General features: G+C 32.4%; 5 protein-coding genes, 2 long non-coding RNA genes and 1 pseudogene across 17 annotated transcripts; 5 read left to right on the forward strand and 3 right to left on the reverse strand.

The window, feature by feature from the left end:
* Nucleotides 1-2,549: 2,549 nt before the first annotated feature.
* Nucleotides 2,550-3,427, reverse strand: LOC121174032 (uncharacterized). Its single transcript, XR_005889719.1, has 2 exons — nucleotides 2,814-3,427; nucleotides 2,550-2,706 (listed from the first exon to the last, which is right to left on the reverse strand). It is a non-coding gene; the product is annotated as an uncharacterized lncRNA (long non-coding RNA).
* Nucleotides 3,428-6,331: 2,904 nt separating this feature from the next.
* On the reverse strand, nucleotides 6,332-8,175 carry LOC102663349 (uncharacterized). Its single transcript, XM_041011751.1, has 4 exons — nucleotides 8,132-8,175; nucleotides 7,427-7,593; nucleotides 7,268-7,299; nucleotides 6,332-6,501 (listed from the first exon to the last, which is right to left on the reverse strand). The coding sequence occupies exons 1-4, from the start codon at nucleotides 8,173-8,175 to the stop codon at nucleotides 6,349-6,351; spliced, it is 396 nt and encodes a 131-aa protein (XP_040867685.1). The 3' UTR covers nucleotides 6,332-6,348.
* Nucleotides 8,176-9,109: 934 nt separating this feature from the next.
* LOC100778280 (uncharacterized) lies at nucleotides 9,110-14,659 on the reverse strand. Of its 2 annotated transcripts, none has more exons than XM_006602088.4 (8): nucleotides 14,448-14,659; nucleotides 14,269-14,327; nucleotides 12,260-12,550; nucleotides 10,534-10,847; nucleotides 10,335-10,461; nucleotides 9,973-10,248; nucleotides 9,761-9,862; nucleotides 9,110-9,675 (listed from the first exon to the last, which is right to left on the reverse strand). In XM_006602088.4, exons 2-8 carry the CDS (start codon nucleotides 14,290-14,292, stop codon nucleotides 9,316-9,318), a joined length of 1,494 nt encoding a protein of 497 aa, XP_006602151.1. In that variant the 5' UTR covers nucleotides 14,293-14,327; nucleotides 14,448-14,659; the 3' UTR covers nucleotides 9,110-9,315. The 2 variants fall into 2 exon arrangements, with proteins under 2 accessions (XP_006602151.1, XP_006602152.1); XM_006602089.4 differs by having other exon boundaries at nucleotides 10,534-10,841; nucleotides 14,448-14,649.
* A 6,261-nt stretch (nucleotides 14,660-20,920) lies between these two features.
* LOC100778822 (uncharacterized) lies at nucleotides 20,921-24,689 on the forward strand. 9 transcript variants are annotated; one of them, XM_014771116.3, is made up of 8 exons: nucleotides 20,973-21,200; nucleotides 21,313-21,409; nucleotides 22,208-22,310; nucleotides 22,987-23,291; nucleotides 23,364-23,490; nucleotides 23,578-23,853; nucleotides 23,964-24,065; nucleotides 24,175-24,689. In XM_014771116.3, exons 4-8 carry the CDS (start codon nucleotides 22,987-22,989, stop codon nucleotides 24,517-24,519), a joined length of 1,155 nt encoding a protein of 384 aa, XP_014626602.1. In that variant the 5' UTR covers nucleotides 20,973-21,200; nucleotides 21,313-21,409; nucleotides 22,208-22,310; the 3' UTR covers nucleotides 24,520-24,689. The 9 variants fall into 9 exon arrangements, with proteins under 9 accessions (XP_014626601.1, XP_006602153.1, XP_040868042.1 ...); XM_006602091.4 differs by having other exon boundaries at nucleotides 21,333-21,409; XM_014771115.3 differs by lacking the exon at nucleotides 22,208-22,310 and having other exon boundaries at nucleotides 20,921-21,200; nucleotides 22,984-23,291.
* Nucleotides 24,690-24,906: 217 nt separating this feature from the next.
* Nucleotides 24,907-25,619, forward strand: LOC121174033 (uncharacterized). Its single transcript, XR_005889720.1, has 2 exons — nucleotides 24,907-25,409; nucleotides 25,488-25,619. It is a non-coding gene; the product is annotated as an uncharacterized lncRNA (long non-coding RNA).
* An 8,426-nt stretch (nucleotides 25,620-34,045) lies between these two features.
* LOC100779348 (ABC transporter C family member 3-like) lies at nucleotides 34,046-40,435 on the forward strand (annotated as a pseudogene). Its single transcript, XR_001386197.3, has 9 exons — nucleotides 34,046-36,597; nucleotides 36,969-37,055; nucleotides 37,151-37,801; nucleotides 37,955-38,119; nucleotides 38,339-38,951; nucleotides 39,076-39,381; nucleotides 39,466-39,529; nucleotides 39,630-39,869; nucleotides 40,108-40,435. The product of XR_001386197.3 is annotated as an ABC transporter C family member 3-like (transcript).
* Nucleotides 40,436-44,509: 4,074 nt separating this feature from the next.
* Nucleotides 44,510-46,165, forward strand: LOC106796853 (uncharacterized). Its single transcript, XM_014770485.1, has 2 exons — nucleotides 44,510-45,551; nucleotides 45,894-46,165. The coding sequence occupies exons 1-2, from the start codon at nucleotides 44,510-44,512 to the stop codon at nucleotides 46,163-46,165; spliced, it is 1,314 nt and encodes a 437-aa protein (XP_014625971.1).
* Nucleotides 46,166-48,412: 2,247 nt separating this feature from the next.
* LOC102663616 (uncharacterized) lies at nucleotides 48,413-48,916 on the forward strand. Its single transcript, XM_006603089.1, has one exon. It carries the CDS (start codon nucleotides 48,413-48,415, stop codon nucleotides 48,914-48,916), a length of 504 nt encoding a protein of 167 aa, XP_006603152.1.
* The last annotated feature ends 7,666 nt before the right edge of the window (nucleotides 48,917-56,582 follow it).

Raw genomic sequence — 56,582 nt, forward strand, 5'->3', positions numbered from 1 at the left:
TATTTTATTAGAGACTCAATAAAAAAAATTATTTAAAAATAAACATAAAATTTGTTTATTTATCATAGAACTAACACATATTTTATCCTTTTTTATTTAGTGAAGAATGAAAAGAAGACAAAATTACAAAAACAGAATCACACATGAAATTATCAAAAAATGCTGCATATTATGATTCAAACACCATTGAGCTATTATTGCAAAAGTTTGAGATCTGTATAAAAGGACTCTGTCATACATTTGTTGTGGCTTGTATTGGTGTTTTTTCTTCGTGCATGAAAGATGTTATTTTACAAGGGATTGTGTATGTTAGTTAAAGAAATAAACAAGGGAGGTTAATATTGTTCGATCACTTAAAAATTAGAGGGGATATGTGTCATTTTATAGAGATATAAGAGGAAGTGATTATAATTTTCTCAAAAGAAATTGACCTCAAATTACTTTTAATAATAGTATTTAAGAGTACATATGTAAGATCTATCACATATTATAGATTTTACTTAATGCTCCCTCATTTCCTGCACAGGGATTAGTTAATTTATAATTTTTTTATGAGAAAAAGAGTTATATAATAGTATAAAATATTTTACACAGTTTATATATATATAATAATTAAGATATTAATATACAATAAAATATTAAATGTTATAAAAATGATACTAAAATTTTATATGATGTATACTATATTTTGGTATAGATGCATCAAGTTTGTGTTTCCTTAAAATTTCATACTTCATAAAAAATGTATCCCATGAATATTATTTCCTATTTAATATTTTATATATATTGTTAATTGAAGAAATTTGAGCATTAATCAAATAAATTAATTTGAAATATAAAAATCTTCTTTAATTGAATAAATAAGGGAAAAAATGATTTGAACTAAAAACTTATTTCAAATGGGAGAATGTTATTATTGAAACTTAAAATGTTCTTTAACATTTGAACATGTTTTTATCAATAATGTGATTCAGGGATTTAATATTTCATTTTTAAATTTTAAATTACATGAATCAAAACATGATCAGTTTATGGTTGCTCTGCAAAACTGATATAACTTAATACATTTTTCCTAAAAATGATATATTGTTAACTAAAAAAATACTAAAAAGGAATAAAATAAACTAATTGATAATTTTTCGTAGTTACATTAATGATCAATATTAGAATTTTTATTAAAAAATATTAAAAAATGAATGAAATAATTGATTGAGAATAAAAATTCTAAAAATGGAATTGTTTGTGTTTAATAAAATAATAATTGAATATAATTTTAATAGAATAAATAATAAAATAGAATCTATTTACATAATATAATAATATTGATTTGAATTGAATAATATCATTTAATATTTTTTTATGGAATGAATATGAGATTGTCATCTAATATCATCACATCTAATATCATCACATAGAATCAAAATCTTCTTTTATATATATATGGATGACCATTGAACACGCTATTCATTCATCCAAGCCTTTGATAAGTTTTGTAATTGGTAAGGTCTACCATCATAGTCCTAGGTAAGGAGTCGTGATCTTATATACTAAAGTTATAAATGAAAATAACACTTGTTACAATGTTATTCGAAGCTAAAGATCCAAATGATCCACTCCAAAAATGTGTAAAACCAGACAAACACAACCCACTTGTGGTTGGTAATAAAGATGTAGACTGCACTGCATTTCGTGATCCCACAATAGTTTGGTGGGGCAAGGATGGTCATTGGAGGATGCTGGTGGGAAGTGTAAGGAAGCAAGAGGAATAACTTATCTATCCATTCCAAGGGTGGTAGGGGTACGTGGGAGTGACCTAACTTTTACCTAGTTTCTGTTAGAGGAAATATGAGGAAATGTAGTGGAGAATCATGTGAAGCATGTTTTGAAGAATAGCCATGATGAGACTAGGTTCAATTACTACATTGTGGGAACCTATTTGGAGAATAAGTAAAGTATGTCTCTGACAACACTTAGGATGGTTGGGGTGGATTTAGGAATGATTATTGTAATTTTTATGCTTCAGAGTTGTTTTTTTAACCCCAGCAAGTACTAGAGGATCTTGTGGGGTTGGACAAAAGAGTCTAATTTCTGGAAAGAATAGATGTTTGCAGGGGATGGACAAGAATTCGTGTACTAAATTTATATATGTTCCTTGAACATAAGTTAAATTGAGTCTATAAATTTTTGTTTTAATTCATATTATATTTAAAAATAATATTGAACCTAATTTGCAGAAATTGGATTATTTTAATTATACCAAATTTGTTTCCATTACTTATTCCTAAAGATTTCTTCCCATTTTGATCTATCATGCCTTAAAAAATGAATGGCACACATGCACACACAAATGCACATGCATGCACACACTTACACTTACAATCAGAGGTGGAACTACATAATGTGAAATAGGGGTAGTTGCACCCCAATCTATAATATGTCATAAACATATGCAATGATATTAATTTCTCTCCTTTGAAATAAGACTTAAATATGTTTTTGATATCTGATATATATCTGATTTTTGCATTTGATCCCTAATAAAATTTTCCTTTGAATATGTTCCTTGATATTTGAAAAAAATTATTTTAGATGCCAGAATCAATTAAAGTAAAAATAAATAAATAAACTTCTCTTAATCATTTCATCAAAAACCTTATGTGCCTCCCCCACAATCCCCTTCTATTGAAACCACCATCTTTGTGCACCCTTTTGCCAAGTTCATGCAACAGAAAGACAAAAATTATGCAACATTATATAGTAAAGAAAAAAGAAAACCTAATCACGTATAGAAGAAATTGAAATCAATAGCATACCAGTAATGAACCATTTTGCACCTTGGGCAGTCTATGGTGGTGGGAGATTAACACACGGCGCATACTTTGTTCCTCGGTGGTTCCGCCAAAACAACGTCGTATTGGTGGTAATACAAAGCCTCTGACTCTGTCTCTGCCCTATCAGACTCCTCCTCGGCAAGAACGAGGAGCCTTCTGATCTCCTCCACCCTGGTTGCCGCATGCTGCCACCGGTGACAGAGAATACACAGAGTGAGAGAGGAGGCATATATAGCTCGAAGACGTAGAGTGACAGAGGTTAGTGACATGTCACGCATGAAAAAAAACAATGTTTTTGGAGAGGGTGGGGGAGCAGGAGGGTGAGGACGAGGTGGAGGCTGTCAGAGTCCTCGACTTTGTTGCCATGGGAGTCAATGACAAAGAACGGTGGAGGCATGGATGACGAAGGCGGTGGAGTTGGCGCCATTAGAGTTGTCGGTGGTGATAGTGGAGGTGGAGGTGGATTTGCTGGTGGAAGCTCACAGCAGAATGTTCTGGCGAGATGACGAAATAAGGGATGGAGAGCAAGGAGAAATGTGTGAGAGAAGGGAATGAAACTAGAGATTGATTCGCAAATGGAGTGAGGAGAAGGTTAGTGTTCGTGGAATTGAGGGTGTATGGAGGGATAATTGAGTTGAAACAAATACGGATAATTTTTAATAAATACTGACGGTTTTTTAGTTGTTACAAATCTTACTATCAAATATTTAACGGACACGTCATCACTTAACGACAGGGATTTAAAACAAAACTTTTCCAATACCAGGGAGCCGATTCGAAGGAAAGATTTATCAGGATCAAATGCAAAAATCTAGTATATATCATGAATCAAAAACATAACTAAACCTTGAAATAAATATATTTCTCCCCCTTTATGCCCTTCCCCTTATTGCACCATTTTACACTTTAAGAGTTTTACACTTTTATGTTCAAAAAAAATTGTCACTAGTATATCTGTATTGGAAATGTAAAATAAAATTAAATATTTGAATTATAACACCATGCAAATAATAAAATGGAGTATTTCATAGATTACTAATGAGTTGTTTTAACTTAAGAAACAATGAATGGCATCAAATAATACTTTTTTTTTTTAATTTTTGGGTCACATGTAATCTGTTGTGCTCATATGCAAGTAGGCAATATCCTAGATGATGATGACATATGTACCACTCTCCAGCCACATCTTGAATACTTTGAGACACCTCCTTTACTAAATATTCTTCTACAATTATATACGCAATTGTTTTTAATATATGCAAAACATACTAAATGGGAAATATCAATTTTGTTAGTTGTATAGTCAAGGATTGAAATTTATCTTATGAATAATATTAATATTTTTGAATGATTTTAATGAGTTTAGTAACTCATTAAAGACATTTGTTTCAGGCTTTCACTTGAAAAACATTAGTACTGTGAAATAAAGAGAGTATGACAAATTGTGAAATGAAAGAAGTATGTCACATAAGCAAAATAAAATTAACATGAAAGAATCTATGATTTCTAAAATTTATGGGTGGCAACATCACCTTTTGTGACTCAACTTTTATATATTATTATTATTATTATTATTATTATAAATTATAAATAGATATGTACACATACATGGACTCAACCTATACCGCTATAAGAAAAAAATTCATTGAAAACCAATTTTTTAATAGATAAAATAAACAAATTAGTGACAAATTATAATAAGTTGCTAAGTCGTTGGTTGCAAATATTTAACAACCAATATTTAGAGACTAATTTTAAAGTCTAATTTAAAGATTGATATAAAAATTGATCTCTTCACCAATTTTAGTGACTACTTCAACAATGTATTTTATTGAATGTTTAAAAGAATTGGTCACTAAATTGGTCATTATTTTGTATTATAAAACAAATTAAAATATATCCTATTTTTATTTTTCCAAACTTGATAGACATGTATATGAAATAGCCTTTCCAAATTCCAAATACATATATATATATATATATATATATGAACCTGCTAGACAACTAAATACACAAACACACCAAATTAAAAAATGAGGTCAATATATGAATACATTAATATACAAAGTACAAAACATTTGCTGTGAGACAGAATCACATTAAAGGTAAATCAATATCAATGAGTCACTATGGTTCACTTAGTTACTCCCATCCTCATCTTGAATTTCGTCTATTGTAGATGATTTGTTCATACTTTCCATCAATTCTTGAATCAATGCATTGTTATGCTCGGCAAGCCTCTCCATATTTGCAACTTTACTTTGAAGCTTATCTCTTTCATTTCTAATTTCATTCATTTTTTTTCTTCATTCATTAAAATATTGTTTTTTTGCCCACTCCATTGATGAAGATGAGCCATGATAGCCTATGAAGCACGGACACGCCGCTGAAGTGCCGCGTCCCGCATCAGAGGCGCACCGGACACGCAAACGGGTACGACTACAGTGCGACGCAGTGTTCGCTGCATCCGCCGTCACCGGACACGGTTGGACGCAGGAAGCGCACGATTGGACGCGGCCCACCAAGTGGACATGCGCAGGTTAATAATCGTGCGTGCTCCTCCTCCGATAAGGACTCACCGGACTGCGAATATCAAAAGAAGAGAAGGTAGAAAAGAAAAACGACAGAAGAATCGGTTGATGTTTGAGGAATCGCATTAGAGCGAGATTCGAATGAAGGAGCTGCGGCGGCAGAGAGATACGCCGAGCACGGCGGCGGCGGCGGCGGCGGGTTGTAACTTCCGATTTAGAGAGTAAAACGACAAAGCAATTTGGATTAAACGACAATGATGTTCAGATGAAAAGGGGGAAAGAGTTTTTGTTTGCCCTTTTTATTTTCCTCTAGAGAGAGACACACAGAGAAAATGATATATTAATAAGGTGAGGAAAAAAAGTTTTTTTCCATTTGAGAAACGTTTTTGTTTACACTCTTTTTTTAATTTTTTTTAATTTCCACTTCCTCATGAGTCATGGTGGCATTGGCTCTTGAGTGTAACCAACTATACGAGTCCATGTGGCGATGATGTTGCGTGGTCCTTCAACTGAATGGTTAAGGTAAATCTGTATTTATTTCTCAATAATTCTACATTTTCTTATAACTATTTATTATTAATTTACTAAATTTTTATAGTAAATATTAATTGTATTTAATATTTACAAGAGATTAAATATAATTTTATTTTTTATTTAACATTTTCTTTATAAAATATTAATGTTTAAATTTTAATTAGCAACCTATCCCATTTGTGACTCATTATCATAGGAAAAGTTCTTTTTAGATGAAGATGAATATATAAATCTTGATTTTCAATTTAGATCTTTTATGCATATAGCTCATCTTTAATTTTATGTAATTTTATTTTATTTAATATTATATATATATATATATATATATATATATATATATATATATATATATATATATATATATATATATATATAGCCGTGTCCGTGTCCTACATTTTGGACATTACAGGTGTCTACATGTCGTGTCCAGTATTTGTGTCGGTGTCGATGCTTCATAGATGATAGCAAGACATTCCTGTCATTCCAAGCCCATACATTTTGCCTTTCTTCTTCCTAACTACATGCCACACATCTGACTCGTTTGGTGGAGGATTTCCTTGTGCAAAGGCACTTTTGGCCCATTGTTCCAATGTTCTTGCAAATTCCTCCCGTCATCACCAATATAAGCCTAATAAGTGTTTCATACCAAACCAAAATAGAGTAAAACAACACTATAAACAATTACATCATTATAAAGGTGATAATAATTCATTATATTTAAATGTTACAATCCCATATCCATCTATAGGTGAGTATATGGGTTAGTCCAATCCATTTTGATCTTCATTTAAATGGAGTATATCAAGCTGATCCGCATATTAAATGGACCACATTTTTACCTAGACCGCATCCAGCCCACTTATCTTACACGCTAATGAACTGATTTGCTAGCCCAATAATCAAAGTATGAAAATTGTAAAATAAAATTAAAAACTGCTTTTGAAAAATTATATAAAAAATGATAAAAAAAAATTGAAGGAAAAAGAAGAAAAAAAACACCATAAGCTTGACAAAAAATATAAGAAAATGTGCATTCATTAATGAAATAGTAAAATCTTAAAAACAAAAACAACAAAAAAACAAACAATCTATGTCACTCAAACATCAACAAAAGCATAAAAAATTCTATCTCTAACTTTTTACATCAAGAAAATATAAGTATTGAAATACTAAGAAAGGAGTCTTCATCTACAAAAAATACAAGAGATTATGCATTCATTAATGAAATAATAAAATCTAAAAGAATGCATCATCGACATCACTCAAACATCAAATAAAAGCATAAAAAACCTAATATCTCTAACTTTTTACATCAAGAAACTATAAATATTGAAATACTAAGATTGAAGTCAACATATACTAATCAAATACCAAGCAGTAATTATTCAAACACACTAATAAAACTATATAATAATAAATATTATTCAAAAAAGTAATTGATTAGCACGATAGCCCATTAACCCGTAGAATTAATCTGTTTAACAGATTAAATGGATCATGCAAAATAAGCTCAAGTTTAAATGGACAAACATTTTTTGTGTTCCAGACCCGTTTGGTCTTGTGGGTTAAACAAACCATCCATGGGCCTACACCCATATATACCCACCTGTATATCCACCCATGTGTTGTTGTCCTTACGTTGATGCTTGAGACGAAACAAGTCCAATGGAGTGTGGGAAGGGTTCCATTCTCTTACTCTAAAATAGAACAAAGAATAAAAGTTAAGAACTTGAAGGTTTTAAAGTAAAAGATCATTTACACTAAATCATACAAGGTAAACAATACAATAAATTGTATTAAATGACAACTTAACCATATTAGCTTGGGTGCTCTTCTTTTTTAATTCTTCAGATTTTCAATGCTCACATAATCTCTCCCAAACATCGTCTTTGACTCAATTTGGTTTATTCGTTGTGACTTGAGCCTCATTTAGAATATCTTTTATTATTTCTATATCTTGTATTTCAAAATTCTTTTTTGTCCGTGTTAATTTTAATTGTCTAATATTTTTAATCTTGATATGATGATTGTTATTAATAATTGTTTTCATATAAAGAAAGTGTTCTCACAAAAGTTATATTATATTATATTATAATATATATATATATATATATATAAACACTTGTATTATTATGTTAATTGATTAATTGTATGTCATTTGAATGGTGTCATTAGGCTACTTCTCCACATTACTTGAATAATAATGTTATTCTAAAATGATGTCATTTAGATCACCTGATTTGAATGGCACTATGCTTTTTATTTGCTATTTGAATCATGAATGGCTTAATACTTAAATATTATAGTGTTATCTATTATTTGTATTTGGATCATTTGAATTGTTAAATGTCTTGAAGGAAAAATGTGACTTAAAAAAATAATGAGAAAAATAATATTGATGTTTTCATTTTTTGATTCTTTTTAAGAATTTAGTTAGCCAACCCACCAAGATGTTGTGAGTCGGGTTGAAATTTTCATGACTCACCAAAAGGTGAGTTGAATTGGCTTGATCCGTTTAAAGTTCAACTAGTGGTGAACCAACTAAAATGAGTTGGGTTGACCTGCTTTAACACCTCTAAGCATTCATTGAGGTTGGCTTGATTGACTAGATAATTCAAAGTTGCTCACCAATTCCACCTATATCACTATAAAAAAAATTGTCCTTAGAGATCATTTTTATTTATCATTAAAGTAAATCAATGACTACACAATTTTATTTTTGGTGAATCCGAGTATCCTTCATTCAGACTTAGGATCGAAACCCTAATTACATGTTTAAGATACAAGATTATTCACTAAGGATTAGACAAATTAAAGATAAATAAGGACTAGACAAATTAAAGATAAATAATAATCAATTGCTAAACCATTGGTCACTAGCAAATATGTAGCAACAAAATTTTAGAGACCAGTTTCAAAGAAATTTCAAAAATTGATTTGAAGACTTATTTCTTGCTGATTTTGCAAGCAACGTTAAAATTTATTGATTGATTGATCTCTTGATTAATTTAATAACCGAATTTAATTATTGATTTAGCCACCGATTATATTGGTTATTTAAAAGAATATGCCACTAAATCGATCATTATTTTGTAATCTAGGAGAAAAATAATTAATTTAAAATATATCTAATTTCTACTTTTTGAATCTAATAGGTATATACATATGAAATAAAATTTCAAAATAAGCTAAAGTATATGAACCTAATAGACATACATAACAATATATATATAAACACATTAAGTAAAACATTAATAACCAAAGTACAAAACATTTGCCATACAGACACTATTATATTAAAAGTAGGCCAGTATCAATGAGTCGCTATGGTTCACTTAGTGACTCCTCGTCATCTTCATATTCACTGTCATCTTCACCTTCATCTTGACTGTCATCTTCACCTTCTTCTTGATTGTCATTTATATTATACATGGCATGTTCATGCTTTCAATCAATTCTCGTATCAATGCATTGTTATGCTCTAGAAGCCTCTCAGTGTTTGCAACTCTGGCTTGAAGCTTATCTCTTTCATTTTTAACTTCTTCCATCTCTTTGGTCAATTCATCAAACTCTTGTTTTTTTACCCACTCCCTTGATGAAGAAGATGAACAATTGTAGCAAGGACTTGTTGCCATAACTGTAGATTTCATTCCAAGTCCATATACTTTTCCTTTCTTTGATCTAGCTACATCGCACCACACATCTAATTCACTTGGTGAAGGTTTTCCTTCTGCCAATGCTCTTTTGGTCATATGTTTCAATGTGCGTGCAAATGCCTCCTAACATCACCAATATAAGCCTAATAAGTAAGAATAAAACAATGCCATAAACAAATACAAGATTATAAAGGTGAGAGTTCATTACATTTACATGTTGTGATCTCCTATCCACCCATGTGTTGTCCTTACGTTGGTGTGTGCGACGAAACAACTCCAATGGAGTAGGAGCAGTTCCAGTCTCTTTCATCTAACATACAACAAATAATACAAGAACTTGTTAGATTTTAAGTTAGAGATTATTAAACTAAATCACACGAGATAAACAGTGCAATGAATTAAATTCATTGACAACTTAACCATATTAGCTCTATGCTGTGAAGCGCTAATAGAGCCACCAGTGTGAGATGCTCCATAATTAGATGCCCGATTTGTTTTTGCTTGGGTACTCTTCTTTTTGAATCCTTCAGATGTCCAATGCTCGCACAATCTCTCCCAGACAACATCTTTAATCCAATGTGGTTTATCCATTGTGGTTCGAGCCTTGTTTAGATAATTTTTCATCAATACTGAACCTCGCATTTCAAAATTCTTTTTAGCCCAATTGTAATCCGGTGGAGAAACAGAGAAGTTTTCCTATATATACAGGCAACAAGTTAGCTAAAAGTAGACTAAATATACATATCCAAATCAAATGTAATAATTAATATAAGAAACTTAACCAAAAACTCTTCAAACCAAGAGTTTCTTGTGCTAATTGGTATCTTTTTCCATGATGGCCAGGGATCAGTAAAATTCCTCTTGAGGATATCCCCAATCCCATTAGCAGCAGAGCGAGAAGGTAAGAATCTGCAAATATTACATGCAAATCACAAGTTTAAAAAGTCATAGTCAAATAAGTAACAAAATAGAACAGCATACCCTTGCTCATCAAGATATAAAATTGGCTTGGCATCATTTCTTTGTGTCTCTAATGCAGCAAAAGATCTATCAGTACGTCCTGCATCTGAATTCATTGGTTGTGATGTACATGGTGAGTGTACCCCTTCCACTGAAGGTGGAAGTGATACATCAGATATCCTAGCAGGTAGGTGTGCCCCTTCCATTGAATTAGTTGGTCGTGATGCACATGGTGGATTTTGAGAAGTCATCTGTGATAGATATGCAGTACGGTGTTTCGTTGGATGACTCTTGGAAGCTTTTCCTTTATTCGGATCTTTCTCTGCCACCTGCAACTAACAATGCAGAGTATGAGAACATGATTAAAAAAGGTGAGAGTTCATTATAAATTGCTTAACAATAACATTCGGCGGTGGGGAGGGGGGGGAAGGGGCAAATAAAGTAAATGACTTATTGATGATTAGAACAAACTGCATCTATTCGACTTATTAAACCATGAAAAATTTACCCAATGGCCTTAAAACTTGGCTGCTAACAAGAATTTATCATAGCAGTAGCAGATACATGCCAATAAGGGGAGAAAATATCCAAAACTAATCAAAACAAAGAAACAATGGAGCTTATATAGGATCACAGGTTTGAGTTGTAAATGAGTGCAGCCCGATATCTAGAATCAAAATATGTATTAAATCCAACACTTTTAATGCATACACTACAATCAGAAAATGAAATCGAAGGAATAAGTCATAAAGAACAGCTATAATAACAAACGAAGAAAATCCAATAGAAATTATGCAGAGATACATGCAATCCATCAACTTCGTAACGGAGCTTGTTCCTTGCATTTTGCACGCATGGTAAAAAACAAAAGTATTCATAGGTTTGAGTTGTAAATGAGTGCAGCCCGATATCTAGAATCAAAATATGTATTAAATCCAACACTTTTAATGCATACACTACAATCAGAAAATGAAATCGCAGGTATAAGTCATAAAGAACAGCTATAATAACAAACTAAGAAAATCCAATAGAAATCATGCAGAGATAATGCAATCCATCAACTTCGTAACGGAGCTTGTTCCTTGCATTTTGCATGCACGGTAAAATCAATGAACAAAAGTATTCACAGCCCAACTATATAATCCTCAAAAGTTAAATCATAAGCATTACATGGTCTGAATAATACAACTATGTAGGAAACATCAAAACACTGTTTTTAAGTGACGGACTCCCAAAAGGCATCATGTAAAAACTGTGAAGACCATAGAATCAATGAGCAACTCAAATGAATAAAAAAATCACTATAATCATGCATAATTACACACAGAAGTTAATAAAATTTAGTCCATACAACGAGATAAAGAAGCAAAATTCCCTTTGAAGTTTGCCATAAACCAAGTCTTTCAAACCAATTCATATTGCCTTACATCCTGAGTTTCAAGCTAGTAATCCAGACACCATTTTATGTAATTCAACTTAAGCTATCTCCAAATGAAAACTGAGGGGGTTTGCAAATTACAAGTTCATGGGGCTTCCAAATCCACCATTCATGTAGCATACAGAATAGTATAGAAACCATTCAAGCCATTACTCAAAACTGAGATTCCAACTTGTCATTAAAAAAATAACAAGAGGAATAACACTAATGATGGTGATTGAAGCATATACAAATTTAAGTTCGTCACAGCTGTGGAGGAGGAAACCCCAAATCAATGAGATTCACTGAATGAAGAATAAAAGGCATTACCTGCTGCCTAACAAACTTTTTGCGAACAGAAGTTGTCTTCTCTGAGGCCATGTCAAGGCTACATTCTGCATCTGGATTTGTTGGTTGTGAAGTACATGGAGAGTGTACCCCTAGTATTGAAGGTGGAGGTATCACATCAGATGTCCTAGCAGGAGGATCAGTAGGATGAGATATTGCATGTGATGAAACACATGGAGGAATTTGAGAAGTTATCTCTGCTAGATGCCTAGCAAGTTGAATTGTTGGATGACTCTTAAAAGCTTTTCCTTTATTCTGATCTTTGACTGCCATCTGCAATTACACAAAATTAACCAAGCAGACTATGTTGAGAACATGATTATAAAGGTGAGAATTTTCATTATAAATTGTCTGTTTGCCATTTGAATAACAATAAACAATCAGGGGGGGAAATCAAAAGAAAGGGACAAATAAAGAAAATGAGTTATTGATGTTTAGAACAAAATGCACTTATTGTGCATACAAGACAGGTGCTGTAAGAAATAGGATCTTACAACAATCTCACAGTAGAATATGGGACTGCATCTATTGGACTTAAACCATGAAAAATTTATCCAATGTACCATTATGTTTCAACTTCCTAATGGGACAGATCTTGCATCAAATGGATAAGTATAAGCCAACTTGTGCTTGAATGAATGAGTGCTACCAGAACTTCAAATGTGCATAATTTACATTGACTTTGGGCAAGTTAAGGAGATAAAATCTGAAATTTTGTGGGTTAAAAGATATATGTCTCTGGGTTATAACAAAAAAAAACAACACTCAAATCTAATGTGTCTGGCTCAAGTTTTGACTAAATGAGTAAGGACTGCTCAAACTTTGACAGCATGCAAAAATGAGTTAAAAAATGCTACTTGATGCATATGACCAATTCAAATGACTAAAACCAGTTTATAATCATTGAAGAAAAAATAGCCCATGCGTCATGAACGATTAATCACTCAAAGAAGGAGCACATAACACACAGAAAATGAGCCATATACCTTTTAACAACCAAATTTATGCCAAGTTACTATCTTGTGTAATCTTCAAAAACTATCATTACCAGGCCATCTAGTTTCATTGATATATGTCTTGCTAGATGTAATAGAAACCTTTTTAATAGCCTTCTAAAAATCCAAGATTGTGAATCAAATCATAAACTGGGTTTCATTCAATAGTTCTCGATAAATAGTTGTAACAGCTACAGCAGCATAAAACTTCAATTTTCAAACATTGTTTTATATAATATGCAGAACCTCAATGAGGTTTAATCTATTCTTACAGTAAGAAAGAATTATAAAGAAACCACTTTTATATTCTGGCAGAAAACCACAATCATGATTCCTCTAAACCCAACCTTTCAAACCAGTTTATATCCTATTTAACTCAATCTTTTAAACATATTTCTTTGTTACCCATTTTATTAAGTAATAGCAACCTTTAAAATATTATAGCACCAGGCAAAGACAAATCATCCCCTACAAGTCTCATTTTCATAGCATGAGTTGGAAAATGAAAATCATGACAGCACCCATATATAAACTATTAGTATGTAAAGCACCTTTAATTTCCACTCAGTCTAACCAAGTCTGTCATAAAATCCCCTTTGAAGTCTCTCACAAATCCAAGTCTTTCAAACCAATTCATATTGCCTTAAATCCTAAGTTTCAAACTATTAATTAACCCATCCAAGACTTATATTCATTTTATTTTTTAAAAAAAAAAAATCAACTTGAGCTATCTATCTCCAAACGAAAACTGAGGGAGTTTGCTAAGAGTTGACGGGGCTTTCAATCCCCCCATTCTTATAGCATGCAAAAAATAACAGAGACACAAGCAAGGCATTACACAAAACTGATATTAAAAATAGTCACTAAAACAATAAAAAAAGAGGAACGACAGTAATGACAGTGATTAAAAAAATATACAAAATTAACGTCATCATAACTGTGAAGGGAGAATCCCTAATGAATGAGATGCATTGGATGAAAAACAAAAGGCATTACCTGGCGCTTCCTCTTTGGAGCCATATCAAGTAGCAACTACTACTTCTTCTTCCTTCTTTCTGCAACCCCAAATTAAAAATGAAAAAAAAAGAAGAAGAAGAAGCATAAACACAAGCACGTCATGGGCAAAAATGAAAGAAAAACAAAACAATCCATTAGAATAAAGCAGCGATTTTTACACGTTGGAGAGGTCGACTGGAGCACGGCGACACAAGACAACGACAATGGGACTGAGGGACTCTACAAATTGATTAGGGTAAAGAAAGAGAAACAAAGTGATTGAGTCAGTTCCTTCTTTATATGATTTGGGAATTACTCGGCGACCGAAAGCAGCAGTCGCTACACTTGACACCAAACCAGCGGTCACTACAAACAAGCGGTGTTTTTTTAACTGTAATTGTTTTTTTTTTTTTAATGAACCCAAATTTTTTCTATTCATTGTTATAATTATAATTAAATTTTATTTAATATTTCATTCTCATCTAAGAAAGGGAATACCCTTTTGGTGTCCACAAATTTTACGTTTTTCAATTTTTAAATGGATCTGCTCATGACATGTGAATATCGTTGATATAACGAAAACACATTTAAATATTTTTTAATTTTTAATTTTTAATTTTACTTTAAAATATTTTTAAGATAAGTGAAACACATTTAAATATTTTAAGTAAGTAAATATATTTTTATTCAGTTATTTATATTAATTTAAAATCTTTAGATCTTAACTTTTACAATTTTATATATATTACTTTTTTACTTAAAATATTATATAATATTAAAAAATATAAATTTAATTAATGTTATATATGTATCCATTAATTAATATTTTTTAAAAATAAGTAATAAATTTTAATAATAAAATTTTTGGGGGCCTTTTTTTGTCTATAAATTTTGGAAATCTAAAGACTTTACTTTGCGTGTCTATAGGCTAGTCCTGAAAACATGTACAATAGAGCTATTAGATTATGAGAGTTTGATCATTTTGCTACATAAGAGAAGAAGTATACTAGCCTATGTCAGAAGTAGGTTGCTATCAATTTCAGTAAATAAATTTTTTCAACTACAAATGCCATAATAGAAAGATCAAACTTTGGTTAAAAAGTATATAGTCCAAGAATTACTCATATAAACTCACTACTATATATAAAAAATTCAACATCATTTAGTTAATGTCAATTTTGTTGAAAATTGATTTTACAAAATATAGGGAAGTATTTTTGTAAATAAAATATTGTCTTTAATATTGATTTTTTTAAAAAAAATAAATTGATGTTGTGTGTGCTGAGTCAACATTGATGTTATGTAATTAAAAGGATGTTGTTCGGAATACCTTAACAACGGTTCTTAAAAACTGATTTAGTTTGGGTCGGCACTCTTAGTTGCAACTCTCTCGTTACCATTGCGCCACCACTTGTTCGCCATCGTGACGCTGCCTGTCCACCATTGCCTTCTTCCGCAACGATGCTTCTCATGTGAGCTAAATTGTGTTCTGGTTTGTTTTCCATCTTTTCTTCACATTTTCATTTTTGTTTTCCCTAAAAGGGACAATTGTTTTTTCCCATTATTGAAAAATAAGTTTCATAGGTGCAATGACAAATGTATCACTAGAGTTAGTACTTAGTAGCATTAAACAACTATTTTATTTAGAATAAGGGTACATCATATCCTATTTTCTTAGTTTGATGCAGTGTTTTAGCTATATTATGACTGATTTCCTTTTGAACTCAAATGTGCACATTACTTCAGATACCAATTGAATAGAAGTACAAAAGGAGTTCCTTGCATAAAGCAACAAAACCATGCATTGTTTTGCTCTAGTAGGCAATTAAATTTGTTCGAAACACCACTTGCTTAGTAGTCTACATGTAGTTATTTCAAAACTTGGTTGGCAAAGAAGATGCATTCATGATTCTGAGAAAAGTAGCCAAACTTAACCTTAATTTTGATCTAAGAGCCCTTGCCAAATATATTTAATCGTTTCATTTTATTCTCTACGAATGAGAATAGTATCAATCTAATTTCTTCATTGAGATAATCTCATTTCTACCCAATGGGCTAGTTTATGACTTCTGTTGGTGAAGGAGCTAAAGTTAGTTAGACTTTTAACAAATTTTGACAAAGTCAGCTTATAAAGACAGTGAGAGTCTGAGAGAAGATTAGGAGCATTCAATCTAAGAGGAACACTTATATATATATATATATATATATATATATATATATATATATATATATATATATATATATATATTCATTTTTTTCTAACATTCAAAGCTTTCTTAATGCTAGTGTATTATAGTATAATATTGTTTATATTACTCATGGAGAATTTAATCCAAATAGTGCCAGTGTACAAACAATTAGCAAGCAGAGGCAAGCTAAACAATGTCCCTTTTCCAACCAATATTCCATTTGAGACCCATACAACTCATTCACACCAAAAATAGTGCTCTGGTGATAAAACACTAAATTGAAATGAAACCTATGCTCATACTTCACTCCATCTCAATAACACATCCAACTAGAAATAATAATAAAAAAAGAAAATAACAACCAGAAACAATGCGAGATTTTTTATAGAAGCTTCAATAAAAAAAAACCCTAAAATTAAGGACATTAAAACCTAGGTTAGGGAACAATGTAAGGACCGACGAGCAATGTCACTCTAGAACTAGGTTCTTGCACTGCCAATGAGTACCACATGAGTATGTAAGGACCAGTGAGCAATGTCACTCCAAAACTAGGTTCTTGCAGTGCCAATGAGTACCACATAAGTATGTAAAGACCAACGAGCAATGAACTAAAAAATTAGGGAACAATAAAAAACCTGGTTAGGATTTGAAATGATCAAAATGTGGAAAAAGGAGAAAACCAAAATCTTCATCATCTTTTTCTCCTCTTTTTTTCTAATATCTTCTTGACATCAAGATAAAAAGCTAGCAGCTGCAGAGAAAAAGTTGGCTGAATGTCAAGAGACTCTGTCTATACTTGGTAGGCAATTGCAAGTTTCGTGCCCTCAGATAGAGATAACCATGACTCATCATAGTAAAAAGGCTTCAAATGAATGAAAAGTTAGCCAAACCAACTTATGGCTGGTCAAATTCTTATGGGTCATGTAACTTAGATGAAATTGATCATGTTGAGGCATGTAGCATAATGTTTGACAAACTGTTGCATATTGATGAATTTTGAATCCCCACAACCTCATTATGGAGTAGCAAAATTGTTGCATATTAATGCAAGTGATAACAGCCATGGTCATGGTCCATGGATTCTCCTTGCCTTTGTAGTAGCATTTTGTTTACAAGACAAGATGGCCCTCCTACTATTTGTCCCTTCCTTTATAACAACAAACCAACCATCAATTTTATCTATTTTATCCTTAGATTATTTACACTTTTTACTCCTTAGATTATATACAGTTTTTGAACCATGATTTGAAGTTTAAAAATTATTTATTAGTTGAAATGTTAGCACTCCCCTGAAGAAGAAGGAAGAAGACACAGAAAGCACACAGAGAAGAGAGGTAATTGGGAATAATTCTCATTGATTTCCTTGCTTTGTTATTTACATATATATAGGCTTCCTAATAACAGAAAAAACTTCTAGAATGATTTGGCAATCACAATTTCGTTAGTGCTGTCCCCCTAATGCAGACAACACTTAGTAAGGATGTTCCCTTCCTAATGAGATGCTTTTTGCTACTATTTCACCATTCTTCCTCAGACATAATCACTGAGGTAAGATGGTTTTGTAATTTTCCTTTTGGGTTTGACTTCCTTCTGCACCCCCTGGTCTGCTATTTCGACCCCTGCTCCAGCTCTTGTTGTATTCTCTGCATTCCTATAATGAAACTTAACTGCTAAATTTGTACATGATATATTCTACAATAGTGGTAGTAATAAATATTATATATTTCTTGTTCTTGTTTATATGTGTATGCTTTGGAGGTTACTGTGTTTTAGGAGTTATGCTTAGAAGGAATGCAACATAATCATCAACCTGAAAAGATCCCTATCTCTGGTAGTTAGGAAATAGCTTATGGAACTGCATGTGCTGAAGCAATCCATAATGGGCAAACTTTTTCCTAAAGTAGTTTAGCTACTAGTCAATCAAATAGTCTTGTAATCCATCACTTTTGTAAACTTATCCTTCTCAAATGAACCTTTCACCTTGCACTAGTAAAAATGTAAAAAAAAATGTCTCAGAAACTTAGAATACAAAATTTAAAGAAACAAACATTTGCTTCATTTGTTACTATATAATATAGTTTAAGCAAATATAGACACAAATGATTAAAATAAAATGTTGATAAAAAAAATCAAGTCTTTAAATCGTATTTAACATATTGGTAGGCTTTTAAAATTTTAAAAAATGGATAGTTATAATTAACAAATTAGTAGATTTTTAAAATTTAAAAATGTACAGTTTAAATTAAAATATTGGTTTGTTAAAAATTTAAGAAAAAAAAATGGAAGTTTTCATTTGGCAGATTTTTTAAATTAAAAAAATAAACAGTTTTAATTAACAAATTAGTAGGTTTTAAAATTTAAAAATGGGCAGTTTTAGTTAACTAATTTGTAGGTTCTTAAAATTAGTTATCTTTTTGTTACTCTTTTTGATTTTTCCAGATGGAGACAAAAAAAATTCACCAATAAATACGAAGACAAAAAGTGGAGAAAAATAATTAAAAATAGTTATTGAAAAATCTGGAAAAAAAATGAGTAAGTTGAAAGCAAATAAAGCAAGAAGTTTAATAAAACAAAAGTTTAAAAAAAATTAAGAATCCTTTCAATTTTAAAATATGTGCATTCCAAAATATTATTTATGGTAAAGTCTTCGGAAAAAAAAAAATGAAGAATAAGGAGAAGTACATGTGTTAGCATAAACAATTCTATTGAATCTTGCAAAATACTTTATAAAATTTCAAGATTTTGTCATCTTTGCATATAAAAGGAAAAAAAGAATAATTTTTCATGTATTAAAAGAAAGTTGGTATAATGTTCTATTGAGAATTTGATATAATACGATTGATAATAATTTACATAGAGAAAGTGTGCAACCTCAGATTTGGAAGGATTGGAAAGGTGGACGTGTATCCCATGTGTTGAGTTGTTTCCCGACATTACCAATGTTTTATGTATGCAAAAGCAAGCTTTGGAAAATAATTGTTGAGTTTACAGAATGTTGGGCAGGGAGGATTTGGCCACAAATGCAACACCTGAAAAATCCGAAAACAATAATAAAATAAAGATGCCTTGATGGATTAAAATCTAAAGAGGACTTGAATACATTGTTATAATTCGCACTTACAATTTCCATCCTTCCAAATCTATAATCTAAATAACAACATTTCAAACATTATGTAAACCAAATTTCTACTCAGAGATTATTATACAGAAAAAGTTAAAGTTGAAGAAGGAGAAGAAAAAAGTAGAGGAAGAAAAAGAAAGAGAATTTAGATCGAAATTTGAAACTAGAAATTAAGAATAAAAATGAGAACCTTCCTTTGAGGCATTGTTAATAATTTGAGGGAAGGTTTTGTGCAGTCGTGTATTATTTGAAGGGAGTGTGCATTTACATTCAAATTAGCTTAATCCAAAACAGTTTATATATTAATATTGTTATTGGTTGATAGTAAGAGAGTACATGGAAGTGTAAGTTACTAAATAGAAATTTCAAAACTTTGTGTTTATATTGTTTTTCATTTTATTCTTTAAATGAGTACAATTTTATTTATGAAAATAGTTTTTGAAGGATAAAATAGTCCAAATAAAAGTGGAGAACAAAAATAATTACTTAGAGAAGTTTTCTTTTTATTTATTGTTATAGATTATATCTGTTTTTTTTTTATTATATTCTTTAACTAAATACACGGATTTTATTTATGAAAATAATGTTTGAAGGATAAAATAGTCTAAATAAAAGTGAAGACCAAAAACAATTACTTAAAAAAGTATTTTCTTTAATTATATTATAGATTATAGATTTTTATGATTATAGTTTGCTTACACTTTATTTTCTTTCAAAAATTACTTTCACATCAAATGACTTTGTTTTTAATCTAAAGCAACAAGGGTGTTCAGATTCAGACGAATCCAAGATAAAAAAAAAAATCAAAAATCAAATCAAATCAATTCTTTTTGGATTTTTTTGATGATTTTTTTCTCACACCAGTTAGTTTGGTTTAGTTTGCATTTTGTGTTTTTGAAACCTGTTCATTAACACTTATATTACTTTAGTGTTATGCATTTTGTGTGTATCACAGTTACATAATATTTTTGTATTATACAATACATATTACTTTCTTTTTTCAAATATTTTTTTAAAGATATGTTTGATTTAGAATAGATGAAATTTTACAAATTGTTATTGTAGAAATTTTAACATATTAATAAATTTTGTATATTATTATCAATAATTTTTAATATGATTTTATTTAAAATATGAAAAGAAAATATATAAATTTTTAAAAAATAATATTCTAATAAAAATCACAAAAATCAAGTCAACCAAATTACAAAATATTAGTTTAATTTAATTCAAATTTTATTTTAAATAAAAATCCAACCACATTTTCATTCCATGAAAAATCAAATTAATGAGAACCAAAAATAACCTACATAGTACTAACAAAGTGGCTCAGAGTCCCATTGTTTAAGGACGATTCATATTCATAATCAAAACCCCCAAAAATCCTCTTCAGTACTGAAAAACTCAAATAAATAATTGGGGAGGGAATTTTCTCCCCAAACACAAATTCCCAGATCATATAAATAAACAGTAAAAAAAATCATAGTATAAAAGAAGGAATTGGCGCTTCACGGTCTCCTTCAGTCTCTCTTTCTCAACCCTAACCAACTCATGTAGCTCCATTGTCGTTGACCACCGTGCTCAGATTACAGCTAAGGTCACCGCCTATCAACCCCTTCCAGGTGTAAAATTCGCTGCTTTACTATAATGGGTCGTTTCGTTTCTCTTTTCATTTTTACATATGACGTGTTTGTGTTTATGCTTCTTTTTTTGCCCCATTTTTAATGTGGCAAGTTTCGATGTTGATTTCTCAGAAGCGTAGAAGAAGTAGTTGGCACTTGATATGGCTATAGAGAAGAGCAGTGCTCGCAAAAAGTTGTTTAGGCGCTAGGTAGTGCCTTTTGTTCTTCATTCAATGAGTTTTATTCATATGGGGCTTCACCCTTCACAGTTTTCATCATGACCTTAAATTTGTATGTTTTTTTTTTTTTGGTGAACTATCATTTTAATCCTTGAAAGTGTATGGCCATCACATTGGTCCTTGAAATTAAGGAAAATCTAAATGAGTCTTTGTAAGTGCAATCTGTCAATTCCATTAGTCCAAAATTTTAAGAAAAATCTGTGACTTGAGTGATAACAATATATGTTTAGACCAAAATAACGAAAAGTGTGGATTTTCCTTAGTTTTTCATGGACTAATGTGACAGGGTGTTACACTTCCCGGGACCAAAATGGTGGTTAACACTATTTTTTTTTTAATAAGTCTCATTACTGTTATTCCTCTATTTGTTTTTTCAGTGACTAGTTTGAATGCCAGATTTGTGTAATGCCTTGCATGTGTGTAAACCCAAAAGGACAGTATGTTATTCTGTATGGTATAGGAATGGTCGATTTGAAAGCCCCATGTTTTTGTTTAGCAAAGCCCCTCAGTTTTTGTTTGGAGATAGAAAGTTCATGTTGAATTACAACAAAAAGGAATATAGATGTTTGCTGGAATAATAGATCAGGATTTAAGGCAATTAATGAATTGGTTTGAATTTTGAAAGATTTTGGGTTTATGACTTATGAGAGACTTTAAAGGGGATTTTGATAAAGATTTTGCTTCTTAATCTTGCTATATGGTTTTTTATTCACAATCTTGGCTTTTTAGAAGGCTATTGAAAAGTGTCTATTAAATGAAATCTCACAGCAGGACATATATCTATCAAATTAGATAGCTAGGTGATGGTAGCTTTGGGAAATTACATGCGATGGTAATTTATCACATGCATCTGGTTGTTGAAACTTGAAAGGTAGATTGCTTAATTTCCACGTGCTATGTATTCCTTCTAGGTTCTTTAGGTGATTATTATTGACAAGGGATTTATTTATTTAATGATTTTAAACTTGTTTAAGTCATTTGAATGATATGCAACAAGTTGCTTTTTAAAACTCAAAATTGCATGCTGTAAAAGTTTGAGTAATCCTTAGTACTTACTCAGTTACACATTTATTCAAAGTTTGAGCTAGACTCATTTATAACCTTGAGATGTACAACTTTCAACCCACAAAATTTCAGCCCCTTACCTATTTAGTTACCTTGCCTAAAGTCAATATAAACTCTGAATGCTCCATTTTCTGATAACATTCATTCACTCAAGCACAAGTTGACTTATCTCCCCCATTAAGAAGTTAACACATACAGGTACATAGGGTAAAATATTCATGGTTTAAGTCCAATCGATGCAATCCCAACTTCTACTCCAAGATTGTGGTAGGATCATACATCTTACAGCAACTGTCTTGTGTGAATAAATGCATTTTGTTCTCATCATAAATAACTAGTTTACCTTATTTGTCCCTTGTGATTTTTTTTTCTTCTGAATGTTATTGTTATTCAAATGGCAAACAAGCAATTTATAATCAACTCTCATTTTTACAATCATGTTCTCAACATAGTCTACATTGTTAATTATGTGTTAATAGCAGATGGCAGGGGAAGATCAGAATAAAGGAAAAGCTTCTAACTGTCATCCAACAAAACAACGTAGTAGACATCTACCACGAATGACTACTCAAATTCCACAGTATGCTTTGTCAGATACAGTATATCATCCCTCTGATCCACCTGCTAGGACATCTGATGTGACACCTCCACCTTCAATACAAGGGGTACACTCACCATGTACTTCACAACCAACAAATTCAGATGCAGGACGCACCCTTAGATCATCTATTGCATTAGAGACACAGAGCAATGATGGGAAGCCAATTCTATGCCTTGATGGACAAGGGTATGTTTTTCTATTTTGCTACTTATTTGACTTTTTTTAATAGATTTGACCATTTGCATGTAATCTTTGCAGATTCTTACCTTCACGCCCTGCTGCTAATGGGATTACGGATATCCTCACGAGTCATTATATTGACCCCTGGCCATCTTGGAAGAAGATACCGATTAGCTCAAGGGACTCATGGTTTGAAGAATTTTTGGTAAAATTTCATATGCTGATTATTACATTTAATTTGGATATGTATATTTAGTCTACTTTTAGCTTACGTTTTTTTCCCTATATATAGATTAAGTTTTCTATTAGTCCACCAGATTACAATTGGGCAAAAAAGAATTTTGAGATGCGAGGTTCAATATTGCTGACAAATAAGCTAAATAAGGCTCGGACCACAATGGATAAACCAAATTGGATTAAAGATAGTGTTTGGGAGATATTGTGCGATCATTGGAGATCTGAAGGATTCAAAAAGAAGAGTGCCCAAGCAAAAACAAATCGAGCATCTAATTGTGGAGCATCTCACACTGGTGGCTCTATTTCCGCATCTCAGCATAGAGCTAATATGGTTAAGTTGTCACTTAATATCATTTATTATGTTGTTTATCTCAAGATTTAGTTTAATAATCTGTTTAACTTAAAAACTAACAAGTTCTTGTATTCCTTGTTCTTTGTTAGATGAAAGAGACCGGAACCACTCCAACTCCATTGGAGTTGTTTCGTCGCATGCACCAACGTAAGGACAACACATGGGTGGATAGGAGATCACAACTTTTAAATGTAATGAGCTCCACCTTTATAATCATGTACATGTAATTGTTTATGGTGTTGTTTTACTCTATTTTGGTTTGTTATGAAGCACTTATTAGGCTTATATTGGTGATGATAGGAGGCATTTACACACACATTGAAACAATTGACCGAACGAGCATTGGCACAAGGAAAACCTCCACCAAGTGAGTTTGATGTGTGGTGTGATGTAGCTAGGTCGAAGAAAGGAAAAGTATATGGTCTTGGAATGGAATCTATGGCAGTTGCAGGAAGGCCTTGCTATCATGACTCATCTTCATCAATAGAGTGGGTAAAAAAACAAGAGTTTGATGAATTGAGAAAAAAGATGGAAGGAGTTATAAATGGAAGAGATGGGCTTCAAACCAAAGTTGCAAATATTGAGAGGCTTCTTGAGCAGAACAATGCATTGATACGACAATTGATGGAAAGCATGAATCGTTAGTCCATGCCATCCATGTAGTACAGAGGAAAGTCAAGATGAGGATTAGACAAAGTCACGAAGTGAACTATAGTGACTCGTTGATACTGATTTGCCTTTAATGTAATTGTGTCTTGTATGACAAATGTTTTACAGTTTGGATATTAACGTATATATTAACTTTATGAGGTTCACAAAATGTGTTTTGAAATGTTCTACTTTAATGTATTTATGTATTTTCTTATATTGTCTTTCAGGTTCATATACTTGAAGCAAATTACAGAGACATCCCCTCAGTTTTATTCTAATCACACGTGCATCCCTTTTTTTGTTTCTACAGAAAAACTCCCAACTTTTGACTATTGGTTACACTGGCATCCCCTGATCCCTTGACATCGTTAGTATGTTAACTCCAGCATATCATGTGTCCAACATGTCTTTTAATTATTTTATTTTTTTGGTATAAAATGCCCCTATCTTCTTTGTGGGTGCCCATTAAAAGGATCTGGATAAAAAGTTGGATTGAACTTGTTATTGCTGCAGGTTTTGTTTCTTAGTGATATAGGTTGAGTCAATGAGTATATATTTTTGTTAATTACCTCGAATAGCTTCCATATGGTGAATAAGCATGTTTGTTGCCATATAGGATATGGAAAAGTATTCATAGACATCCAATATGTATTATACACCTAGTGAGAGAGAGAAACATAGATATTATGATGTGATATGAAGAGAGAGAAAAATTATGGGTGTTGGTTAGGTGTTTAAAAAGTGTGGGTGCATGTATTATTACTCATTACAACATTTGTCAACTCTCCCATCTAGAGGTGTATTAAGGGTCCATCTTTGTTTGCCATGTTTCTTAAGGAGTGATGAGGTAGAAGTCACCAAACTGATGAAGTTCCTTGTAAGAGGTAACTTGGCCCTGAGGGCAAATATTTGATGAGATTATTGTCATTTAATTGCTTGAACAATGTGTTTTATACTACCAGGAGTAGGAAGCAAAAGATAAGGAATGAAGTGTAGTTGATCCAAAGCTCCATATGATACTAAACAAGAAGCTATATGGTTAAGTTTGCAGAATGTTTTCATTTTGGGCTGTATTGAATATTGGATTTCATAAATTTCATCCTCCAGTATACTCTAGGCTATTGCTTCCTATACTTCCTATTTGCCTTCCGGGATGACCAATTCAGAATGTAAAGTTACTTGGATTAAGATCCTCTACCGTTGTTAAAAAACTGCACGAATCTGGTACTTTGATTTAATTTATTAAATAATAAATTTACCTGTTAAAATTTAGTTTTATAAGTTTTAAGGTTAAGATTCATAATTGCACATCCTGCAGTTTCAAAATAAACTGCAGAGGATCAAGCATTATTGATGACTGTAGCCTCAAGTTTTATCTAGACATGCTTCACATTATTAGTATTGATAATGATTAATTAATTGAACGCAACACAAGGCAATACTTTGCAACCAAATCAATCACTTTCTCGGTAGAATTATTCTATCCTAAAAATATTTCTCTGCCTTTTTTTTTTGTGTTGAATTGAACCCTTGTTAGTCACTACATTATAATACTTACTACAACCATAGATTTGAAACAAGATAGCTAAGAAACTTATTTCATATCATCTTCCTTAATCAAATCAAATAAATATTTTTTTCATAGTAATTTAATTTTGAACATGATCCATGTAAAATGAAAATATGAGTATCGACTTCTCCAGAAATCCTGATATATCAAGGGAGGTCGATCGAAGGATACTCTTTTCATTTTCTCGTTTGTTTGAGACCTACTATTCTAATACCTTTTGCTCCCCACCTTTCTTTTTGTTCTTTGTTTTCCTACCTACACTCTTCTTTCTTTACTCAACAGCTTCATCCTCTTGCCTAAAAAGTTCAAAGACTTCAACCTCCTCATCGGGGTTAGAGGAGTGGTGTTAACCCCATTGCTAGCAGTATTGCTAGCGAGAATGTTAATGCCAGAAGAAACCTCTGATCCTCTCATCAAAGCTTGAAAGACATCTTCATCAAAGAGAGGAAGAGAGATGGGAGTCAGAAAATGATTCCAACCCCCCCCCCCCCCCTCTTATACTAGACACTTCTTTTGCAAGCATAAACTTGCGAGGAACAAGTGGAGAACTATCTTCGTCGAAACCAAAACAAGACATGGTGAAGAAGTAAAGGAACGAAAATGGAGAAATTGCCTAAAACTCGAAGAAACTAGAGTAAAGCATACCTAGATGAAGACAACGAGTCCAAGGAAGAATAGAGTGGTTGAGCCAAGCTTAATGATAATCGCTAATTATGAAAATATTTTGGGATTAAATTATATAAGATTTTGTAATTTTTCTCTCCTAATTTTTTCTTTTTGAGAAAACTGAGGAAAACGAGTTAATTAAGGAAAGCAGAGTTAATTAAGAAAAACAAATTAATTAAGGAAAGAAGACTAATTGAGAAAAGTATGACTGATTAAGGAAATAAGAATAATTAAGGAAATCATAATAATTAAGGAAAACATGACTAATTGAGGAAAGTAAAGACGAGCTTAGTGCAAGAAGCTCACTAATCTACACTTACAAAAGAATAAGAGAGAAGAAAGAAAAAACACACAAAAATTTCAAAAGAATACAATTTCTTATAGAAGGCAAAGACTAGAAGAAGGAGAAGCAAACATTAGGAGTCATTCCTTCCCTCCATTTCATTTCTTATTTTTTTCCCCTTTACTAAATATTTCCTTATTGCAATGGTAAAGTCTCCATGACAATGAGAAACTAAACCCTTTTTGTTGGGAACTTGACACTCAATTACTCTTGATGTAATTTCTCTTCATATCTATTTATGAATATTACATTTGTATTATCTTTTCATGTGCTTAATATTATTGCTTGCGGCTTGATCATTCATTTGCATAGTAAATTTTAGGAGTAGTGTTGGAAATCATTTTTTCTCTAATAAAATTGGGAAAAGGTATTTAAATAAAGTCATCACTAGAGATATGTTGATATTTGTTTAGTCTGTTATACATCTTTATTCTTAATGCAATTTACTATTTTAGCTTTGCAAAGGGATTTGAGAGAAAAAATAGATAAATTAAGCTCTTTCATGCGGGAGACCAAAGTTAGAGTATACTAGTAGATCCATGTGTAAATTAGAATAATTATAAATAGAGAAAAATCATTAACATTACATCAAAGAGTAACTTTAGTATGCTAAGTTTTCAACATTCTCATCTTCTGAATTTCCTTCTACAATAATATTGGATTTTCTCATCTTTTTTGTCTTTAATTAATTAATTAATTTAAATTCTTGTTTAATTTCTCTTCTTATTTGATTTAATTTTCTGTCAATTTAAATTACTGTTTTTCTCATAATCTTTTCAAGTCAATTTTCTTTAAATTATTTTATTAATAAAATATTCATCTACCTAAGTATAAACAAAGTCTATGTGGATACGATACTCAGACTTCTGTTTTAACTTTACTACTTGGGACGCATTGGTGCACTTGAATCCATCAACACTTAATCAAAGCAAAGAACAAAACTCAATTCTCACCGACAAAATTTCCTTCTAAGAACACTCATTAACCAAGGAAGAAATTGAAGGCAAGAAGAAATAAGGATGAAAACAACGAGTCCAAGGAAGAATAAAGTGGGTGAGCCAAGTTTAATGATAACCACTAATTATGAATATATTTTGGGATTAAATTATATAAGAATTTGTAATTTTTTCTTTTTGAGCAACTAATTGTTAAATTAACATCATTTAAGTTTTTGTGCAAAGAATATTAAAAGTGATGAATTTATGATGCTTAGTGAATAAAATAAAGCCGAGGAAAACAAGTTAATTAAGGAAAGTGAACTAATTGAGGAAAGAAGACTAATTGAGGAAAGTATGATTGATTAAGGAAATAAGAATAATTAAGGAAATCATAATAATTAAGAAAAGCATGACTAATTAAGGAAAGTAAAGACAAGCTTAGTGCAAGAAGCCACTAATCTGCACCTACAAAAGAATAAGAGAGAAGAAAGAAAAAACACACAGAAATTCCAAAAGAATACAATTTCTTATAGAAGGCAAAGACTAGAAGAAGGAGAAGTAAACATTAGGAGTCATTCCTTCCCTCCATTCCCTTTCTTATCTTTTCTCCCTTTATTAAATATTTCCTTCTTGTAATTGTAAAGTCTCTATGACAATGAGAAGCTAAATCCTTTTTGTTGGGAACTTGACAGTCAACTACTCTTGATGTAATTTATCTTCCTATCTATTTATGAATATTACATTTGCATTATCTTTTCATGTGCTTAATATTATTGCTTGTGGCTTGATCATTCATTTGCATAGTAAATTTTAGGAGTAGTGTTGGAAAATGTTTTTTCTCTAATAGAATTGGAAAAGGGTATTTAAATAAAGTCATCACTAGGGATATGTTGATATTTGTTTAGTCTGTTATACATCTTTATTCTTAATGCAATTTACTATTTTAGCTTTGCAAAGGGATTTGAGAGAGAAAATAAATAAATTAAACTCTTTCATGCGGGAGACCAAAGTTAGAGTATACTAGTAGGTCTAAGTGTAAATTATAATAATTATAAATAGAGAAAAATCATTAACATTACATCAAAGAGTAGCTCTAGTATGCTAAGTTTCCAACATTCTCATATTCTGAATTTCCTTCTACAATAATATTGGATTTTTTCATCTTTTTTGTCTTTAATTAATTAATTAATTAATTTAAATTCTTGTTTAATTTCTCTTCTTGTTTGATTTAATTTTCTGTAAATTTAAATTACTATTTTTCTCATAATCTTTTCAAGTCAATTTTCTTTAACTTATTTTATAAATAAAGTCCCTGTGGATACGATACTTCGACTTCTGTTTTAACTTTACTATTTGGGACACATTAGTGTACTTGAATCCATTAACACTTAATCAAAGCGAAGAACAAAATCCAATCCTTACCGACAAAATTTCCTTCTAAGAACACTCATTAACCAATGAAGAAATTGAAGGCAAGAAGAAATGAGGATGAAAACAAGAAAACAAGAGAAACATAAGAGACCATTGGTTTTTATAGTTCTCGAAAAGCCTAAACGAAACTTTTTAACTCCCCACCATGAGTTATGACCTTGAAGGTTACAAACAATCATGAGGGATGCAGACATCAAAACAACGTGGGAAACGAAATACCACCATAGAAGTTTAACCCTGCCCCCGTTTGAGGTTTTATGACCGGACACAAAAAGACACCATGCAAAAAGACTTTACTATCCCTCTCTACAAATGACATGCTATTGTCATTGTTTGAAAAGACTTCTTAAGATATTGTGTCTCGAAACGAAAAGTCGTATCTCACCTTATTCAAAAAACTCTCGTCATGATCAAACACAAACTTCATTCAGTTGATCAAAGTCAGAACCCTCGGGTCCTACTCCTCACATCGGTCTACTACGATCATGACCCGTGAGTCTCACTCTTCGTGAAATCTGTCCACGAAGATCAATTCCATGAAGATTCATTAGATTTTAAAAAAATAATGGATGGATGATTAACTATCCACAAAATTAAATGGATGAATTTGGATCCACCCATTTTTTTTGTAATTGATGAATTACATGGATTTATTATGGATGGATTTATTTGTCACTCCTAATGCTAGTGAACACTTGCATATCTACACTTGTTTTAGGGGTGTATTTGCATCCTCTCACTTTTAAAAAATTACATACAAATATTGTGTATATTTTGTTCTTCCTAATTTTATATATTTGAACCTTTCTGTCATTAATTTTCTACTCCTTTCATGCTAATAATTATTCATTTTTATTTTTAAATTAAGTGTTGTCTCTGATTTAGGGTCCTAAATTATATTTGCCACTGATGGTAAATGTAGTGGTGCTTGAAGGAAGAGGGTGTAACTATAGTGCAAGAAGCAAAGCAAGAGAGATCTCAACAAAAACAAAAAAACAGAGGGTGCCATTATTGGTAATAGGACAAAGAAAATGATCATCTCATGCGGAGGAAGGTACGAAAGGGAACAAGACCTGGGGTCGTCGAGTATTCTATACAGAACTTGCCCTGCAGGATGTTCAATATCAGTTTTAAATATAACTGTACGTTTTTTTACCTCCATTATATAATATTCAGCTGAAGGTATAACTAGATGAGGTATCTGCTAATCATTAATCGACATATCACAAGATCAATCGTATCTTAATTCCTTCTAAAATAATTTGTAATTTACATATTATCGATTACTGTATTTTTAATGATTTATTGATGTTACTAAAAAATAATATATAATTATTGATCTATATTAATTCACAATAAATATTTTAAGATTTTTATTTTTTCTCACTCCAAATTCTTTTGTTTTAATTAAAATTCGTATTAAATTAACTTATAGATTGTTGATTTCTTAATATTTATCTTTGATTCTTATGCATAAATAAAATCTAATTTGTAAGGTATAAACTATTGGATAAATTTTAATTAAGACATTAAATTAATTTTTTTTCGTGAGAAGTTATCCCAAGAGAAGGAATTAAAGGAATTACTTTACTGCTCATAATAATTCTATTCTATTTCAAATAGGATGAATTTTAATAAATGATACATGTGATTTAAAAAAATATGATTAGGAGCCACATTAAAAAATTATAAATCAAACTATTCATAAAGATATATAGGGCAAAAATCCAATCTTAAGACTCTCATTTATTACCAATAATTAAAATTGAACCATTATGATCGACGTCAAAAGTTTAAACTCTATCACGATATCAATTTTTGCAAACTGTGTTGAGTATATTCACGTCGATCGAGACATTGTATCATATAATGAACACTATGCCTTGTCATATTGCAAATTCTAGCCTTCTAGAAATTAATTTTTGAAATACTTATTGACAAAATTATGTTTCAAAAAATAGTTTACGAATAAAAAATTACTTAGCAAAAAAATACCAAAATGTAATAAAGAATAAAACAATTGAGAGTTGCATTTAAAAATTATCTTGGTTATTAATTTTAGGTCTAACAAAATCAATTCAGAATAAGTTCAATATGTAAATCAATAATATATATATATATATATATTCTTACATTAATTATTTAAAATATCATTTGATTATAATTTATTGTAAATTTTTCTCATATTAGAGTGTGTATAATTATTTTTCTCACATGTATATATGAAAACTGAGAAATATATTATTCATTTGTCTTTAATACATCACGTGTTGGGTGTTCATTAGGGATGAGAATGAGCCGAGCAGCTTGTCGAGGGTCTTCACCTATAAAGGTCAAGCTCAAACTTTATAAGAAGTCTTTTTAGATAAAAAGGCCTAGCTCAAACCATAAAAAAAACTTGTTAAACTTGACAAGCCGGCTTGTTTAACTAATAATAATAATTTTATTTTATCAAATCTTATCTTATTCAGATTTTATTCTATCTAGATTTTATTTTATTCAGATTTTATTATATCTAGATTTTATTTCATCCCATCTTATCTTCTTATGTTATCCAGATTTTATTTTATTTCATTTATGGGTTTGGACTTAAAATAGATTTGTAAACTTTGAGGCTGAGGACCTATATAATAATACCAAGGTTTTAGTTTAGGGAGTTTTTTTCGGAGAAGAGAATAATTCTAGAATTTTAGAATTCTAGTTTTTATTATTGTTCATGCACACTATTAACGTAAAATAAAATTCATTTTCTGCAAATCATCACTAATCCATACATTTTTTAATATTATGTTCTTTTTATTTTCTTTTGATATACTTTGTGTTTTAATGACTTAAATTCAATATGATTTTGTTTATCAATTATTTTTGGATTTGTACATTACTTATACGAAATTTTATAAATTTCTTTTTTTAGTTAGTATTTTACTAAGTTTTAAAATAATTAATTAATCAAAGATAAATTTAAGCAGACTTCTAAATAGACTCGTGGGCCAAGCCATACTTTTATATAAGTCGAGTCGAGCCTTAAAAAAAAACTTATAACAAATAATGAGTCAAGTTGATTGAATAATTCTCTGTTATCTTTCCAACGGGTGCTTTATTATAAAAATTTGATATATAAATGTCAATGTCATAACTCCAATGTTGTCTCCGCACGAAAAGGACGTTCATAAGCCGCCACTAATGAAAGAAAATCTTGCCTTAAACGGAACGGCGCTAGCTAGATGCGGATCCTCCCCCATCCTCACTCCAGCTGTCCAGCACTCATGTAGACCTTGGATCAATTTTGTTTTTGTTTTTGTTTTTTTTTTTTACATAATCGAAAATGTAATGTTAAAAATTAAATTAATCCAGTTGAACAAAGAAAAAGTAAGAGAAAAAGATATTAAAGTAAAGTAAACAAATCAATTAAATTATGTTTTAATTTTAATATACATTTTAAAAGTAATTCAATTGAATATTAAATTATGAGTCTATTTAAGAGGTTGATCTCTGATAAATAAATTAAAGATTGAATTCATGACTTTATGATTAAGAGATAAAATTATTTATCATATGTAATCTCATTTTATTATTATATATCATTTGCTTTTGGGATGAGCATAATAGACAAGTTTTTCTCAATCGCATGATTGATCGAAGGATCTACAACAATGCTGGAGAGAGAATGGAGAGGCATAATTCAGGAGAGGATCCAGATAGGGTGATTAAACGCAACATATGAATAACCTTTAAGTATTTTTTTATTTTATAAAAATCAATAAATTTATTATATAATATAATTTTTTATTAGATAAATGTATAAAAAAAATCTTTACATCGGTTCATAAAACATTTCTCTCAACGATAAAAGTTTATAGATTCAAAAACATCTTTAATCTTTTATAAAAAAAATTCTTGTGATATATTATTATTTATTGTATCGATATTATTTTCTTCTCGGGTGTATATTGGGACAGAGTCTCAATTAATTTTTTGAAGAGTAATAAGTTTTGCACACTCATACGTTACAAACATACCGTTAAAATTTATATATTTAATAATTTTATATTTTTTTCTTATCACATCATATCATATATTATATATCATACATGTATTACATTTTTCTTTTTTATTTCTATCTCTTTAACATTTTTTTTCTACCAAATTCGTGGTTCAGGTATTCATGAATTTTACAGATAAGTAATTTTTATATAAAAATTTGATTCATCATTTTTATAGTGAAATTCTTTCATTCCAATCATATTTTTCATTCATAAGATTTGAAAGTGAGATCTTACTTAAAAGAATCGAACTCAATACTATTTAAATAATAACGTGTTAATAGTTTGAACGAGAAAAAAAATAAAGAGAAAAAAAATTAGATAGAAACAAAAAAAAGTGAGTTGATTTGAAAGAGGAAAAACAAAAGATGAAGAAAAAAAAATTCAGTTAAATTTCCATTCTATTTCTCACTTTTTGTTTTTTTTTTTTTTATCTCTTTCTTTTTTTCTCTTAATCCATACACCTTTGTTTTCATCATATTTTTCATATATTTAATCTATTTGATTGAAAGTGGAATTCACCATGATTGCATGTCTACGTTGAACACGCTATCTCCTACTTATCTATCACTCTCTCACACCGGCTCACTCGCTAGCCACTTCTTGTTAAAAGAACTCTCACTTTGCAGCAAAGTCAACAAGTCAACCATTGCTCATCATCGAGAAAAATGGACCCCAAGTGAAGCTTCTTGCTTGGTTTTGTTTCGTTTAAAGTAAGGTATATGATACCATGTTCTTACTCTTCTTCCACGATGCACTATGGAACTGATTTTCTCCTCCAATCCATTTTCTCACGAGGGGTATCTGCTTCGTTCCACCTAGTCTTTGTTAATTGTGCTTGCTTGTGTAATCGCTATTGAAGAAATTAAAGTGCAAGTGAACCATAGATAAAAGAGTGAAAAAATTAGATTCCATAATTCTGCTTTCTTGTACTAAAAGCATAGCCTGGTTTGTAGCTTAGTTATTTCTGTGTTCAACCTTGTGTTGGGCTTACTAAGTTACTTTTACTTGTCTAAACATGATGGCTTACAGGAGCATATCACAGTTTCTGATTTGGCTCTAAAAACAGTTGTTTGGGGTGCTATTTGTGCTTATTTACATTCTAGGAACTCTGAGGCACAGGACCCGAGTTTCCCATGTTTGTTGAGAATTTGGTGCTGGCCCTAAGCATTTGTTTCTTGTTCTTGCCTTGTTATTGACTTTGTAGTCTATGGAAAGAATGTTTTTTTGCCAATTACAAACCTTGTTTCTGACATAGGTTCCTCTATTTCGGGTTTAATTCTGTGTTATGTTGGATGTTCTCCTAAAAATATGGCTAAGCTTGCTTCTCTTGAAGAGCCCCTTTTGAATGGTGACTCTAAAGTACAGAACAATTCTGATCCCAGTAAGACTAAAGGAAATAACTATTCAATTGCTGGAGTTTTCAGCATTCTTACTTTCTCATGGATCAGTCCAATAATAACCCTAGGCAATGAGAAGACATTAGAGCATGAGGACCTCCCACTTCTTGCTACTGATGACAGTGCCTATGGGGTTTTTCCAACTTTTAGAAACAAACTAGAGTCAGAGTGCGGTAGTGTTAGGAATGTGACCACTCTTAAACTCGTGAAGGTGTTATTCTTGTCAACATGGCAAGGAATTCTTTTGTCAGGTTTATTTGCATTACTATACACGTGTGCTTCTTATGTTGGACCCTTTCTTATTGAAATCTTTGTTCAATACCTCAATGGGGAACAAAAGTTTAAAAATGAAGGCTATGTTTTGGCTATGGCATTTGTTGCTGCAAAGCTTGTGGAATGTCTTTCACAGAGGCACTGGATGTTTAGGTTCCAGCAAGTTGGGGTTAGGATGCAATCAAAGTTGGTCGCAATGATCTATGCTAAAGGTTTGACTCTTTCATGTCAATCCAAGGAGGTTCGCAGCACTGGGGAAATCATCAACTTAATGACTGTTGATGCAGAAAGGATTGGTGAATTTTGTTGGTACATGCATGATCCATGGATGTGTGTTTTGCAAGTTGCTTTGGCTTTGTTAATTCTATATAGAAGTGTAGGGGTTGCTTCAATAGCTGCTCTTGCTGCCACTGTAATTGTGATGTTGCTAAACTTTCCCGTGTCATCATTGCAAGAAAAGTTCCAAGGCAAGGTAATGGAGTTCAAAGATAAAAGAATGAAGGCTACGTCTGAGATTCTGAAGAATATCAGGATTCTAAAACTGCAAGCGTGGGAGATGAAGTTCTTGTCAAAGATTATTCAGCTTAGGAAGACTGAGGAGATATGGCTAAAGAAATTTCTAGCTAGTACAGCAATTATTAAATTTCTCTTCCATAACGCCCCAACTTTTATTGCTGTGGTTACATTTGGTGCTTGTGCTCTTATTGGAATCCCACTTGAATCTGGGAAGGTCTTATCTGCACTTGCAACATTCAGAATTCTTCAAATGCCCATTTACGGTCTTCCTGACACAATTTCAATGATTGCACAAACTAAAGTTTCCCTTGAAAGGATTGCATCATTTCTTCGTCTAGAAGAGTTGCAGACCGATGTAGTAGAAAAGCTTCCATGGGGTAGTTCTGATAAGGCAATTGAATTAGTAGATGGATATTTCTCTTGGGATTTATCTTCCCCTAATACAACACTGAAAAACATAAATCTCACAATTTTTCATGGTATGAGGGTTGCTGTATGTGGTACTGTTGGGTCAGGCAAGTCTAGCTTACTTTCTTGTATAATAGGGGAAGTACCAAAGATATCGGGAACGCTGAAGATATGTGGAACCAAGGCTTATGTTTCTCAATCGCCATGGATACAGGGTGGCAAGATAGAAGATAACATATTATTTGGTAAAGAGATGGACAGGGGAAAGTATAAGAAGGTGCTAGAAGCATGTTCCTTGACAAAAGACCTTGAGATTCTACCATTTGGTGATCAGACTATTATTGGAGAGAAGGGAATCAATTTGAGTGGTGGACAGAAGCAAAGAGTGCAAATAGCCCGTGCTCTATACCAGGATGCTGATGTATATCTGTTTGATGATCCCTTCAGTGCTGTGGATGCTCATACAGGATCCCATCTCTTTAAGGTACTATTTTTCTAAAGTACTGTTTTCAGTGCAATCTAGTCTTTTTCTTTTGATGGAAATTTGAGACTTCCAAACAAGTTTATTCAGTTCAATGCATACTTAGATGTGTTTCAAATTGACTGAGTGAGTTTTGAATTCTCCAAAGTTGAGTATAAAAATTACAACTAAATCATTGTTTACTATGTTAATTGGAGCTTTATGTAACTGATCTCTATAAATACAAACAGCATATTGTGTACTCAGCTAGGGCTTTGTTGTTGTTCTTGTTGTTGGATATAGTTATATACTTCAAATATAACTACCCTGGTTTTGTTATGCATTTGATGGAGAGGCTGATATGAGTGTTATCTGATTATGCTACACTGTTTCAGGAGTGCATGCTTGGTCTTTTAAAATCAAAAACTGTGATATACATTACTCATCAAGTAGAATTCTTACCTGATGCTGATCTAATATTGGTAAGTGATTCAAGAATTTCATGGTCAAGAATTCAAACAACAGCATTTCGTCAATTTACTATTCTCTTAGTATTTTTATCTTGCTTAAAATATAGGTCATGAGAGAAGGAAGCATAACTCAATCAGGAAAATACAATGACATTCTCAAGACAGGCACTGATTTAATGGAACTTGTAGGTGCACACAGAGAAGCTTTGTCTTCAATTAAGTCCTTAGAGAGAAAGCCAACATTTAAAATATCAAGTACATCCGAGGAGGACCCAAATTCATTAAGTGATTTTGAACTTGAGAAAAATGTGGAAAACACAAATGATCAAATTGATAAGTCAAATGACACAGTTGAGCCCCAAGGACAACTTGTTCAAGAAGAAGAACGAGAAAAGGGTAGAGTTGGGTTTAAAGTATACTGGAAATACATCACAACAGCTTATGGAGGTACTCTTGTACCCTTCATATTACTTTCACAGACACTCACCATCAGTTTTCAGATTGCAAGCAATTATTGGATGACTGTGGCAACACCTGTTTCAGCAACTGCAGAACCTGATATTAGAAGCTTTACACTTATGGTTGTCTATGTTGCTTTGGCAGTTGGAAGTTCCATTTTCACCTTTGCCAGAGCATTTCTTGCTGCGATAGCTGGATACAAAACAGCCACTGTGCTCTTCAATAAAATGCATTTGAGTGTTTTTCGAGCACCAATATCATTTTTTGATGCCACCCCCAGTGGTCGAATCCTTAATAGAGTATGTCATAATAAATTGATAATTCTTCATTTGTTTAATTTGAAGAGAAAATTAGTGCATTGTTTTTGAAAGTTTGGTTTCTCTATTTTTTTTCCCAAATAACTATGTTGAATGTAATTGTTGTCTAAATCTTAGTTTTGCTTTTTCTTGCAGGCTTCAACAGACCAAAGCACACTGGATATGTACATTGCAGATATATTATGGGCAGTTACCCTCAATCTGGTTACTCTCTTCGGAAATATTTTTGTGATGTCTCAAGCTGCATGGCAGGTGTTTATAGTATTGATTCCAGTCATGGCAGCATGCATATGGTACCAGGTAGTTTTATGGATAATGTCTAACATATATTATTTGAAAACACTAACAGCAGATGTCACCAAATGTTTTTTCCTCATTGATTAGATCTTTACAATGCACTTAAATTTATCACATCTCTCAAAAGTTGAGAGGAAGTAAAAATAAAAATATTAATTTGAATGATATTATTGTGCAAACAATACCATTATATGTGCTAACAGAGTGATTGAATAAATGCAGCGATACTATTCTGCATCAGCAAGAGAATTGGCACGATTAGTTGGTACATGCCAAGCTCCAGTTATACAACATTTTTCGGAAACTATCTCTGGATCAACAACCATAAGAAGTTTTGAGCAAGAATCAAGATTTAATGACATAAATATGAAAATGATAGACAGATATTCCCAACCCAAATTATACAGTGCTACTGCAATCGAATGGCTGAATTTCAGATTGGATATTTTATCTACTCTCACATTTGCCTGCTGTTTGGTTTTCTTGATATCTTTTCCAAGTTCAATGACTGCTCCTGGTGTGTACTTCAAAAGACATAAACTCACTAGTCATACTTTATTCCTTATGACATTAAACACAAAACTTTATTCATTTTTCATTTCAATTTTGTATTATTCAAGGAATTGCGGGATTGGCTGTGACATATGGACTTAATCTAAATGCTGTACAAACTAAAGTAATCTGGTTTTCTTGCAATTTGGAGAACAAAATTATATCTGTTGAAAGAATGCTCCAATACACATCCCTCCCAAGTGAAGCTCCTCTTGTAATAAAAGATAACCAACCAGATTATTCTTGGCCATCATTTGGAGAAGTTCATATCCGGGATTTACAGGTACATTTCAAAGATTATTCATTTGTTAAATTCTGAATTGAAGGTTACAGTGACTTTTTCTTGGTTACAAGTTTATCCTTGTTTTATATTTTATATACCCTTAATGAGGAAGTGTGCGATGCAGGTTCAATATGCTCCTCACTTGCCTATTGTTTTACGAGGTCTTACTTGCACTTTTACTGCTGGAGCAAAAACTGGTATTGTGGGAAGAACAGGAAGTGGAAAATCAACTCTTGTGCAAACACTTTTCCGACTTATTGAACCTGTTGCTGGACAAATATTGATAGATAGCATTAACATCTCTTTCATTGGAATTCATGATTTGCGGTCCCGACTGAGCATTATTCCTCAAGATCCAACAATGTTTGAAGGGACAATAAGAACCAACCTGGATCCACTGGAAGAGTACACAGATGAACAGATTTGGGAGGTAATTTGGTTTTGTTTAACACTATGAAGAACTTGTCTTTTTAGTTCTAGTTATACATACTAATTTCTTGTAGAGGATTTCCAGGCTCTATATATGTGCCAACTTGGAGATGAAGTAAGGAAAAAAGAAGGGAAGCTTGACTCCGTAGGTGTGACTTCTCAAAACATTGAACACTGATGCAGCATGCTTTACAATCATATATCTAAATGTAGTAAGAATGTGTTACTTATCATTTTGAGTTTTTGCAGTTACAGAGAATGGAGAAAATTGGAGTATGGGCCAAAGGCAATTGGTCTGCCTCGGCCGTGTTCTACTTAAGAAAAGCAAGATCTTGGTGCTTGATGAAGCTACTGCATCAGTTGATACAGCCACAGATAATATTATTCAGCAAACAGTTAAGCAACATTTTTCCGAATGCACAGTCATTACCATTGCTCATAGGATAACTTCAATCCTTGATAGTGACATGGTTTTGTTTTTAAATCAAGGTAGGCATCACTTTGTCTCTTTCTTCTTGCATGTTTTGTCTTATTTTAAATAAATAATCACATTTTTCAGTTAGCTTCCCGAGAAAGCTTTTAAAGAAAAAATGATTATTTCTCCCAGTCCCGAGATAATTAAATCCAATGCAACATCACTTATTTTCTTTCTTTCTTTGTCGCTATTTTTTTCTTCTTTTTTTCATCATAAATGTGAATATGGTTTCTCTTCATATTGATCCTGCAGGGTTGATTGAGGAATATGATTCACCAAAGAAACTGCTTAAGAACAAGTCTTCATCTCTAGCTCAACTAGTTGAAGAATACACAAGGAGGTCAAATTCTGGTTTTGGAAATTAAATTGAAAATGAATTAGTATTAACCTCGAACCAGACATGTCTATATATATATATATATATATGGTCACCGTTACACTTCATGTAGTGTTCTACCTTACTGGACTATGGTAGAGATTTTACTCACTCTGCTTCACATCTTACTGAGACTTGTACGAGACTCACTACACTTTACATCTTACTCATGCTCAAATAAATTATGCAAACTTTGAACTGTGATGATTTTATCTTAAATATATGTTTTCATTTTTTTTGAAAAAAAACTCTTGAAACAAAAAAAATAAAGTTTTAAACTATTATTTCAAATTACTCAGAATTTGTTTCCTTTCGTTTATTTGGGTAGCAAATAAAAATCTATATATATACTTGTTTTTTATTTTTAGCTTAAATATGTTTTTGATTCCTGATATATATTCGACTTTTGCATATGATTCCTAGTAAATTTTTCCTTTGCATCTGCTCCTCGATATTTGAAAAATTTTGTTTTAGATTCCTAACTCAGTTAAGTGATGACGTGTCCCTTAAATATTTGATAACGTGATTTGTGACAAATGAACAACTGCGGGTATTTGTTTCAAAATCAAATTTAAATTTTCTAGTAGTTAAAAATTGCTGGAATAAGTAAAAAAATAAAAGCTTAAATTTGTTTTTGGTCCTTGATATATTCATTTTTGGCATCTGGTCCATAATAAATTTTTCTTTTGAATCGGGTGCGTAATATTTTAAAAGTTTTGTTTGAGGTCTTTGCCGTTAGTTGGGATCCATTAATTGCTTACATGATCGTTAACCAAATACGTTGACATGTAACTTGTGGTGTCATGTGTACTTGTTGCTTGAGTGCTCGTACAAAAAAAAAATCTCACTTGGGCAATGAGTACATGTGGCACCACACATTGCAAGCCAATGTGTTCGGTTAATGGCCACATAAGCATTTAAAAGATTTTGTCTTGACTAATGATAGAGACTTCGGACAAAACTTTTAAAATATTAAGGACTTGATTCAAAGAAAAATTTTATTAGGAATCAAATGTCAAAAACAAGTATACCAGGGACTAAAAATATATTTAAGCCAAAAATAAACAAACTTTCTTAATCATTTCATCAAACACCTCTCATTTGAATGAACAACAGGTGCCAAGAGCAAAAAGGATTTGAAAATAGAATCCCTTGGATCATAGATTCCAGGCCCAAAGTTGGTGTAGATTGGGTGAGGCAAGGGAAGCAAGCAAGGATGATGAGTATAGTATGACTAATCAGATTGAGAGTGCATAGTGATTTTCCTGGATCTTGATTCTTTCATTTTTCATAGATTATCAAGTGAGGGAGAGAGAGAGAATGGTTCGGAAAGCATTAGAGTGTTGCGTTGATAGCTTGTTGACGGGGATGGTGGCGTGCTATTGCAATCTATTCTATGCCAACAAGCCTGAACTCGTCGCACATAGAATCAAGGCCATTGGAACCACGAGGTGCATTTGAGTGTTGTAACAGCCGTAGCTTTTAATAAGTAAATAAGAAATTAATAAATTAATAAATAAATAAATAAGTAAAAAAAAATAATTAGGTCATAAATTCCCACTATATAAACCAAATGTTAACCTATAGCAGCTTTTAGAAAACACATTCTGTTCCTTTCTTCTTTTCTGACGCACAAGAACCCTAACAGAACAACCGGAGGAGGAGCTCTAGAGAGCACCAGAGACGTCACAATTGCTAACGAAGAACATTTAAGCGACTACATCGAGGTAAAGGATGAGTTACTCACGCTTGGGGATTAGAATGAACATGTGTAGGGATCCTTAGAGGATCAATTTTTGGGTTATTTTGGGATGTTTATGAAGTTTAATTATGTTTTCATGTTTAATCGCGGATTGAGTGTGTTGATGAACCAATTGGTGTTCTGTTGGGAGTTTGTTGTAGAATTGATGTGTTCCTGTGTTAGGTGTGTACCTTAGGAATTAGAATTCTTTATAATTAGCATAAAAATTGTGTGGTGGTGATTTTGTTTATACCAGATATGTTGGCCTTTTAATCTTGTTTTTTTTTCACACCGCAGTGTATACGTGTACATATATATTGATACTTTTTTTACAAACTTTATATTTTATTTCACGTGGGTGATTTTTCGTCATAAAATTCATATGTATAGGGATTGTTGGATAATTGAATTGGCTAAATCATTTAAAGAAATTAATTAAAGCTGTATTCACATTGTAATTAGACATTTTCTTGATGTTGGTGACTTAGTTGAAATATGTTTAGAATATAGGTATACATGTTCATATAAATCAATATGAGTATATATTTTATTGTTATATATAATTTGTATTTACTAAATGATATGTTTGATATCATTGTGATTATTTTATATTAATATATACTTAATACATTATATATATATATATATATATATATATATATATATATATATATATATATATATATATATAATATGTACGTTTACGTTAATATTTTTTTATATTATATATACATACATATACATGCACGCAGAAAAAATAATATACCCCTTAAGTTTATATATATATATATATATATATATATATATATATATATATATATATATATATATATATATATATTTTTTTTTTTTTTTTTTTTTTTTTTTTTGAATATAATATATTTATATATATGTTTCACGTGTATTTTTATAGTTATTTGTTTATAAGTTTTGAAGTTAAATATTGTATGTTATTAGTATTATGATACATTGTTATTTAATTATTGAGTATATTTTCTAATTAGTTAAAGTGTGAAATGTTAAACTGTAGTCATGAAGTATGGTTGTGAATGAGTGTGATTGATATTTGTAATGATATTACTTGTCTTGTGAGTTATGAGTTATACAATAACCTGACTAGTGCTTACCTTGAGAGAACTTTTATGCGCAGTGTTAAAGGAAATTGTAGGATTCCTAGCTAGGATCCTGAAGGGTTAAACTGTAGCGCAATTTGTTAAATATGTTTGAAATATAAGAGTGAGGTTGTTGGTATTATATAACTCATAAACAGTGTCTGCGTGCAAAAAAAAAATATTTTAGGGGTTGGACCTGAATCAGGAATGTGAGGTCCAAACGGATTCTTCGGAGTCTAGGCCTTGGGGGTAAAGGTACTCGGTTTGAGTGTTCCTTTAAGCCCATGTTAATCCCATGTGGTTGGGGCATTCTCGCAAAATAGAGTAACCCTGACTGGTCATCTTATGATCTTACTTAGTGAGAGTGACCAAGTATACCCATTGTGTGGTGTGTCTTGTCATGTATTCCTAAGTGCCCCAGTGTAATTTTTTACTGACATGGTACCACATTGCATATAGGCTTGAGTCTTAGTATAATTGTTGCATAACGCTTGTGTTTGGAATTTCATTGAGTTAACAATTGTGGTTGATGTTATTTTATGGAGTGTGTGAACTTGAATGGGTGTGAATAATGTGTGCGATGTTGTGCGGTAATGTTATCTATATAAATTCAGCTTTAAGTATTATATGTTTCACATGCTCTAATGTTTTATTATATACGAATGTGATAACTTACTCCTGGTGTGTGTTTGTGTTTGGGCTGATTGCCACTTTGTTTCAGGTGAGCCTTCATATGATGAGTCACATGCTACAGATGGAGAGACTTAGTCTGTGATAGGGATATGCTCTGATAAGTGTGACATTGGGGCATATGATTTTACTTCGCATATTATGACTTTCGCATGTTATGATTTACTGAATGATATAATTGCATTATATTTTTCTATTTTAGTTTTTTATTATTATTTATTTAGAGTGGACGACCTTGTTTTGAGTCGGGATAATTTTATCTTTTATTCAAAAAAAAATTCAATTATGTTTTCACTAAGTGGATGTGAACCTTTTATCCTTTTGAATTGATTTAAATTAAATGTGTTAAAAAAATTATTATTAATTAATTTTGCATTTTTTTCTTCTTTTATTATTATGTGTTTATAAACTTTTAAATAAATTTTGTATGATATATTTAGTTAATTATTTATAATTGTGCGGGTAGAGGGTGTCACATTTAGTGTTATCAGAGCAGGTCGGACCTTTCGGCTATGTGTGTTATGAGCTTTCTGTGTTTCCTTGTGTACTCTGATGTGTTGTGTTTGTTTTGTTTGATTAGAGGTGTACTCTATTGTGTTGGTATATATTTTTTTCAAAGTTTTGTTTTTTGCGTGACATAGGAAGTAATGGCTGCGAGAAATGAGCGAGAACGACTTCTTATCGAGGTAAAAAGCTTTTTTTTTTAGTAGTGCCTTGAACAACTTGGCGCAAGTTATGGCCAATCAGGGAGGCGGTGGAGGAGCAACTATGTACCATGGGTTAGATCGCTTTCAGAGGAACAACCCACCTACTTTCAAAGGGGGTTATGATCCTGAGGGTGCTGAGGCTTGGCTAAAGGAGATTGAGAAGATCTTCTGGGTGATGGAGTGTCAGGACCATCAGAAGGTGTTGTTTGCTACTCACATGCTAGCAGATGAGGCGGAGTACTGGTGGGAGAACACTCGCCCACGTCTCGAGGGAGCAGGTGGTGTTGTTGTCCAATGGGAGACTTTCAGACAAACTTTTCTGGAGAAGTATTTTCCAGAAGATGTGAAGAATAGGAAGGAGATGGAGTTTCTCGAGCTGAAACAGGAAAGTATGACGGTGGCAGAGTATGCGGCGAGGTTTGAGAACCTTGTAAGGTATTTTCCTCATTATCAGGGGGAAGCTGGGGAGAGGTCCAAATGCATGAAATTTGTCAATGGCCTTCGACCAGAAGTAAAGATGATGGCAAATTATCACGGTATTCACAACTTTGCACAATTGACCAACATGTGTAGAATCTTTGATGAAGATCAGCGGGAGAAGGCTGCTTTTTACAGGAATGCCAATGCTAGTCGTGGAAAAGAGAAGAAGCCTGTGACTCACAATCGTGCTAAGCCATATTCTGCCCCTTCCGGGAAATATGGAAACCATTCTGGAGGACAGAGGACCAGTGGAGGACTTCAACCAGTTGGTGGGAGTTCTCAGCCAATTAACAGGGTGTCTCAGTCTGCGGGTAGAGGTAGTGGTGGTAGTGGTGCTCCTGCTATTGTTACTACACCACTCAGGTGTGGGAAGTGTGGTCGGCTTAGGCATATTGCTCGTAAGTGCACAGATAGAGAGGTGACTTGCTTTAACTGCCAAGGTAAGAGCCACCTCAGTACCAGTTGCCCATATCCGAGGAGGGAGAAGAGGAGTGGAAGTCTGAATAACCAAAGTGGACGACCAAGGACCACAGGGAGAGTGTTTGCTCTTAGTGGTGCTGATGCTGCACAGTCTGATGAACTCATCCAAGGTATGTGTTTCATAAGTCAAGTTCCCTTGGTTGTATTGTATGATTTAGGTGTGACCTATTCATTTATTTCTCGTGTCTGTGTTGAAAAACTTGCCTTGCCTGTGTCTTCCTTGAAATTTGACTTGATTGTGAATACACCTATTAGTGGGTCTGTTTTAACTTCTGTTGTGTGCTTGCAATGTCCTGTCTTAATTTCTGATAGACAGTTTCAAATTGATTTAGTTGTTTTACCTTTGAGTCAAATTGATGTTATTCTTGGTATGGACTGGTTATCTTCCAATCACGTCTTATTAAATTGTTTTGAGAAATCTGTTGTCTTTCCTGAGTCTGGTGTGAGTGAAGGTGATATGTTTTTGTCTGCTAACCAAGTTGAGGCATCTTTGAGGGAGGATGCACGGGTATACATGATCTTAGCTAGTATGAGTGCCGAGACTACAAACCCTGTGAGTGATATACCAATGGTGAAAGAGTTTCCAGAGGTGTTTGAGGAGGTGTCAGGATTACCACCAGAGAGAGAGGTCGAGTTCTCTATAGACCTAGTGCCCAGTACTGGACCCATATCCATAGCACCTTATAGGATGTCCCCTGTGGAGTTGAGTGAGCTTAAGAAATAGTTAGAGGAACTCTTAGAGAAACAGTTTGTGAGGCCTAGTGTGTCACCCTGGGGAGCACCAGTGTTGTTAGTTAAGAAGAAGGATGGAACTATGAGGCTATGTGTTGATTATCGTCAGTTGAATAAGGTAACGATTAAGAATAGGTACCCTTTGCCTAGGATAGATGACCTGATGGACCAATTAGTAGGGGCTTGTGTGTTCAGTAAGATAGATCTTAGGTCAGGTTACCACCAGATTAGAGTAAAGCCTGAAGATGTTCTGAAGACTGCCTTTAGGACCCGTTACGGTCATTATGAGTACTTGGTTATGCCTTTTGGTGTGACCAACGCCCCTAGTGTGTTCATGGATTATATGAATAGGATCTTTCACCCCTACCTAGATAGTTTTGTAGTGGTCTTCATAGATGATATCTTGGTATATTCTAAGACTAGAGAGGAACATGAGGAGCATCTGAGAGTTGTGTTGCAAACTCTCAAAGACAATGGATTGTATGCTAAGTTGTCCAAGTGTGATTTTTGGCTAGAGGAGGTGAGATTCTTAGGGCACGTTATATCTAAGGGAGGGATAACAGTAGATCCTTCCAAGGTAGAGGCGATGATGAGTTGGGAGAGTCCTAAGTCAGTGTTTGAGATTAGGAGCTTTCTTGGCTTAGCAGGATACTACCGTAGATTCATAGAGGGTTTTTCTAAGCTAGCCTTACCTTCGACTAAGCTTACTCGTAAGGGTCAAGTTTTTGTGTGGGATGCCCAGTGTGAGAGTAGTTTTCGTACCCTTAAGGAAAGGTTGACCACTGCACCAATTTTAGTGTTACCTAACCCGAGTGAACCTTTTGTGGTGTACTGTGATGCGTCCAAGATGGGTTTGGGTGGAATGCTTATGCAACGGGGACAGGTAGTGACCTATGCTTCTCGACAACTTAAAATACCCGAAAGGAATTATCCCACACACAATCTTGAGTTAGCGGCTGTAGTTTTTTGCTCTTAATCTTTGGAGGCATTTCCTTTATGGATCTAAATTTTGAGGTGTTTAGTGACCATAAGAGCCTTTAGATATTTGTTTGATAAAAAAAAAGCTTAACATGAGGCAGAGGAGATGGTTAGAGTTCCTTAAGGATTACTATTTTGAGCTTAGCTATCACCTAGGTAAAGCCAATGTAGTAGCTGATGCCTTAAGTAGGAAATCCCTTCAAATGTCTGCTTTGATGGTTAGAGAGTTGGACCTCTTAGAGCAGTTTAGAGATATGAGTTTGGCATGTGAGATCACCTCTAGTAGCATTAAGTTGGGTATGTTGAGAGTCACCAGCGAACTCTTGAGCGAGATCCGTGAGGGTCAGAAGTCTGACCCATTCTTGTCAGGCCAGTTAAAGTCCATAGTCGTAGGGAGAGAGAGTAGTTTTAGAGTGGGAAATGATGGAGTCTTGAGGTTTCAAGATAGGGTGTGTGTTCCTAGTGTACCCAAGCTTAGGAGAGCGATCTTGGAAGAGGGCCATAGAAGTAGTCTGAGTATCCATCCGGGAGCGACTAAGATGTACCAGGACCTTAGGCAAATGTTTTGGTGGCTGAGTATGAAGAAAGAAGTTAATGAGTTTGTCCTTGCATGCCTAGTGTGTCAGAAAGCTAAGATAGAACACCAGAAGCCTTCAGGGAAGTTGCAACCTTTAGAGATACCTGAGTGGAAGTGGGATAGCATCTCCATGGATTTTGTGGTGGGGTTACCTAGGACCCCCAAAGGTTTAGATTCCATTTGGGTTATTGTAGACAGGTTGACCAAATCTGCTCACTTCATCCCAATTAACATCAGATATTCTTTAGAGAGGTTGACTAGCTTGTACGTCAGTGAGATAGTTAGACTGCACAGTGTTCCTTCTAGCATAGTCTCTGATAGAGATCCCATATTTACCTCTAGATTTTGGGAGAGTCTTCATAAAGCCTTGGGGACCAAGCTTAGGTTGAGTTCTGCTTACCACCCACAGACTGACGGTCAAACTGAGCGCACCATCCAATCCTTAGAGGACCTCTTGAGAGCCTGTGTGTTAGAGCAGAGGGGTAGTTGGGATAGTTTATTACCCTTGATAGAGTTTACATACAACAATAGTTTCACTCCAGTATAGGTATGGCGCATTACGAGGCATTGTATGGTAGAAGATGTAGAACACCTTTATGTTGGGTAGATTCCAGTGAGAGCATTGCCTTAGGACCTGAGGTAGTTTAGCAGACCACTGAAAAGGTCAAGTTGATCCAAGAAAGGATGAGAGTAGCCCAAAGTAGGCAGAAGAGCTACTATGATAAGAGAAGAAAAGATCTTGAATTTGCTATAGATGATCATGTATTTCTGAGAGTCACTCCGTGGACTGGGGTTGGTAGGGCATTGAAGTCCCGTAAGCTCACACCTAGATTCATTGGTCCCTTTGAAATCCTAAAGCGTGTCGGCCCAGTTGCGTATCAGGTGGCTTTGCCACCATCTTTCTCAAATCTCCACAGTGTCTTCCATATCTCTCAGCTAAAAAAATATGTCCATGATTCGTCGCACGTGATTGAATTGGACAATGTCCAAGTGAAAGAGAACTTGACATATGAAACACAACCACTAAGGATTGACGATCGTATGGTTAAGCAGCTAAGGGAGAAAGAGATTCCCTTGGTCAAAGTAGTATGGGGAAGTGCTTCGGGCGAGGATGCCACCTGGGAACTAGAGGGTAAGATGCGTGATGCATATCCTACCTTATTCGATACCGGTAAGTTTCAGGGGTGAAACTTTTTTTAAGGGGGGTGGAATTGTAATAGCCGAAACTTTTAATAAGTAAATAAGAAATTAATAAATTAATAAATAAATAAATAAGTAAAAAAAATAATTAGGTTATAAATTCCCATTATATAAGCCAAATGTTAACCTAGAGCAGCTTTCAGAAAACACATTCTGTTCCTTTCTTCTTTTCTGACGCACAAGAACCCTAACAGAGCAACCAGAGGAGGAGCTCTAGAGAGCACCAGAGATGCCACAATTCCTAACGGCGAACATTTAAGCGACTACATCAAGGTAAGGGATGAGTTACTCACGCTTGGAGATTAGAATGAACATGTGTAGGGATCCTTAGATGATCAATTTTTGGGTTATTTTGGGATGTTTATGAAGTTTAATTATGTTTTCATGTTTAATCGCGGATTGAGTGAGTTGATGAACCAATTGGTGTTCTGTTGAGAGTTTGTTGTAGAATTGATGTGTTCCTGTGTTAGGTGTGTACCTTAGGAATTAGAATTCTTTATAATTAGCATAAAAATTGTGCGGTGGTGATTTTGTTTTACCAGATATGTTGGTCTTTCAATCTTGTTTTTTATTTTTATTTTTTTTCACACCGCAGTGTATACGTGTACATATATATTGATACTTTTTTTTTACAAACTTTATATTTTATTTCACGTGGGTGATTTTTCATCATGAAATTCATATGTGTAGGGATTGTTGGATAATTGAATTGGCTAAAATCATTTAAAGAAATTAACTAAAGTTGTATTCACATTGTAATTAGACATTTTCTTGATGTTGGTAACTTAGTTGAAATATGTTTAGAGTATAGGTATACATGTTCATATAAATCAATATGAATATATATTTTATTGTTATATATAATTTGTATTTACTAAATGATATGTTTGATATTATTGTGATTATTTTATATTAATATATACTTAATACATTATATATATATATATATATATATATATATTTGTTTTGAATATAATATATTTATATATATGTTTCACGTGTATTTTTACAGTTATTTGTTTATAAGTCTTGAAGTTAAATATTGTATGTTATTAGTATTATGATACATTGTTATTTAATTGTTGAGTATATTTTCTAATTAGTTAAATGTGAAATGTTAAATTGTAGACATGAAGTATGGTTGTGAATGAGTGTGTGATTGATATTTGTAGTGATATTACTTGTCTTGTGAGTTATGAGTTATACAGTAACCCGACCAGTGTTTACCTTGAGAGAAATTTTATGCGCAATGTTAAAGGAAATTGTAGGATTCCTAGCTAGGATCCTGAAGGGTTAAACTGTAGCGCAATTTGTTAAATATGTTTGAAATATAAGAGTGAGGTTGTGGGTATTATATAACTCATAAACAGTGTTTGCGTGCAAAAAAAAAATATTTGAGGGGTTGGACTTGAATCAGGAAGGTGAGGTCCAAACGGATTCTTCGGAGTCTAGGCCTTGGGGGTAAAGATACTCGGTTTGAGTGTTCCTTTAAGCCCATGTTAATCCCATGTGGTTGAGGCATTCTCGCAAAATAGAGTAACCCTGACTGGTCACCTTATGATCTTACTTAGTGAGAGTGACCAAGTATACCCATTGTGTGGTGTGTCTTGTCATGTACTCCTAAGCGCCCCAGTGTTATTTTTCACTGACATGGTACCACATTGCATATAAGCTTGAGTCTTAGTATAATTGTTGCATAACGATTGTGTTTGGAATTTCATTGAGTTAACAATTGTGGTTGATGTTATTTTATGGAGTGTGTGAACTTGAATGGGTGTGAATAATGTGTGCGATGTTGTGCGGTAATGTTATCTATATAAATTCAGCTTTAAGTTTATATGTTTCACATGCTCTAATGTTTTATTATATACGAATGTGATAACTCACTCCCGGTGTGTGTTTGTGTTTGGGCTGATTGCCACTTTGTTTCAGGTGAGCCTTCATATGATGAGTCACATGCTAGAGATGGAGAGACTTAGTCTGTGATAGGGATATGCTCTGATAAGTGTGACATTGGAGCATAGGATTTTACTTCGCATATTATGACTTTCGCATGTTATGATTTACTGAATGATATAATTGCATTATATTTTTCTATTTCAGTTTTTTTTATTATTTATTTAGAGTGGACGACCTTGTTTTGAGCCGGGATAATTTTATCTTTTATTAAAAAAAAAACTATATTATGTTTTCACTAAGTGGATGTGAACCTTTTATTCTTTTGAATTGATTTAAATTAAATGTGTTAAAAAAATTATTATTAATTAATTTTGCATTTTTTTCTTCTTTTATTATTATGTGTTTATAAACTTTTAAATAAATTTTGTATGATTTATTTAGTTAATTATTTATAATTGTGCGGGTAGAGGGTGTCACATGTGTCGACATTAGTAAGCGGCGAAAGCGATGAAAAGTCAAATTTGTGTGGTGTCAGAGATCGACGATCTTCGACAACGTCAACGGAGAAGGAGTCGGAGGGGAGTTTGGTGTTGTGGAGGTGGTGTTGACTCCCCCACTTCAAACAAGGCACCATGAAATTATGAAGAGGCTTCCAATGGGTACTCCAACATCCGATAGTAGAAGAAAGAGAAGAGGGCGGAGGAGAGAGGCGAAAAAGAAGGGTGGAATAAGAGAGAGAAAAAAAAATCATTTTTTAATTTGATTTTGAAATAAATGCGGGTAGTTTTTGAGCCGTCACTAATCACATTATCATCAAATATTTAACAAACACATGATCATTTAATTGACGTTTTTCAAATATTAGGGACGAACACAATTCTTATCAGGGATCAAATGTAAAATTCAGGTAAATATTAAGGTTTAAAAACATATTTAAGCCTTTACTTTTTATAAAAATTGTAGAAAAATTAGTGAAGATAGGTTATTATTTTTGTATTGTTTTATATATACAATTTAAAAATAATTTTTAAAAAAATATGATAACTTTGTTATTACTATTTGTTAAAATAAAAATAAAAACAGATAATATATCTATATTATATTATCTGCATTATTGTTTTTGTGTTTTCTTTATTTGTTTTTTACTTTTACTTTTACGGGTTCTCGGTACCTCTTTGATATCAAAGCCTTTACATTGGCTCTGGATAGACATCGCAATATAATTAATAATAATAACTCTAGTAACAAACTTTCGATAAAATCTTTTGAAGATTTATTTGAAACCTTAGATAGTTTAACAAAAACACAAAATTGGTTGTTTAACAAAATACAAACATTAGAAAATAAAATTAACGATATTTTGAATACTCTCAAAACTAAAGACCAACAAATTCGTTTATCTACAAACGAACTCGATAAAATTACAACACAACTTTCTAAACTTGATTTAGGAAAAACAACAAGCCAAACTTTGACAAAATTCGTTTTAGCAAATCCTAGAAAATGAGGACAATACCATTCACCGGAACCTCACAAACAGTCTCAAGACACAATCCTGTTACTGAATCTATAAATCAATCTCCTGGAATCTTAGATAGATTCTTTAGAAGCACAAATTCTTGAACCAAACAACAGGAACAAATAGTAGATATAGAATCCAATGTTGATATTGGATCAAATTCTAGGATAGACTCTCTTAATCCTAGACAATTATATAACCTAAATTGATTGGCCTCAAATAGAACTAGCCTATACAGATATAGAAGGATTGATGATTTTCATCTCCCTGACGAAAGACATGAGATTATCAGATTAATCTCTGAACAAAAAGGATGACAACTCCTTAATACAAATAAAAGATATGTACACCTAGGATTAATCGCCATAGGTGTCAGGTCTCTAACAAGATCCTTCGTAGGAGCTAAAGCTTTTGTAGTGCTCTTTGACCAAAGGTTTAGAGATAATAACTCTCAAGCCATAATAGGGATGATAGAAATAGATATAAACCAAACAGTTTCCCTGATCTATATTGCCCCTAATTACACAAGAACCTTAGTGACTTCATACAAAACATAAACTAGAAGTCCAAACAATAGGATTTGGATGAAATTTTGAGGACATAACTTGCACTTAGATATACCTTCATCGGTAGAATAAGTGACCAAATATCCCCTAGATAGAGGATAAACACTAATCCTTAGTGACAGCCTATCATCGATTGAATTCAATTTTTGCCACCATAAATTTTTATTCTCCATAAACCAAAATAATCAATGGCAAACACATATTGATGCTGGATCCTCCAGGAGTGCAATAACTACTCCTTCTTCTGCCATAATAACAAATAGAAGAAATAGTCTTTCAGTAAGATTTACTGATTATGAAGACATACAAAATCCCCTAGAAGAGGAAATGGAACCCTCTAGAATGTCCATGATGAATTTATGGCATTGCTCATATTTCGAATCATACATTCCTTATGAGGAACATAAACAAACTGGAATATCTTTCTTAGAAAAAACTCATCTTTCCCAAAAGCTTCTTAAAGCAGTTGAAAAATGGGAAGAAGATAAAAAGTGTCAAGGACAAAGTTTTGTAAATAATGAAACAGATTTCGATGACACCGATGAAGAAGACGAATATGTTTTCAGACAAAGATTATTGTCATCAATAGATAAAGAAAATTCTGATACAGATAAATTGAAGATTTGCTTACAAAGATTGATTTAAATAAATTTTATGAAAATGAAATAACTTTAAAAAAATGTTAGATACAAATTCTGAATTGATGAAACAAATCAATACTCTCGTTTCCTGAAACCACAAGGTCTATGAATGATGCTTCTAGCTCAAACTTTAACCCCCAATTTGATTATATTACGGAACACTATAACATGGGATTCCCCCCCCCCCCCATGAAAAATTATTACTCCGTAGATTTAACTCTAGGAGAAACATAAAATCAAAGGAAAAAGGATGCCTATAGAACCAACATTCAATATGTCATCTCTTTTGTTAAACATAGGAAGTATTGACCCCAACTACTTCCAAATTACATAGAACAATGGACTTCTGCTGTTATAAGAGACTATAAGGTGAACCATGAAAACATGTATCCAATAGTCAAGACATGATAGCAAGAGCTGAAACATATCTAGGAGACATAGCTAGAGCTGCTGGGAATCTTTCAAAGAAACCTTCCTGAACAAATCAAAACAAATCTAGTAGACCCAGTCCAAACATCCACAATTTTGTAGCCTAATACAAAAATTTTATAGCCCAATCTGTAAATGATGGAAATACCATCAGACAAAAAATTTACCTGGGAAACCTACAAAGACTCTCTATAAGCTATTTTGGCAAGATAAAAGAATTTACCCAAGATTAAAGATTACCTAATGTATGCCTCCATAGCAGGAGGATTTACAGATAGTTCTTTAGGAGAAAAATTATTTTTAAAACTACCGGGTAAGTTAGGACAAAAAATTAGAGACAGTTGGAACGATGACCAAATTGACCTAGCCATGAACAATTTAACTGTCAGAATTCAACACATAATGAAAGTAATGGAAGAAACATGTACCAACATAGCCATTAATAAACAAATAAAAATGGTTGATTCAGAGATCTGTAAATAGATATACACTCCTCAACAATATCATAAAGAAATTAGGAGAAAAGACCTAGTACAAACCTCTAGTAAAAACCTTCCAGGAAAAAGAACCACCGAAGGTATTCAATTAAAGCCTCTAACTCCAAAAACCTACTCTCAACAAAGAGAGACATGTTAGAAAACTTAGGATAACAAAACATACACAAAGCAACTAGAATGTTATGCTTGTCACCAACCAGGACATTACTCCAGAGATTGTCCAAATAAAACCAATCTGTTTACAAGACAAGCAGAACTGATAAAAAGCTGTAGGATGAATCTTATTCCCATAGATGAAAAGTCTCTACGATTCAAAATATATTCAATGTTAGTTGGTCTGACTATACTCTGAGAAGAAGAGCTTAATAAAGATTATAAAATCTTAAACGAATTCACTAGAAATGAGTATACAAATCTATACCCAGTAGATGATAAATACAATCAGTATGGAGAAATCCTTGATAATTTGGGATACAGTTTAATGTTTAAAACAAATTAAATGATTGTGAACATGAAATACAATTCCACATAGGACCAGATCATAAGAATGTCATTTCTGTAAAAGATATCCCCAAAAACGTTAAGAGCTCACTGTAGTTATGCTACAAGAACTTTGTAAAACTTGCGTACAAACTGTTTAAAAATGAATTTCCTGATTCCAAGAAGGAAAATGATTCTGGAAATAAAATATGAATAATCGGATTTCCACCTGGAGATCAGGTTAAATCAAATAGAAAAAATAGTAGATTTTCTTTACGAAAATTTTGAAAAAGTAAAAATCCAAACTTTTCTGTGAACATACTAGTGGGCTTATGGCACTACAAAACAAAATTGCATCCCATAATTTGCAATAAAGTGAAAAAAAAGCCTGCAAATTTTGGTTAAAATAAAATTTCCTAAAATAAATAAATTTAACCAAACAGAAATAATTCTGCAAGCCTTGGTAGATACTGGTTGTTCTTTTACTTCTATATGCCAAAGTGTTGTACCCCAGCAAATTTGCTTCAAAAGTAATATAATAACCAAAACTAGAACAATGTCTGGAGACATAATAACAAATGATACAGAAACACGACATTTCACCATTCAATTATCCACAAATTGTGAAAATTTTGGTAATAAAATTTTTATAAATAAAGCAGATGTTGTAAACTTACGACCCGCTAAAGAAAAAATGATTGTAGGACTCGATTTTATCATACATGATAATAGATCAATTACTATTACAGAGGATTATCTATTAATTTCCACAAACTCACAAATGTCACCTATAATAGATGAACTCACATCAGAGTTACGAGCAAAGCGTGGTGATGCCCCCACTAATTTAAATAAAAGTAATCAATGTCCTTGTGACACACCTGGTAGCTGTAAAATAAAAGAATCAAAAAATCATGGTAGGATAAACACTCTAGAAACATGTGACACATCCCATGATTCTTACTACGAAAGTATTTTGGAAAGCAAAAAAACGGAAACCGAGCTACAATATGAACTATCTATAGCAGATTCTGATTACAAATCTGTCAAAATTAACAAGATTATAACTTTTGATAATATACAACAGATTATAGACGGATTAAATAAAACTAGTATAATAGGAGAAGACCCTACAAAATATTGGGAAAAAGATCGTGTTATATGCAAATTATAAATCATAAACCCAGATATGATAATTAAAACCAAAGATATTCAGTATGGGAATTTCAAACAAGAGGAATGTAAAAGCCACATAAAAATCCTCTTGGATCTAAAAGTTATAGCACCTAGTACTAGCCCTCATAGAAGCCCTGCTTTCATTGTTAATAAACATTTAGAGCAAAAAAGAGGGAATACTAGAATGGTCTATAATTATAAAAGGCTTAATGATAACACCTACATAGATGGATACACTATTCCCTCTAAAGATGTGTTGATAAATAGGATACAAAAAACCAAGTGGTTTTCGAAATTTGATTTAAAATCAAGATTTCACCAAGTAAAAATGCATCCTGATTCAATAAAGTGGAATGCTTTTTCTTGTTCAGAAGGATTATTCGAATGGAAAGTAATGCCTTTCGGACTAAAAAATGCACCACAAATTTTTCAAAGAAAAATGGATAA

Source organism: Glycine max, chromosome 18, assembly GCF_000004515.6.
Source record: "Glycine max cultivar Williams 82 chromosome 18, Glycine_max_v4.0, whole genome shotgun sequence".
NCBI lineage: Eukaryota > Viridiplantae > Streptophyta > Magnoliopsida > Fabales > Fabaceae > Glycine > Glycine max.

What these genes read in the sequence shown, in the direction of transcription:
- LOC102663349 (XM_041011751.1), bottom strand. Translation starts at nt 8,175, where the DNA reads ATGATTCAAATAGCAAATAAAAAGCATAGTGCCATTCAAATCAG. An exon ending in CATAGTGCCATTCAAATCAG is followed by an intron (nt 7,594 to 8,131) that starts GTGATCTAAATG and finishes GTTCTATTTTAG; the next exon opens with AGTAAGAGAATGGAACCCTT. An exon ending in GGGTCTGGAACACAAAAAAT is followed by an intron (nt 7,300 to 7,426) that starts GTTTGTCCATTT and finishes ATTATTATATAG; the next exon opens with TTTTATTAGTGTGTTTGAAT.
- LOC100778280 (XM_006602088.4), bottom strand. Translation starts at nt 14,292, where the DNA reads ATGGCTCCAAAGAGGAAGCGCCAG. An exon ending in CACAGCATAGAGCTAATATG is followed by an intron (nt 9,863 to 9,972) that starts GTTAAGTTGTCA and finishes GTTGTATGTTAG; the next exon opens with ATGAAAGAGACTGGAACTGC. An exon ending in GGAGATCACAACATGTAAAT is followed by an intron (nt 9,676 to 9,760) that starts GTAATGAACTCT and finishes TGGTGATGTTAG; the next exon opens with GAGGCATTTGCACGCACATT.
- LOC100778822 (XM_014771115.3), top strand. Translation starts at nt 22,987, where the DNA reads ATGGCAGGGGAAGATCAGAATAAAGGAAAAGCTTCTAACTGTCATCCA. An exon ending in CTATGCCTTGATGGACAAGG is followed by an intron (nt 23,292 to 23,363) that starts GTATGTTTTTCT and finishes TAATCTTTGCAG; the next exon opens with ATTCTTACCTTCACGCCCTG. An exon ending in CATGGTTTGAAGAATTTTTG is followed by an intron (nt 23,491 to 23,577) that starts GTAAAATTTCAT and finishes CCCTATATATAG; the next exon opens with ATTAAGTTTTCTATTAGTCC.
- LOC106796853 (XM_014770485.1), top strand. Translation starts at nt 44,510, where the DNA reads ATGGCCAATCAGGGAGGCGGTGGAGGAGCAACTATGTACCATGGGTTA. An exon ending in GTCTGATGAACTCATCCAAG is followed by an intron (nt 45,552 to 45,893) that starts GTATGTGTTTCA and finishes GTGTGAGTGAAG; the next exon opens with GTGATATGTTTTTGTCTGCT.
- LOC102663616 (XM_006603089.1), top strand. Translation starts at nt 48,413, where the DNA reads ATGAGAGTAGCCCAAAGTAGGCAGAAGAGCTACTATGATAAGAGAAGA.